Below are 72,089 nucleotides of genomic sequence, written 5' to 3' on the forward strand. Positions count from 1 at the left end.
TTCTAAATCTGAAAAGTGTGTTTGCATTCATTCGAAATTTCAGTGCTTTATTCAAATTTTTGCAATTTGTGACTTTTGAAATTAAGTGCTTAATTACAACAACTTTGATTTCCGCTTTCAAAATTGAATTTTGCGTGAAATTGAGTCAACTTTTGAATTTCAAAACTTGCATTGCTTTTGGCATTCCCTCTAAAAATCATAAAATTCAAAATTTCAGTTTCCCTCTCTTTTTCAAAATTCAAATTTTGCATTTTTCGACAATCTTGATAGGGTTCAATTTTGAATTTGCAACTTTAATTTTGAAAGTGTTAGATATTTTGAAAGTGTTAGATTTGATAAAATCAGCCAAAATTCTGGATTTTAGCAGGAAAATACAGTAAGATCTTGCTCCCGAAATTTCGAAAAAAATGTCGGGGACGATGGCGCTCGGAGTGCACATGGTCCTCGCAACTTTTTTCCAAATTTTCAGGGATGAAAGATATTGTGATTTTATTGCGGAATCCAAAATTATAGCTGATTTGGAGATGTTTTGATCAGTGAAATTGTCAGACAAAGGTTGAATCAAGAGGGTTTCAAAAATTAGGGTTTTGACACTTAACCACTTAATTTTCAAAATTAAAGCACAAATATGAACTGATAATTTGTAATAGAAGGGCAAGCATTAATAATTAAACATTTCACAAGTTCAATTTTCAAAAAGAAAATTTAGGGTTTTTATGCAATCACCTCTAAAATTTTGCAAAAGATCAAACATGGAAATGTAATCAAGGAATCAATTTTCAGATCTAACCATGAATAATCAGAAAGGATGTTCACGTCGGGTTCACCAAAATGTAAAGCGGAAAATCGCGATCGAACCCTAGTTGCTCTCCCCTCTTCCAACTCCGAGGAGAGAGAAGGGAGGTCACTAGGGTTGATGGTTTTCACTTAAGGGAGATACTTTACATTCAAAAGAGGGGTTGAAACCCACAAGATCCAATCCCACACAAGGCAAGATTGGATGCTAAATGTGTTTCAAGGGTTAAGAAAGCAAGGCTACCCTCTTTTGTAAAGAATGTTGATAGAAGAATTAAGCTAGGAATGCATAGAAAGTGACAAAGATTCGCTTATAAACTAAGATAGGGATATAGGATGAAGTTGCAGACCTGGAATTAGTAGTAAAATGTCGATACGGCGCTGTCCTGCAAATTTGAGCAAAAGTTGCCGGGATGATGGCGCCCGGCGCCACGGTCCTCCGAAAAATCCGCAAAACAAAGGGGGATCTGTTCGTCTCTGCACAAGGATTCCAGATCTTCAATTTCAGTTGCGTACCTGCAACCTACACACAGAAAAGTGAAGACGATTGGGGGGTTAGGGATTAGGGGTTTGCCTTTAGGTCAAACCCCGATTTTGGAATTAACCAAGAAATGAGAAATGTTGTAAATGTAAATGTCTATAATGTAAAACAAGTACTAATACCTTGTTGTAAGGATGTTTGTATCCTTATGTGCGAAGGTATAGATGTTGTTGTTTGTTGTATGTTGTAGCATGTAGTAAGTGATCTCCTCTTCAATGGTTGAATCCTTGTCTTGAATGCAACACTTAGCCTTGAATGGAGACTTGAAATGATCAATTGCTTGAATGCTTGAATGCTTGAGTATAGTTTCCACACTTTTTTTCCGTCATGTATGTGTCATGTTCAAATGAGAGAGGAAAATGTAGTTTATATACTTGTCAATTAGGGCTGATAGACTGATTTTCCCGACCTTAGGCCGACCAGGAAACAATAATTTCCAATTTGCAAACATAAAGACCCGAAGTCCAAAAGAGACCGGGCCCAAAATAGGACCCAGGGACCAGGGCGCTGGGCGCCATGGTCCTGGGGGACCAGAGCGCCACCTCCCGGGACAGCAGGGTGCAAGGGAGGTTCAGGCCAGGGTGCTTGAAAAATGCAGTTTTCAGTGTCAAAAACAGGTTTCGGGGTCTCCATTCAGGTTGCGTGTTGCGTCGCCATCGTGAAGACCGAAATGCAGTCAAAATTGCAAGTGTCACAATTTTAGGATGCTACAGTCATACGAGTCTGCTAAATTATCATGCTGTACCAGGTCCTGTATCATACAAGTCTACTAATTTATCATCCTAGATCACATCCTGTGTCATACGAGTCTTCTGATTTGTCATCCTAGACCTAATCCTGTGTTGTACGAGTCATTTTTATCTATCGTCTGGCTCTGTATCCTGTGTCATACAAAACATAACTACTCTGAGTATTTTGTCATCCTACACATACCCATTTGTCATACGGTACGAGGCATAAACTCATACGAAATAGAACTATTGTCGTTCTATAGCTGCTAAATTGTCATCCGGTCCAGAAAATCTTGTCATACGAGTCTTTGGTTTTGTTAGAACAGAACAATCAAACTTGCCTAAAAATAGCTTACAGTGAACATAATACTGGTTATCAATTTTCTTGAGCATAAATAGATCAAGACAATGTACCTCTGCCATTTGCATTGCACGATTTGGTCGATCACCTTTCAACTAGTTCAATCAACTACCTATCAAATTTTAGTCACTTAGATAACATCTTATACAGGATAGATCGTTCCTAAAACCAGACTGGATCTTACACTACGCTTAGAATCAACTTAGATAACGCCTTATACAGGATAGATCGTTCCTAAAACCAGACTTAATCTTGGTTGTTTCTCCCAAACAATATTCTAAACAGAATAAAATAGCTCTGAAATTGGTCTTGACCTCTACATCACAAACAACTTTAGGTCACACTAATCCATAAAAATGCCTATTCAAACCAGGAGTTCTCGTAAGAAAGAAGCCAAAGGCAAAGAACAACCTTTCAAATATCAAGATAATCTATTCTATGTGAAGGATCCACTCACTGACATGTCATCGTCATCAGGTGGACCAATTTTTGATGAACCGAAATCTCCCACTATACATGAGACAGAATACAATGATAGAAACAAAAATGACAATAATATTCCCAAAAATTATAATGACTCTTCATCATCAAGTGAGACTGATGAAGACGCTGAACCTCCAGAAAAAGAAATCCTTGACTGTCAAAAGGACAAAGACTTTAGAAAAATGATGAAAACTATCATGACCCGAGAAAAGGAAGACTATTTCTTAGAACTAGCAAAACAAGGTGCCAAACTTCCTATTGGATATGATGTCCAGACACTTGTTACTAAAAAGGAAGACTCGTCTATACTCATGGTACACAAACAGTTACTAGCTTTGTGGATGGAGGTCACAGAAGTGAAGAATAAGGACAAGTCCCCAAAACAATATTCTCTGGAAACAATATGTCCCTTTCCATTTGACAAGAATCTACACATGCCTCCATTTCCTCCACGAGTGGAAATCCCAAAATTTGACAAATATGACGGTACCTCAGATCCTCAAGATCATGTTAGGGAATTTAGTGCTGCTTGTATGGAGTTTATGCATGATCAAACGTACCTCATGCATCTCTTCCCAAGGAGTTTAGGGGGTCAAGCAATGGAATGGTTCTCAAGTCTACCCAAAGGAATAAAAACATTTGAAGAACTAATCCAACTATTTTTACAACAATACTCATACAACATTCAACATCCCATGACTATGATCGATCTTTGTAATACTCAATAGAAAATAGGGGAACCTCTTCTTACTTTCCTCCAATGCTGGAGAAAGATGTTTTCTAGGTATCCATGACCTATCCCAAACTCTGAGAAAATGGATATATTTGTCAATAACTTGGTCCCCGAACTGAAATATAGTATACAAATGCAAGTACACCCATCATTTAACAAAATGGTAGATAATGCCATTTGAATGGAAGATGTGCTCATAAAGAAAGGAGATATCAAGCCTTGGAAAGAAACACAAACAGGATCTATCTCTAAAGAGAAGAACAAGTATTGGAAATTTTCCAAAGACAACAACAAGAATGTTGTTAATGATGGAGTAGTAGACACTGCAAAATCAACTCAAAATCCACAATATTCAACTTGGCTAGTGGCACACAAGCACTTAAAGTTGTTGAGATTGCAACAGAGAATCCACCAAAGAAATCAAAAGAATGGTTCAAAGAAAAGCCTTGGCTTTCCAAACCTAAGCGTGATTTTACTCCTCTTGAAGAATCATATGAATCCACTTTCAAAACTCTATTGGCAAACAATTTGATAACACTACCAGATAACTCCAGATGATATGATCCAGATGTCAAACCAAGATGGTGGAGAGAAAATGAATACTGTGACTTCCATCGAAATAAGGGTCATAACATAAACAATTGCATGAAGCTAAAACATGAGATTCAAGATCTCATAGACACTGGTAAAGTTGTTGTTGGGAATCATCTAACCAATGCTGATCATAAAGCATTTAAGGACCCTTTTCCTATTTACGAACAAGATGATTCTTCAAAGACCAAAGGAGGTGCCAAGGTAAATTATACTTTGCCAGTAAAGACAATGTTATCAATATGATTGAACCTTCACACTCGGAATATTGCAATGTGATTAAAGTTCAAGATAAACTAAATGAATCATGATATGCAAGAGCTCTGATCTGATCTCAAAAGAAAGTCACCCTCCAAGGAGCTATTTCTTCCAACTCGGCTCAAGAAACATCAAACCCAACAGCCTTACCAAATAAACAAAAAGAATCAACCTTGGACAAATTTAAAAGGTTAACTTCATCATCATCCTTCGGATATAGCGTAGTTGAACAGTTAAAAAGGACAAATTCTCAAATTTCAATTTTTGAATTGCTACAACTCTCATCTGCTCACAAGGAAATCCTAGACAAAGCATTGCTCACTACCAACATTCCAAAAGATTTAGACATTGATCGGTTTCAGTCTATGGTGGGTCATCTGACTTCACCTTACTATTTGACCTTCTCTGAAGAAGTTGACAATTCATTAAATCATCCACATAACCAGCCATTGCATATTGAGTCCATGATCCACAAACATAGAGTCAAACATGTTTTGATAGATGGAGGTGCGGGGTTGAATATTTGTACTTACCATTTGCTTACACAACTAGGATTCTTTGAAAATGTCATTGACCCAGGCAAGAAATTAACAATTAAAGCCTATGATGAGGAAGAGAGGACCTCCAAAGGTCTTGTATCATTACCAATCTGAGTGGGACTGGTAGAGAGAGAAGTCCTTTTCCAGGTTCTTGATATTCCATTGTCATACAATATTTTACTGGGCAGGTCATGGATTCATGAAATGAAGGCAGTACCATCAACATATCACCAATGCTTAAAGTTTACTTATAATGGAGCTGAAGTCAGTATTCCTGCTGATACAAATGTCATTTGTAATGCATTGACAAAAGGTGCAGATACTTTTGTGCCTCATAATAGGGCAGCCTCTCCAAATGAAGATCCAGAAACATTGATGAAAGACTTAGAAAAGAGATTGAAGATTATAGATATCGGCATGGATGGCTACAAGATAGAACCGGTACTATCATTAGTTTCTCTCCCTTCTTCGCCAAAATAGTTGGGCAAGCCATCAAAGGCTATGAGAACACAAACTTCAGCTCCGAATACCATATATGATGGTCTCTTTGTACAGTCTTCTACCTCCTTGGCTGATGAAATAGAAGAGGATGACGTGCTTAATTGGCTCTTTAAGGAGGATAATCAAAATGAGGAGGTACGACACTATGAGATTTCCTCAAACCAATATGGTCCTGGCTATAAAATGATTCAATGTATGGGATACTCAGGTACTAGTCCTCTAGGCAAACAAAAGGAAGGTATTACTGAACCAATTCAGCTACAAACCAAATCCACAAATGATAAGGCTGGACTAGGATACAATCCGAAAAAGACATCAGACCAAAAACATGTTTCTAAGTCTAAGTTCCTGAAAAAGATATCGCCTTTAACATTACACAAAACAGAAACTAAACAAACAAAAGTAGAGTGTAGCAAAGAGAAAGAGGAATCAGCAGTCAAGAAAGAAGAAATAGTCAGTGCTCAGGCTTCGATGGTATCAGCTACAATAATACAAGAAGTTGAGGTTCCTGAGGATATAAGAGATGAAGTAGTAAGAATCAAAGAATTGTTTGCACCATTAAAAGTTCCAGTCACATATACTGGCAGGAAGCAAGTAGATGATTCTAAGACTAACTCAAATGAGTATGAATGGGGTCCTAACTATCTTTCAGACACATCCACTACAAAAACTCCAAAAGAGTCTAGTGATGTCATAGATGGTACTCAAGAGCTAATGTGCATAAAACTAGAGAAGGAAATACAAGAAATTAGACAAAAGAGACAAGCAAATTATGAAAAAGGATTGAAAGAAAGAAGAATGCCAGAAAGCTTCTCATCTATGTGCCCTTATCCTAAAACAGAACAAATCAAGTATAGCACTACATAGGAAGAGTTGGAAGCTACAGAACAAGAACTAGTTATCAGTCCAGAAGAAACTGAATGGAGTAGATGACAACAAATCACTGAAACAATAAGATCATGTCAACAGGTGTGTCAGATACAAATGACAAATGAACCACAACATGAAGGAACTTGTAGCATTAAAGATGTTGGTATTGATACCATACATATGCTTACTAAATCACTTGAAAGAGCCTTGGAAAATTCATTCGATGACTCTGATGACAGTCCTATTCATGATGATATCCACTCAACCTCCAATTTTGAATCATCAGATACAAACAATGAAAAGTTGCCTACTAGTCTTATTGTTTTTAAACCATGATATGAAGTCTAGTCTGGCGTGGTAAACGATGTTACAAGTATGTCTATTGGATTAGATCGATTAAATATTAACGTGAACTTTAATAATCATGATCTGACTCTTCCTGGTCTTGAGACACTTACGCAAGGTATCATTCTGGAACTCGACTTTTCGATCCTCAACTATGATAACAATACCATGAACGCTCTTAAACCTATCCAAAATTTATCCTTAGTACATCCCGAATTGATTGACTATACTTTATAGAACCAACCCATGAATATACCTACTTTTTCCAATGACTATACATTATCCTATTATCTCAATGCAGTCGAACCTATAGACTCTTGCACCAGTGAACAGAGTGAAAATATGACTGAAGCGGATATCAAGTATCTTAGTCGCAAAAACAAGAAAAATAAAAATAATAGATCTGATGGTGAAAACCACATTGTGGCGGTGTCAGAATCTAAAACAGAGAAAATAAAGGACGTACCTGAAGGTGAAAACCTCTTTGAGGCACCTAAAGGTGAGATGCTTGATATACTGCCAAGTCATTTTTAGGAAAGGTCCTCCATATTGATCGAGCAAACTCAACCAGTGAATATCGAGAATCAAGAGACACCACAAATCATTCATGGAGCTCAATCACTATCAGCAGAAGAATTGAAGGAGTTCACTCAGCTATTCTTAGAAAAGAAAATAAAATTTGCATAGACGTACTCTAATATGCCAGGCTTGGATCCTGATCTCATTATGCACCATCTCTCAATCACACCAGGAGTAAAACCAGTTAAGAAAAAACTCCGTAAGATGCACCGGCATGTAGCATTATTGGTCAAGGCTGAACTAGAAAAACTACTCAAATCTGGATTCATTAGAGCTATAGATTATGCCGAATGGATTTCAAACATAGTACCGGTGTCAAAGGCAGACAAATCTATCAGAGTTTGCACTGACTTCAGAGATCTCATAAAAGCATGTCCGAAAGATGACTTTCCATTATCAAATATTGATATGATAGTCGACATGACTGCTGGGTACAAGATGTACTCACTAATGGACGGATTCTTTGGATATAATCAAATCAAAATATCTCCTGGAGATCAAGAAAATACAACTTTCACCTATGCTTGGGGAACTTTTTGCTGGAACGTTATGCCATTTGGGCTAAAGAACGCAGGGGCGACCTATCAAAGAACAGTTACAACTATCTTTCATGACATGATGCATACGAATATGGAAGATTATGTTGATGATACCTTAGTGAATACTATGAAAAGATCAACGCATATTCAAGAGTTAGGTCCTATACTTGACAGAATGGAAAAGTTCAAACTTCGATTAAATCCAAAGAAGTGTGCATTCGGAGTGACATCTGGTAAATTACTTGGCTACATCATTTCAAAGAAGGGAATTGAGGTTGATTTTGAGAAGGTCCAAGCTATAATGGAAATGCGGCCTCCAAAGAACATCAGTCAAATGAGAAGTCTACAGGGACGTCTCCAATCCATTAGAAGATTCATTTCTCAACTAGCAGACAAAGCTCAACCTTTCACAAAGGTATTGAGAAAAAGAATAATATACAACTGGGATTAGCAGTGTGAACAACATCTTCAACAGATAAAAGAGTACCTATTGAATCCATCGATATTGATACCACCTATTCAGGGTAAAGCACTAATATTATATATATTAGCAACTGATTCATCATTGGGGGCACTTCTGGTGCAACAGGATGACAACAAAAAGGAAAGAGCTATTTATTACATCAGTAGGACATTGGTGTCTTATGAAATGAACTACAGTATAATAGAAAAAGCATGCTTGGCATTAGTCTTTGCATCACAGAAACTGAGGCACTACATGCTAGCACATTCAGTCAAGCTGGTGGCCAAAATCGATCCACTCAAGTATCTTATTAATAAAGCAACACTCATCGGAAGATTGGCGAAATGGGTCATGATCCTTATAGAGTTTGACATTGAATATGTAGAATGTAAAGCCATAAAAGGACAGGTAATTGCTGATCAACTTGTTGAAGCTCCACTTGAAGATACTCAACCACTACACATCGAGTTCCCAGATGAATCAATAATGCATCTTACTCAACAACCCTGGAAGATGTTCTTCGATGGTTCCTTTACTCAAAATGGTTCAGGTGCTGGCATATTATTTATTACTCCTCAGAAGTAGTCAATCCCAAAGTCTTACAAGATTCTATTTCCCTGCACAAACAATATTGCAAAATATGAAGCTTTGGTGAATAGGATAAAACTAGCTATAGAATGGAAGGTTGTTGAATTACATACCTATGGAGATTCTCAGCTGATCATCAATCAGATCAATGATACATATCAGACTCGAGATGAGAAATTGATGCCTTACAAGAGAATGGTGGATGATCTCAAGATGTACTTTGCTTTTGTATCATTCCAACAAATTCCTAGATCAGCGAACAGAGCAGTAGATGCTATGGCTACCTTGGCATCTATACCTGAGTTACAAGAGTCCAATTTTCACTTTGATTTCCTGGTGGAAGAGTTATATTACCCTGCTTATGATTCTCCTGAGACCCAAATAGTCTATTCTATTATTGGGCATGACTCATCCCAATACAGCCACATCTATTCCTATCTATGCGATCAAATTATCCCTGAAAACCTTACTCGTAATGAGAAAATAAACCTAACTCGAAACGCTTCATGGTATGTTATCATAGCTAATGATTTATTTAGACAAGGTTTGGACGGTACATTGCTTAGATGTCTAGAAACTGAAGAATCTAAACGTGCATTATCGGAAGTTCATGAAGGTATTTGTGGATCTCATTTGAATGGTTTTACTTTAGCTCGAAAACTATTATGGGCTGGCTACTATTGGCCAGATATGGAAAAAGATGCCATAAAATTTGCTAAGACTTGTGAAAAAGGTCAGCTTCACAGAAATCTCATACATGCCCCGGCAAGGGATCTTATACCATTCATTACACACTGGCCTTTTCAACAATGGGCCTTTGATCTCATTGGTCAGATATATTCGGCTTCATCCAACAGACATAAATTCATCATAACTACCACTAATTATTTCACCAAGTGGGTAGAGGCGGTTCCGCTCATCAAAGCAACTGGTAAACAAGTCGCTTTATTCATCCTAAACTATATAATTTGCAGGTATGGGATACCTTTGTCCATCGTGACTGATAATGGAGGATAGTTTAAGAATAAAGATCTGGATGAGCTTTGTGAGAAATTCAAAATAAAGCAACACTGGTCATCAGTATATTACCCTCAAGGTAACAGACAAGCCGAGACATCTAACAAAAACCTATTGACTATCTTGCACAGAATAGTGAACAAATCCGAGAAGGATTGGCATCTGCAGCTCAATCCTGCACTATGGGCTTACAGAACAAGTATCAGAACACCTACTAGGGCTACACCTTTCTCTTTGGTGTATGGGTCCAAAGCAATATTACCTATTGAAGTAGAAATACCATCTCTAAGAGTTTCATTGCAAGGCCTTGTTACTGATGAAGATCATAGAATATCTAGATTGCAAGAACTCAAATTGTTGGATGAGCATCGACAAGTGGCGTTTGATCATCTCAAAGTGTATTAGAAGAGAATGTCCAGAGGATATAACAAGAAAGTTTGACAAAGAGAATTTCAAGTTGGTGACCTAGTCTTGAGAGAGAATCCAAAAAATTGACAATTTCGCGATAATAAAGGGAAGTTTGAACCCAACTGGTTGGGTCCCTACATTGTTATTGCAGCATACAGCTCTAGTGCCTATCAACTCTCAAACTCGGAAGGAGAACAACTCCATGAACCGATTAACACCATCCACTTGAAGAAATTCTTCGCTTAGCATTCTCTACTCTAGCAAACTTGTACAGTTGGAAAAGGTCCTGAAAAAATAAAAAGAAATTGAAAAAGTCCTAAAAATAAAATAAAAATGAAAAAAAGAAGAGAAAAAAAAAAATATAAAGAGAGAAAATGCCCTGGTGAAAACCTGGTAAATAGGCACCTTGGTAAAAAAAAATGAATCTCTGCCAAGTAGGTGAAAACCTGGCAAACAAGCACCTCTTGTACTCAAGCACTCCATCTATCAATGCAACGTTGGCATTTCCCGCTTTCATGCATCTTTGCTTTCACCTTTACATATTTTTAGTCACTTTCGTGACATCCTAGTTCATTGGAACCCTCATGACTTGAAACTAATCAACATCCTAGTCTTAGGTTACTCGACAGAGCACATTACATATCCTAAGCAGTGCCAATCAAGTCATCTTTCCGTCAGTGAAACCTAGTCGTCCACTCTTAGTCAGTCACCTGTCTCCTAACTACCAAAGAGTTTTATCATTGAGTTCACAAGAAAAACAACATAACGGAAAACAATTACTAAACAGTTTGAGCTATGAATGAAAATTTTCTTTGTATGTTGTCTTCTATATTGATTTTCAATTACTGTCCCTCTAAGTAACTGGAGGAAGTCTATTGTGACTAAGAGGAGCAAGGATTGAGGGCATAATATTTTCTTTGTTTTCTGCTTGTAGGAATGATCCCAATGATCTGGAAACATATAAATTAGCTGGGTGTCTATGATAGGAGCCTTCGCATCAAGGTGAAATCACCTCACATACCTCGACTCTGCTTATTTGTATTCTACAGGGAGGTCCATATCATTTCTTTGTTTGTTTTGAGGAAATTTCTTTATGATGCAATTTGGGTCCCTGCGAAATCTGTCCAAGGATATGAACGAAAAAAGGATCATTGCGAACAAGATAATACATATTGCACATTGAAAAAGAAAGGAACTCTAACCTGCCTATTGTGTTCATTATGCTCAGTGATGAATCTTAAGTATTTTAAATCCAGTGATTTAGGTTGCCTTTTGCATATCATTTTGCACATCATTTTGCATTTTTGTGACTTTAGAGTGATTTTGGGTGTAATAATAATGATCTCTTCATTTGCTGAATGAGGGATGGAAGCTTCATCATTTCTCTGCTAAGTGGTCTCCTCTTCATCATTTCTTTGATCGAGTACTTGTGTTTTGAGATGTTTTAGCTGCATACATTACATTTTATATAGATTCATTCATTTCATTATTAATCATTTGCATTCATCTATTTGCATATGAAAAGAAACAAAAACATAGACATCCATAATCATTTGCAATACATACATTCATGCTGAAATAAATGCATATATATAGAAAAAAGCATATAGAAATATCTCATAGTCGATTTACACAAGTACAATGAAGTCAAATCGGATCTCGTATATATATCATATCAAGTCTAAGGGTACAAAATGATGTCCAATGACATGTACAAACTCCCATCGGAGCAAGAATCGTATCAGTTACAAAAAATGGGTGTGTCTACAAAAAATATCCCAACTACAAAAAGAATCATCTAGCTGGCGCCCTCTCCCTCATCGCCTAGTGGAGGAGGAGGAGCCTGATGCCCGTGATCTTGTTGAGGTGTTCGTGCTCCCTCTGATCGGGCCATATACTGTGAATAGGGTTGCACCTACTGTGCAACAAGAACTATAGCACTATACGTTGCTATGTAATACGCTTCCCTACTGCTCTGGAGAAGGACCTCTTGTTGTAGAGCCTCAATCTCTGCTCTCAAAGCCACGATTTGGCAATCCCGCTCGGCCCTCACCTTAGCCAGTTGTTGGTCTCGCTCCGCCATTTGAGTCTGTGCCACTATCAATTGTGACTGCAACTCTACAAGACGTGCCCTCATCGACCTACCAGCATCCTGTCCATGCTCTCTCGCAGGATAAACCACAACACCCGACCCAAAACCTGTGAAAAACGTAAAAAAATGCATTAAGAAATTCAAAATTGGAAACATAAACAGGCTTAAGATTGATCACTTACCGTTGGCTCGTAGTTTCGGGGTTGATTATGTCTTCTCTGGTGCTCGAATCGATGCTGACAAGTAGGGACCACCATTTTCTTCGCAGAAGGGTTTTTCAAATTTTCAAACTTGGAGGGTTAAAATGAATTGAAAATGACACTTTTGTCCCATATATAGCCAAAAACCTAATTTTTCAACTTGCTCTGATGGTCATGAAAATTGTACCCTTAGCTAATGTGCCTGCCTTGATTCCATTTTCGGGAACGAAATCAAAATTCGAGATCATCTTGCTAGTCAATTTCAGAATTTGGACCACTTAGCGCTCCTTTTATCAAATTCTTAGTCTTTCTTTGATTTGCACTCAATTTCTTAATTTCAAATTTACGAATCAATTTTGTGATCAATTCAATCTTCAAAATTCTTCAAAATCATTTTGCGCTCAAATAACTAATCATCGCTCAAAATTACCTAAAATCAACTACCCTCGCTATCTTTTGATTTCACTCCAGAGGGGGGCATACAAGTGACCTTATGACCTCACATCTTCAATGTCAAGATAATTTTTCAAATCTGCATCAAAAGTCGAGCAAAAAAAAAAAAAATCTTTTCAACCAAAGAAAATCAAAACCTTATTGCTAAGGGGCATCTCATCTTCATCGCTTCATATCAAGTTGAGATTTCTTGATCATCCAAATATAATCAATTGTCAGGGGCATATTAGTTTCATCGCTTCACATCAAGCTGATATTTGTCTTCTTCTGAATTAATCTCTTAACGTTAATCAATTTCATCACTTTACATCAAGCTGATTATTCGTTTAAACTCAATCAAAAGTTTAAAGAGTATCTTTGATCACACTCAATCTAAGCAGGTGTTCAGTATTTGTCTCTTGATCAAGCTAGATAGTTTATTCTTTTCTCATCATGTCTTGATCAATCAAGTTCAAGATCAATTTTTATCATCACTCATTGCATCTAAGTTCAATCAAGTTCTAGATCAGTAAGATCCACTTCTTGATCAATCAAGTTAAAGTTCAATATCTTTTGTTTCTTATCGTTCCTCAGTTCAATCAAGTTCAGGATTGGTATCCCTTTAATCAGACTTCATTCAGCTTTGTCGCTTCGAATAAAGCTAAACACCTTGCTTTTCATCTAGTTCGTGATCAATCAAGTTCATAACTGGCATCTCCTAGACATCACACATTCTTTGAACCAACGCGTTGCTTGCACATTAATTCAAAGAGGGGCAAATGTAATACCCTAAAAATGGTCATCTAAACCATAGGCCCCTAATCTCAACAACATCACCAAGGTCCTAACCAAAGGCAATTAAATCAACCTTGAGCACATTATTAATTCTCAAATCATCAAATATCATATGGCAAATCAATTACTCAATATTAATTAAATATTCATTTAATTAATTGAATCATTTCCAAGAATATCATTTTGATCAATTATCTCATTTTAATTTATTAAATATCCTTGCATATTTAATTAATTAATAAATTTGCCATTTAATCATGCAAAAGGAATTAATTAATTACAAAAGATGAATTAATTACAAAGCAAGAATTGAATTGAAAATAAAGAAAAAGAATTGAATTGAGAGAGAAATCAAACTTGAGATATTATTTCTTTTTCTAAATTTAGAACTTGAAATCAAAAAAGCAATTAAATTGAATAATTGAATTATTCTCTAAAATTGGAACTCATAGCTTTTCAGAAAAAGAAGTTCAGTTGCATTGAAAAGACTTTTTCTTGAATAAATCAAATATATGCATGGAATTATCTATTTTTATCACAAATGCATGGAATTAATTTAATGATTATTTCCAATGCAACTTGAACTTCTAATTTGAATGCATTTCAATTAAACTATAATTGGAATCTATCTCAAGGTTAACTCAACCTAATTTCTCAATTATTTTCAATTAATTCTAAATTGAGCTTTTCCATCATCTCTCTTGCAATTCTCTATAAATTCAGTCTTCAGCTCTCATTCCAATTACCCCAGAGATTTTTGAGAATACGTCATTGAAGATTATTGTGCTTTTTAGATTATTTGCATCCATTTTACATCCATTATTGCTTGCATCCATCATTGCTTGAATTGATTATTTGCTTGAATTATTCATCCATCTTGCATCCATTTAGCTTACTATCATATAGATTAAATCCTTCATCTTGGTGTAGTCTAGTCACTGGTATTGCTTATAAAAATCTGAGAGCAATCTTATACTCGCATCTTTTAGAAGACAATTAGTCGCTTTGTTATAGTTTTTTACTTATTGATTATTGATTATTAACCATGCATATAATGACTTAATTGAAGTGTTGTGCTTGCATCTACAGGTTCACTTTTTCACACACACAATACTTGGATGACCTAACAGTGTTTCTAAACATCAAGAGGATCATTTTGATCATCTCGAGCTATTTTTCCAAATGTTCCTCGAGTTTCGGATTTTCTTAAACCCAAAGAAATGTATCTTCGGCGTCCCTCAAGGTAAGCTACTAGGGCATATAGTGTCCAAGGAAGGTGTCTCCATCGACCCTAACTGAGTCAAAGCAATAAAAGATCTCCCCCTTTCGGTGAATAAAAAGGGAGTCCAGTCTTTCCTAGGAAAGGTCAACTTTGTTAGCCATTTCATTTCTGATTTTGCCAGAGTAATAAGGCCCATCACCCTAATGCTCAAGAAGGAGACACATTTCAAATGGACTCCCGAAGCCAAAGGAGCTTTTGACAAAATCAAAGATGACATTTGTTCAGCCCCCATGCTATCTAACCCAGATATGTCAAAGGACTTCATAATGTATATTTTTTCAGGTCAATATAGCATTGCCATGGTTTTGACCCAGAAGGATGATGAAAAGGAGAGTGAGAATCCTATAGCCTTCCATTCAAAGACTCTCAAAGAATATGAGGCTAAATATAACTTTGTCAAAAAAACAAGTCTTGGTCATGGTGAAGGGATTGAAGAAATTCAAGCATTTCATTGTCTGCAACAAGACCACCATGTATGTAGCCCACCTTGCAGTCTGATAATACATCATGGAAGGTGAAATCACCGAAAAGAGGGCTAACCGGATCACTAAGATCCTGGAATACAATGTTGATGTCAAGCCAACCAATATAGTTTGTTGCAAAGGCTTATGTGAATACATAGTTCAGGAGTGCAAACCCCGTGAAGAGGAGATGGCCACAAAGGAAGTCATGATGGTTTCCCTTGAGTCACCAAACACATGACGGATGGAGGCCTGAAAGCACTTCATGAAGACAAGAATTTTCCCTGAAGGTCTCTCTCTGAAAAAGAAAAGGTTCTATAGACTTCAAAATAATGGTTTTCACTTAGTGGATGGCATACTTTTCAAAAGGAATTTTGATCAAGTATTTCTCCTCTGTGTAGATCAATGCCAAGCTGATAAAATCCTACATGAATTTCACTATGGCTCATCGGGAGGTCATTTCTCAATACAGACAACTATCATCAAAATCATTCATGCCGGATATTTTTGGCCTTCCATGTTCAAAGGTGTGTACATGTTGGTGACAGAATGCAAGGAGTGCCAGTATCCCACTGGTAGGGGCAGAAAAGAAGCAATGTGACTCAGACCCATGATAGTAGAAAAGCCCTTTTCCCAATGGGGACTCGACTTCATAGGGATGATCAACCCCCCAAGCTTGATCGGACACAAGTGGATCCTGACCACTACTAATTATTTCACCAGATGGTCTGAAGTTATCCCGTTAAAGAATTCATCAGAGAGCAAAGTGCTGACATTCCTAGAAGATTTGGTGTGCCGATATGGTCCACCTAAGACCATTATATTAGACAATGTGCATGCATTCACCGGTTTGTGAATCACCCAAGTTTCCCTCAGCAAAGGTATCTATCTCAAAACCTCCTCTAACTACTACCCTCAAGGGAATGGGCTCATCGAGTCCATTAATAAGAACCTTATCAAGCTCATCAAGAGGATAGGCTCAGAATACAAGAGGGAATGGAACCACCTCTTGAGGAGAGCATTGTGGGTGAACCAAATAACACCCAAGCATGTCTTAAAAAACTCCCCATACAAGTTGGTCTATGGGAAGGATGCATTGTTTCCCATCTCTTTAGAGGTCCCTGCCCTATAGCTACTCAAGTCCACTGAAGTGGCAGAGAATGGCCCCATGGCCGTGAGGTTGGCAAAAGTAATGGAGTTGGAAGAAGCTAGAGAGACAACTTTCGCATCTCTCTAGGACTGACAACAAACTATAAAGAGGTGGTTTGACAGCAAAAAGAGTTCCAATCTGGTTTTCAGACCAGGGGACCTCGTGCTGAAATATAATGAAAGAGCGGCCAAGCCTAGTCAGTACACTAAGTTTGATGGCTTGTGTGAGGGGCCTTTCTGTATCTGAAATTGCAAGGGTTTTAATTCATTCAACCTCAAGGATATGCATGGAGACCCTCTCCAAATCCCAGTCAATGGGTTCCACCTCAAACCATTCCATTAAGGTTTTTTCCCTCTAAATGTATATATTGTAAATAGTTCTTTTGTGTGCCTTATTTATTTTAATTATTCTCAGTCGTAATCCAAGTGAAGATAATTGAAATGAGAAGATATTCCATGATTAAGTAAAAGGAAAAAACTATCATATTATATATGGACATTCTATTTTTTCTTTTACATTTCAAGGGCGAGACATTGGCCCTATTTTACAAAAAGTAATAAGACAAAGAGCTACAAGACGGGCTACCACTTTCTCATTGATCCTCCTTGTCTTCATTGTCCTCCATCTGGAAGTCCAGGTCTCCACTACCATCTAGAGTGTCATCTCCCTCCAACCACTCGTGGCCATGATTGCCACTAGGTACCCCAGTCATATAAATAACAACCATATTTGGTTGTATGTACGGCGTCAAAACCTGAGGGAAGATGTAGTCCTTGAAATAAAAATACAAAGGGTTGTAGAATTTATTTGCAACAAGTAGCCATAATTGTATCAAAATGGTATTCTCAATATACATCACCAAGTTGGAGCTTGGTGCTCCTTGGGTTGGTTCCCTAAATATTTGTAATCCAGTGTGTTACTTGTGAGGTTGGATTGGAACAGTAGTCTCCAGCAACATTTCTCACCGTGGTTTTCCCCATATTGGGTTTTCCTTGTATATCTGGTGTTGTGGGTTGGATTTATGTGATTGATCTCTTTAGTTTACCTTTTTCTTTACCAGATTGATTGTTTAGTACTTAAAACATTAACCAATATTCTGAAGTTTCTTTGAAAGTCTGAAAGGTTTAGAAACCACTGATTCACCCCCATCTCAGTGGTACTCTGTGTTCAACAATTGGTATCAGAGCCTAGGTTCCCAACTTTTTTCAAAACTGTAGGTAGATTCTGGACTTGGAACACAATGGCAAGACATGAGTCTACTTCCTCAAAAGCCCCCATGTTTGATGGATCCAACTATGCCTTCTAGAGAAGAATTATGGAGACCTATATTTCCTCTCTTGGTTTTGATGAATGGATGTCTTTAAAGAATGGGTATGTTATTCCTATTGTTCCTCCCACTGACCCGGATGCAAAAAGGGAGTATGAGAACATTAAAAAGGCCAAACATGCTATCTTGAGTGTGTTGTCTGATAATGAGTTTGTCAAAGTCATGCACTGTGTATCAGCCAAGGAGACTTGGGATAAATTACAGAGGTTATTTGAAGGAGATGCAAAAGTCAAAGAGGCCAAGTTGCAATCACTAAGGGGCCAACTTGAAGGCATCAAGATGAAAGATGATGAACAGATTGCAGACTACCGTCACAGGTTTGATGAAACTGTGAACACCATCAGAGGACTTGGAGAAGAAATTGTGGATGAGATTCTTGTCAAGAAGGTACTTAGATCTCTCACACCCTAGTATGATACTAAGGTGTCTTCCATAGAAGAAACCAAGGATCTAAAGACTTTTACAATGCATGAGCTATTTTTCTCACTGACAACTTATGAAATGAGAATAATTGGTGATACTTCTTTAAAGAAAGAAGCAACGTTCAATACCACCAAAAAGGGAAAAGAAGTATCTACTCATAAAGAATCAAGTGAAGACTCTGATGCAGAAGTAGGAAACTTTGTCAGGAAGCTCAAAAGAGGATCCAACCGGTATAAAGGAAAGCTACCACTTAAATGTTTCAACTATGGTAAGGTCAGACACTTTGCTATAAAATGTTCCCACAAAGAAACCGATGGAGATGAGTCAAGAGAGTTCAACAAATATGCTGGCAAAGATAGAGAAAGAAATGTCTACCAACAAGGAATGAGAGGCTACCAAAGTTAGAATAGATGATATACTATTGAGGATGATACAATAGATTAAGAAAATGCATTAGAAAATGATTACCATGAGAATGCCAGAAAATTCAATCTCGTCATGGCACTTGGTGAATCAGTTGATGAAGATGAGGAAGAGAAGGATATTGAAGCTAAAGTGGATTTGGAAGGTGAGCTTATTAGTGCTCATGAGGAATTTAGTAAAACAAGAAGAGAACTCAAAAAGGTCAAGCTTGATGAAAAAGAACAAGTTCTCTTGAAGCAATCCCTGGATGAGTCAAGTCAAGTTATATCTAACTTGAAATTGCAGCTGGAAGAAACTAAGAGGATATGTGAAGCTACATCCTCTGATCTGAAAAAGATACCATTCTTCTGCAACCCTTTTCAATTTGCTAAAGCTTCTAGAATAGATACCATTCTTCTGTTGAGGATCCCAACCTACCCCGAGAGAGGTTAGCAAGGGACAGGATAGTCAGCCAACAAAACACATCGAAGTTTCTCACTGGGCAGCTTAGAGGAATTGATAAGTGCATTCTAGAGTACAGATGGCTAGTAATTGTTGTTCAATGCTCATCAGTAATTTGCTAGCCCCCTCCTTTATGTGCTCACCCGCTAACTTGAATATCCATAATGAATCAAACCCCTACTATTCTAATGGGGTTTGTTCTTCATTATGAGATGAAAGGGCCTTGTGTGAGAAATATGATATGTGCTTCTCAATCCTCAGTCCTAGATGCGGGATTGGACAAGAGAAGGGTGAGGACCGACATCTGAGTGTGTGTCAATGTGCAGTTTGTAGGTGGCATTTAGGGATAAAGTTTCCTTGCTTAATTATCCTACCTTTTTCAATCTATGATTGATTTGGATCAACTCGTACAACATTTTGAGGCTGAAGAACATTTTAATATTGAGTCATTTGTTGGGCATGCTAAGAAATTTGAGCTTTCCCTTATGCAATTTGTGATTCTAATTCACATTGCCTTTCTCTAAGTTGGTAAATCTAGATCTATATGATGATTTAATTCCCTTTATCTACATTGATTATCTAATTGAGTAGCTAGATCAACATCATAGAACAAAGTCTCTACTTGTTCAGTCCCTCAAGGTGAAGTAGGAGAATTGTTCATAGTGGGCTTCATCTTTGATTTATTAGAGGTGAAAGCTAAGGTAAATTCATGTCTACATTTTTTGTATGCATAGTCTAAGGTGTATCTTTATTTCTTATATAAATATTTATTTCTTTTCTAGGCCTACCATAATCACACCTAAAGGTTCTCCTAGGAGTTTTGATCCTATTATAAAGTGAATCAGTTGATACATATTGATCATGTTCTTTAGATGCTTCTCCTCTATTTGAAGGACCTACCTTTTCAATACTTAGAGAATTATGCAAAGATGAAATACCTGGATTTTTCACATTCAATTATTCTTGTCATCTTATCACATCAAGATAAATTATGTTAACCATCTCTTGACTTTTAGATTATTGATATTTTTTCATTTCTTTATTTTATCTTATATGAATTAAACTTTTGGATCTTTCTTGATGGATTCAACACTCCTCAAAAGGAGAAAATAATCTAAATTAACAAGTTTTTCTTGGCTACACCATGGTTAGAAATTAACTTGAGTCATCAAGTTGAATATTAATTTAAATTATCTCCAAAAATAGTGCTGATTTGTTGGTGATATAAGTTGTAGACCCCAAATCCCTAAGGTATGATAACCTCCCAATTGTCAGGGGTTTTAAACTTGGAAAGATTATCACAAACCTATGTTTAGGTTTGATAGCTTAGGACCAATTGTTGAGGTAGGTAAGACCTCCCTCACTTATGGCTCTTCATGATGGGTTTCCCTACGATGCTAGTATATATAGGCATAGAATTACAACTCTCATCCTAACACAAATCATACCCATTGCATAGTGCACCCCTATTTTAGTTTATATTTTGTACCTATATGTTGGTTTGAGAAACTAAAGGTTAAGCACCTTATTAAAATAGATGATCCATGATATGGGTGTTTGAGAATATTTATTATGATAACTCCTTATGTTGGTATACTTCCAAACACGGTATTTGAAACACACTAAAACTAATAAAACATGAAAGGATGTTTAGATTTTAATTTATTGTGAGCATGTTCAAGATTATGGGGAGAAAAATATTCATAGATGGGTGCCTTTAACTATTTGGGTAACAATCTCTAAATTTAATCAAACATGTAATAATTGAAACCAAGATGATGTCATAATCAAGATGTATTGGACATAATATTATGCCTTTTAGAATGCATAGGCAAGTTGGGCTTTACAAATGCATCCAAAAAAATATTGATAGTTGAAAAATATTAAGTGATTCTACTTATTAATCCATGAGCATATACATGTATATCCTTTATTGTATTTAGAAAGTACCTCACAAAGGATTTGCAAATATTTTACAGTATTTTGGTTTGCTGAGTAAACTTCACACACCCAAAAATACATATCACACACATGGTGGTCCACTCAATCAAAGCTTATTTTTCTATGAATCACTTGATCTATAAAGGATACATACTGTAATTACAAATTTGGGATAAACCCAAATCATTACAATACAAAAAATAGACTACCTAGAACTAGAAATTGAAACCCTAAGGCTTCTTGTGAATATCACTACTTTGGTGGTTTTGTTAGTGCATCTCCTTCTTCCAGAATGCTATCCTCTAATATTCTAGTAAAAAAACTAAAATCAATACTGTAATGTAGGTAAAATAGGATTCCCAAGTCTACACATGCAAATAAGGAATCTATTTCATTACCTACACGCTTACATTGGAAGGAGAAAAATCCATTAGGCTCAAGATGGTTTAAGCATAAAATGGATTTAATGGTCCTTCATTTTGGGGTAATATGACTATGCAATTGAAAATGAAGAATGCAAGAAGGAGGTACAAGTAGGTTGAAATGATAGTTTTTAGCAATGCACAGGAAGATTGGTAATTGACAGATAGATTCTAAAAGAAGAACTGGAAGAGGAGACTGTAACTGACTCACAAATTGAATTTCAGGCAAAATTGGAGGGACTTGGGTGCCTAGCTTGACCTACTCCTAGGATTGAGGTGCCCTACTCGACTCACTCTTGAAACTTTTGGCTATGACGAATCACAGATTGTTATATGTGCAACAAGTCCAAAATTCATATGCAAAATGAAATCGATAATGTGCAACCAAAAAATGAAAATTCATATGCAAAATTCATATGAAGTAGAGCCTAATCTTTTAGTTGTTTTGCATGAAATTCCTAACTCGACGCAGGAGATCGCACACAGGGTTGCTTTGGGTTGATCAGGGCCAGAGGTCGACGCCAAGCTTGTGCAGGATTGCTTTGGGTTAAAATGAATTGTGGTTTTTTTTTGTTTTTTTAAAGTAAAACCCTTGTTTGTCAGAATTTTGACGAATGCGGGCACTTTTTTTCAAAAAAATCAAATTTCATTAGTAATGCCTTCTTTGTCGAAACCAAATGTGAAATTATTGTTGGAATTCCGACGAATTCGGGCATTTTTTCAAATATATATATATATATATATATATATATATATATATATATATATATATATATATATATATATATATATATATATATATATATATATATATATTTATATATATGCATATGCATATATGTATATGTATATGTATACATACATATACATATACATATACATATATATACATGTGTATATATATATATATATATATATATATATATGTATATGTATGTATACATATGCATATACATATCCATATACATATGCATATACATACATACATATACATACATACATATATATATATATAGACACCTAAAAGTGTCCAATCTAATTAAATGAATATTTTATTTATTTAATTATCTTAAGCTTAATTCTTCTATTAATTAAATAAATCTTTATTTATTTAATTAATTCATTTATCCTCTTCTAGCCTTATTTCTCATTTAAATAAATACATTTATTTATTTAAATTACCCTTTTCCTAAATTAAATAAATATCTTATTTATTTAATTGATCCCACTTCTTCTATTATTTAAATAAATATTTATTTATTTAATTAATTCATTAGCCTTTTCCACCTATGACACATGTCATTCATCTCTTAATTCATACACTACCTACCCCTTTCATTGTTTTATTATTTTCTTTACCTACCCTCTAATCATAGCTGACCTCTTTTACACCTTTCAATCTTATCCCTCCATTTCATATAGTGTCTTTTATATAAGGAGATGCTTTCTTCATTATCAAAACCTGACCTATGCATTCCAACTCCCTAACTACACTTTCGAACGTGCATATGCAATCAAGCCTACTTGCAACCACATTTCCGTTCTTTGTTGAGCTCTTGTGCACACATAAAATCTGAGAGCAAATATATCAAGCAAGATCAATGGAGATAGGAAGAATGGAGATCCAAACCCTATTGGACATGTGATGTATAATCTTTGTGATTTCATTTGATTTGCATTGTCTTAGGTAATCTTCATATGTTATGGTGGATCTTTGTTGTTGTTAGGCTAGGGTTTTGTGGTTGAATTCATTTAGTCTTTCAATATTATTGTTGTATCCATTTTCACCATATACATTTTGGCACACCCGGTGGGACCCTTGTCCCTTTTGCATTTAACATCTTTTGTTGCAGATTTTGTGTTTTTAAGTTGCAGATCTGAAATTTTCGACAACATTTTGATATTTTCACGTCTGTGTACTTTCGAATTGCGTTTTTGATTTTCTGTCACATTTGTGACATCTGGAATCGCATCTACGCCTTCGACAGTATTTTATTTTTTTGCAAATTCCAAAAAACATGTCTGTGAAGTTTTCAGGCACGTTTGTGTTCAGGAACCACCTTTGTGTCAGATATAACCGCGTCTGAGAATTTATATAGCGTTTGTGTTTTTGATAACCGCGTCTGTGTGTAGTTGTTACATTTTGGTTTCTTTGATTTGGTTTTTCATCATTCAGATTTCAGATCTAGTTTATTTCGAGCTAACATCTTCAGATCTAGCTAACGAAATTGGTGTAGCTTGTCTTGAAAGAAAATTGTTTTGTTGAAGGCCCCTATTTTCACAAAGTCTTTTGGATCTAAAATTTACCCAACTTGTGTGCTTGCAGGAAGGGGTAATCATTTGAAACAATCCAAACTACTAATAGATCTTTGTTGTAGGACCTTGGCAAGGGTTTTTGATCTTTATTGTGTGCCTTGTTTTTTTATAGACTAGCAAACACTTCAATTGGTGTACTAAAACTGAACCATTATTTTTTGTGTCTTGGGCAATAGGCTCTTTTTGTTTCATCTTTAGAGGGCCTATCTCCCCATGTGGTCATTAGGACTACTAGTGAGGAGAGAACAACCCAAGTGGTAGCAAGGAAAACCCACCTCTTCTGAACCACTATAAACAACTATATTCATGGTGAAAACCATGGGTAACGTGTGTTGATTAGTTCATACCAACACTATGTCTCATCATAAACCTGTTTGATCAAATTTATTTGATCATCTGTAGGGCGTAACCCCTACCGGCTGGGAGCCTTTTATATTTACAGAGCTGAAAGTGTCGCATGTATGGCCACACGAGCCCTTATTAGCACCTTTTTGTTTTAGAAGTCAAAATCCTTCTAGTTGTTGGGGCAGGAGGTTGGACCTCTAGTAACGGCCCACACACATACAATTCTTAGTAGAGATACAAAGTTCACCATGGGTAGTTTTCATGGGGACTGATGCTTGGCTACCTCAAGAAGTGAGTGTCGAGGGTGGAGCCAGTGGGGTCAAGCATCTAAGTATTTGCTCTGAATAGTGTAGCCTCAGGGGAAACTCCATGTGGGATCAACAACTATTATCCTGGCCAACCATAAGAATTGTGCTTGACTTATTTTAAACAATCAAACATTCAAAGACCAAACATCAAAACATTGTGTCTTTTGTGTCTTCAAGTGTATGCAAAATAATTTTTACATCAAACAACACACTTTCTTTGGAGTCATTTTGAGTCTAAACACCCACAAATATTGAGTCTTCATCAACATTATGTCCTCTTGTCATGAAAAACAGTCAAACATTCAGATTGGGTCACAACAAACAACTTCATAGATTGGAAAAATTGCACTCAGTCTGCAGAAACACGTCTATGTCTGATAGAATAGCATATGTGTCGTCTAACCGTGTCTGAGAAGGGCAGAAACACGTCTATGTCTTTTGAGAAATATTGCATTTACACCATCTCAGAAATTCATCTATGTCTGATAGAATAGCATCAATGTCATTTAAGCACGTCTATGAAGTATATAGGCACGTCTATGTTCAGGATTGAAAACTTTCATAATTCAGCAAACAAGAACAATCAGTTTCAGACTTATTGAGCTTCCTAGGTATCTCTCTGGGTTTTCATCTAGCATTCAACCTGTCTTTGGGTCTCACAAAGTTAATCATTGCTTTACACCTTGCATTACATTCACATTTGTCTAAACTTGAGTCAAAAGGTCGCTTGTCCTCATCTTGCTTTGTCAACACACTACATACAACAACATTTTGCTAAGTGGTCCCTCATCAAGGTCTATCACCTTTGGGTCTCATTTGGTCTTATTTAGAGTCAAGGTCAACTTACCTCATCAAGAGAAACTATCATCTCTTTGGAAGTCACACCTACTCTACTACATACATACTTGGTCTTACACTTTGGACATTGCAAGTAAACCTTAGATTCATTTACATTTCATCCAACTCTTGGTCTTCCATACTCTTTCCATTTTCATCTAGTCTCAAAAATCTTGGTCAATATCTAGTTCATGGTTGAAACCCATTCCCAAAAATCTAGGAGCAAAACTAAAGAGGCTCAAGAGTCCACAAACATGAGTTCTTATGAGTATGACAATGATATCTTCTTCAATTATAATCATACTACATTACCTGACATGGATGCTTATAGAAACATTCCAAATGTTGAAAACATGGACACTACAAACAACAATGACACACACAATGACAATATGGACAACATTTCAGTAAATTCAGCAGAAGTGGAAGACTCCATTATGGATCCCCATTTCAATCGATTGGTTGAGGAAATAATGAGGAGAGATAGACAATACTTCTTACAAGTGATGGCACAAAGTGAAGCCAAGATTCCTCATGATTTTGACATGTCTCAAATAATGGAAAATCGACCTTTGCAACAACCTCACCTCAACATGGATCAAAGGAGGCCTAATAGTGGAGGCACTAGAGGACCACATCTTGTTCCTGAATCACCATCATCTTTGTTTCAAAAACTAGAGGTCCTATACACACATGCTCAAGCGTATGATACTCACCTTCGCAGACCATTATGGAAGTCTTATGCAGAAAAATATACTCAATCACATACCAATGCTAAGGACCAACCACCAAAGCAATTGGACATTCAAAGGCATGCTCAAAATTTGGACACAAGGAAACCACACGTCAAATTTGGGGGCAACACACTAGAACAAACTCATGACATACCTGTAGAGTATGGTATACATGGACAAAACAAATATTCTATTTCTCATGATGATTCTATACCAAGTGGTCCTTATACGCAGCATTATTATAGACCTCCTCCATATGAACATGTGTATGATCAATATCATCCATATATGCAACATGCTCCTCCACACATTGGTTTAGGCATGGGGTATGGTCCAAGAAGTCAGTCTCCACCTAAGAACAATTTGCAACAGCAAATTAAGGATTTACAAAAGAAAATGGAGGACATAAATACACTGAAGCCAACTTACATAATGAGAGACATATGTCCCTATCCATTTGACAAAAGCATTCCAATGCCTCCTTTTCCTACACATTTCGTGACACCTAAGTTTGATAAGTACAAAGGAAAAGGGGATCCTAAAACACATATAAGACAATTTTTCATAGCCTGCATTGAGGTAGTAGTAGAAGAGACATATTTGATGAGATTATTCCCACAGAGCTTAAGCGATCAAGCTATGAAATGGTTCTCCCAACTCCCACCTGGAATTAAGTCATGGGGTGACTTAGCAGAGGCATTTATTTAGAATTTCTCATACAACATAGAGACAGACATATCAGTCACTACTTTGTGCAACACCAAGCAAAAGGATGGAGAATCTTTTTCATCATTTTTACAAAGATGGAGAAATCTAGCCAGCAGATGCTCTTGTGAAATTCCACAAAAATAAATGGTAGAGATGTTCACCCAAAATGTTAACAAAGACATTGGTTATGACTTAAGAAAAGCTTGTTTGTCCACCTTCAAGGATGTCATTGAAAAAGGCTTAGCGACAGAGAAGGTCCTGACTGAGCAAGGCATCATCAAAATATTCAAAGAAAACAAAGAGGACTTTAAAGGAAAAGACAAGCCAAGATTTTGGAATAAAAACAAGAACACAGTCAATGATGGTGTTGTTGATGCCAATACGGTACGACCCAAAATCATTTTTTCTGGATCAAGCTCTACAAACAATCAAGTGAATACTCAAACAACTTTAAAGTCACGAAGGAAGTACACTCCATTGGGAGAACCACTAGAGTCAGTTTTCAAGAAGCTAGTGGCAAACAAAATAATAACAATTCCAGACCTACCTCCATATGAACCAAAGGTTAAACCAAATTGGTGGAATGATGATGAGTATTGTCAATTTCATAAGAGAAAAGGTCATAAAATAAAAAAATTATCATCGACTAATGAACATCATACAAGATCTTATTGATAGAGGTGACATTGAGATTGAAGGACACTCATCCAATCAAGAACATGAGATGTTTAAGGAACCATTCCCAAAACATGACAAGGGAAAATATAAAGCCACAGATGACCAAACCAACTATACTAGAGCATCTTATAACTATGATTCAACTATCAATCACATCTCGATGGACAATTATGTCTCTGCCATTATCATCAAGGATAAAACGCCTAAGACTTCTACCCAAAGACCCAAGATTATCCTAAAAAGCATTGGATCTTCTTCTGAACCAACCTCTAAATGTAATGTTACAACTCATTGAGGTAAATTCACTTTGGAAGGTGCTCCAGCTAAAAATACCGCTTCCTCATCAACTAAGCCTAAGTATGACCTTGTAGAATAGTTAGGGAAGACACCCACGCTCATCTCAATCCTTGAGCTCTTACACATATCTCCCACACATAAAGCCATTCTTGACAAAATCTTGAGAGATACGCTTGTTTCTACTGATCTGAACGTGGACCAATTTCAAGCCATGGTGGGATACCTTTCTATTCCACACTCCCTTACATTCATAGAAGTCGATGACACCTTCGTAAGTCAGCCACATAATGCACCTTTACACATTGAAGCCTTCCTACACAAACATCGAATAAAATGAGTCCTAATAGATGGAGGAGCGGGTCTAAACATTTGTACATTGAGCACTATTAAACAATTAGGATATTCAAACAAAGCTGTGAATTCTACAAACAAAATTACCATCAAGGCATATGATGACGAAGAGCGTTCATCCAAAGGCATAGTCACCTTGCCTCTCAGAGTTGGGCCAGTTACAAAAGATGTGGTTTGTCAAGTCCTAGACCTAGATCTCACATACAATATATTGCTAGGACGTCCTTGGATTCATGAAATGAGGGCAGTCCCTTCTACATATCACCAATGCATTAAGTTTCCTCACAACGGAGTTGAAATAACCGTTAATGGTGATCCTAATCCATTCATATATTGCAATAACTTAAGACCAAAAACTGAGACGATCATTCCAAGTAATATGGAGGTTGTCCCTTCTTCTGCATGTATTGATCCTAAATCATTAAAACATTTGACATCAAAACAATGTGAGCTTAAAGGGAAATATCAGGACAAGGGCATGGGTCAATATACTTTGAGTCAAACCATGTGCTTACAACAGGTTATAAATTCACCAAAGGAATATGGACGACCACATCCTTCTAAACGGGTAACTATCATTACACTCAAATGGGATCCTACTATCTTCCAAAGATGGGGTGAAGTGGAAGAAGAGGACTTATACAAAATGCTTTGCAAAGACCCTGAAAAATGGTACACAAGATCACATTAGCATACCATGTGAGAAATATGGCAAAGGATTCAAGATCCTACAAAAATTTGGGTATGATGGCAAAAGTCCTCTTGGATTAAGAAAGGAAGACATCATTGAACCTTTACAACCTAAATTGACATTCAAAAAGGAACGCTCAAAAGGACTTGGTTTCATGTCTTCCAAGGTAAATACTCAAAAGACAGGAGAAGCATTACCAATCAAAGTGGCCAAAATTCAACAAGAGAACCATTATTCCACTGACTCCAATGAATGGGAATGGGGTTCGGACAAGTCCTCCAGTGACTATGAACTCACCGAGACATTCAGAGAACCAAGTGAACCCACAAAAGAAGAGGAATTTTATAGAAAATTTAAAGTTGGTCAATAAACAACCCCTGAGGATCCCACACAGTCCTTACCTCTAGGTTCTAGGTCAAAATCACATAGAATGAGGACACCTGTCTCGGAATGCGCTACTAGTGATGACAATTTGGATTCATTCATGATCGAGACAGATGAGGAGAGTGCCAATGAAGACCTCGATGATTACCTCGACATACCTGAATATAACTACATCTTCACTCTTAGCCCCGCTAACTTTGAAGACATCAAAGGCCTTCCCCTTGTTCACTACCAACTTATTGATTGGGACCATGAAGGATCTGCACAATTCGACACATTCCAAAATGATGAAGCCTTTATTGACTATCTGGGCATACAAGATGATCTTCCCCCTAGGGACCATAAGGCAGGATACACTATAGAACTCAATAGCATGACATATTTTGGTGAGGGTGTTGGGCCTTCCAATCGCAAAAATATAAAAAATAAAAACAAATCAAGGGTCTTATGGTGAAAACCACGTTGTGGCACTATTTGATCCCAAAAAAGTAAAAAGAAAGGACATATTTGAGGGATAAAACCTCTTTGAGACACCCGAAGATGGAATGCTTGATATTCCCCTGGCATCATATGAAGAAAAATCATCTATGTTGGTAGAGGAGACCATAAAAACAAAGATTAGTACAGAAGAATTTCCACATAACATATTTTTGCCACAATCTCTCACAGAGGTAGAAAGATCAAAGTTCATAAGTTTCTTCACAAAGAGACCAATCAATTTTCCATGGTCATATGCTGATATGCCTGGACTGGATCTAGATTTGGTAATGCATCATTTGACAGTTAAACTAGGGGCAAAACCAATGAAACAGAAATTAAGAAAGATGCATCCACAAGTGGCATTATTAGTCAAAGCAGAGCTTGAAAAATTATTGGATGTCGGATTCATACGCCCAATTGATTATCCTAAATGGATCTCCAACTTAGTGCTTGTCAGTAAACCAAATCGTAGCATCAGAATATGCACAGATTTCAAAGACATCAACAAAGCTTGTCCTAAGGATGACTTTCCATTACCAAATATTGACTTGATCGTAGATCTCACAACAGGTCATGCGATGTTATCTTTGATCGATGGATTCTCTAGTTATAATCAAATAAAAATCGCATCTGAGGACCAACACAAAATAGCATTCACTTGTCCTTTGGGAACTTTCTGCTGGAATGTCATGCCCTTTGGGCTAAAGAATGCAGGCACTACATATCAAAGAGCCATGACTACTAGCTTTCATGATCTCATGCACATTATTGTGGAAGCTTATGTTGATGACCTCTTGGGCAAATCAATAGACAAAGATACACATTTGGACATACTTTCAGTCATTTTTGATTGGCTGGAAAAATACAAAGTAAGAATAATCCCAAGAAGTGTGTCTTTGGAGTAACCTCCGAGAATCTCCTGGGATTCATTGTCTCAAAAAGAGGAATCAAAGTTGATCCAGCAAAAGTCAAGGCAATCCTAGAGATGCAACCACCAAGAAATATCAGTCAACTTTAATCTTTGCAAGGAAGACTGCAGTCCATACAAAGATTCATAGCCCAACTTGCAGACAAATGTCATCCTTTTCAGCACTTGCCACACAAAAACATCAAATTCAAACGGAATGGTAACTGTCAACAAGCCTTCCCGATACTCAAATATTATCTTCTGGATCCACCAGTCTTGATGCCACCGGCTCCAGATCAACCCCTATTACTATACATATCCGCTACTTCAATAGCACTGGGGACACTCTTAGCACAACAAGATGTTGAGGGCAAAGAAAAGGTAGTTTACTATATCAATTGTACATTGGTGGGATATGAACTAAATTACACACCAATTGAGCGTGCATGTCTCGTTGTGGTCTTTGCTTCATATAAATTATGACTTTACATGCTAGCTCATAAAACTAAGTTGGTTGCAAGGATTGATCCATTAAAATACCTTCTCAATAAAGCAACACTTACTGGTCGACTCACCAAATGGGTGATGCTCCTGAGTGAATTCGACATTGAATATGTGGACAGAAAAGTAATAAAAGGTCAAGCTATCATAGATAAGTTAGCAGATGCTCCCATGATAGATGATGCTCCTCTAACTTCAGAATTTCTAGATGAATCCATCTTAACAGTATCACACCCAAAGTCTTGGAAACTATACTTTGATGGCTCATACACACAGCATGGTGTAGGAGCTAGCATCCTCTTCATCACACCTCAAGGAAATTCCATACCAAAATCATATCGATTATCATTTCCTTGCACTAATAACATAGCAGAATATGAGGCATTAACAACTGGATTACAGATTACAATTCAGTGGAAGATCTAGGAACTTCATGTTTTTGGGGACTCTCAGCTTCTAATTTGTCAAGCAACTAATAACTATCAAACAAAGGATGAAAAATTAATGCCTTACAAAAGAATGGTGGATGACCTGAAACAACATTCATGAAGTTAGACTTTGAACAGATACCAAGAGAGCAGAATCGAGCCGCGGATGCCATGGCTACAATTGCTTCACTAATCGATCTACCATAGAATGAAACCCGCTATGAGTTCATGGTGGATAACCTTTTGGTTCCCTCATATGAGATCACTCCTACTGAGATGATATGTGTCGTTGCTTCTGATTCCCAGTTATATGGTTCCATTTTCACATACCTTTGCAATAATACTCTTCCTCCTGACTTATCCAATAACCAACGTCGCACTTTCATTCATCAATCTTCTCAATATGTCATTTTAGCCGATATCCTATACCGTCAAGGTCTAGACGGCACTCTTCTTAGATATTTAGAAAAGGACAAAGCTCAAGTTGCGTTACATGAAGTTCATGAAGGGATATGTGGTCCGCATTCTAGTGGTCCTACCTTAGCCAATAAACTCAGCGGGACTGGATATTACTGGCCCAATATGGAAAAAGACTCATATCAGTTTGTCAAGAAATGTAAGCAGTGTCAACTTCATGGAAAACTCATTCATGCGCCAGCGCAAGAACTTCAACCAATTGCGACTCCTTGGCCCTTTTGTCAGTGGGAACTTGATCTCATAGGCAAGATTCACTCTCCTTCCTCCAACGGTCATAAATTCATCATCACTGCCACAGAGTATTTCACTAATAGATCGAAGTCATGCCTCTTACACAAGTCACTGGAAAACAAATTGCTACATTTATTCTCAACTATATCATTTGTCGATACGGTATTCTTGTTTCCATCATCACCGATAACGGGTGTCCCTTCAAAAATCAGGATATTCGTGAACTTTGTAATCACTTCCATATTACTCATCATTTCTCCACACCTTATTACCCCCATGGTAGTGGTCAAGCTGAGGCGTCTAATAAAACAATCCTTAAAATCTTAATAAAGACAGTCGACGATGTTGGCCGCAATTGGCATGTCCAACTTAATCCCGCACTTTGGGCCTACCGCACAAGCGTCCACACACCTACAGGAGCTACACCATATTCACTTGTCTACGGTGTTGAAGCTATCTTGCCTATCGAGGTCGAGTTATCCTCTTTACAAGTTTTCTTGCAAAACATTATCAATGATGAAGACTACAGGGTCTCTCACTTACAAGAACTTGAACTATTTGATGAACGGAGACAAACTGCTTTCAATCATCGCAAGGCTTATCAACAACGAATGAGTCACAGCTACAATCATAAAGTCAAGCCTCACACATTTGAGGTAGGTGACTTCGTTCTCAGAGAAAACCCTAAAAATCAACAAGACAGAAAAAAGAAGGGCAAATTCGAACCAAATTGGCTTGGTCCTTACATAATTACAACCACATATGGATCTGGTGCATATCAACTCTCAACCATAGAGGGTGAACCTTTAGAGGATCCTATCAACAGCATGCACCTTTGCAGGTTTTACACATAGCTCTTCAGAGTATCCCAATATTCAAAAATACAAAAAAAAAAAAAAAAAATTCAAAAAAAATACAAAAAAATCATAAAACATAAAAAAATTGTTACTTGGTGAAAACCTAGCAAACAACCACCTTGTGAAACAAAAAAAAAATTGAAAAATTAAAAAAAGTAAAGAAAAACATTTCGTCCAATGGTGAAAACCACTTCGATGGCACCCTGGGCAGGTACCATGGTGAAAACTGGGTCACCAGTGCCATGCGTAGAGACATTGCTCCTCCCTCCTTTAGGATTCCATTTCATCCTTCACTTTGCACACACTCGTAGCCTATTCATTCATAATAAACTTTACCCATTCCCATCATGACTTGTTAATTATCTACCTAAGATTGGTTAGCCATTCATAATAAACATCCCTTTTCACCCCTTTCCATCCATAATAAATCGGCTCCTATCTGTGGCTAAGGCAAATCCTACGTCTAGTGATGCATGTGGAACTAAGAGCATCACATGTTTTGAGGAGTACAGTATCTTCCAACTTTCTTCAGTCTATCCATGCATGATCCGCAATAAAGTAGCATTTGCATTGCCAATCCGCAATCAAGGCCCATCTTCTCCGCAATAAAGTATCATTTTCATGGATTCAGTCAGTTTCAAATGAGACACGGCAGCAGCAATGGGCTTCAACAAATCAAATCTTTCAACAAACTCAGACAACATTATGGTTCAATGCTATCTATCCTTTTGTGAAAAGTAAACATTGTGACCACAATCACATAAGACTTATACAAGTGACAAGAGACACTAACCTTGAGGACTATAGTGGATGTTTGTGTCGAGTTTTGGTTTTCTTTTTGATTTTATCTTTTTGGTGACATGTCTTTTAGCTTTTCCAAGATGTCTCTGACTAGAGATTTTGTCTCCAGGATGTCTTTGACTAGAAAGGCAAGGATGGGGTATCGTCACCTATTTTTCTTTGTTGTCTATGGATTGTCTCTTAGTAATGCTATGACTTGTCTAAGGATATGAGGACACTGAGAGTTTAGTGTGAACTAGGGCATTCCTTGTTTGCGACTATCTTATCTCCATGCAAACGAGTACAATGATTTTCTGGATCGAACAAATGCCTAGATTGTCATAACCTATTTTGCCATAATAAGCTCAATGATGATAACGCACAAGAAGCTCTTTCACTTTCATATCTTTTGTCTTTCATCCCCCTTTCTTGATTGACCTCCATCATCCTTTTTGAATCCGTGTAGCCTTCTATCACATGAATGAGTATAGTGACACACCAAAAACATTTGCATTCCATGTAGTTACACCTGCATTACCACATATAAGCATACATACATATAGATATCACAATTGCATCACATCCTGCACACAACACATGTTAGCACATTTTACATTCTTATCATGTAAATAGTCATTTGCATTATCATATTCATCTGCATTTCATACATTCACATTTGCATTTGCATAACACATAAAACATAAAAGAACAAAACTATTGCATTGCATCATGTACATATTTGCATCCATATCATAATAATCACATAGAAACATATATCATAAGACATAGAAGCATACATCACATAGGTACACATGCATATAGTTGCCGCAAAGATGAATCATCTCATATATATAATCATGAGTGTCATGATACAATGATGTCAAAATCATATGGCTACAATCACCCGAAGGTGTCATAATACAAAATGGTACAAAACTGATACATAGGGAGCCCTCTAAGGCTATCATGAACTCCCTCCCTCAGAGCCGCTGGCCTCGACAAAGTCTGAGCCCTGGAAGGACCCACCCCAGGATCATCTCTCCTATCCTCTCTATCTAGTGGTGGTGGAGGACCCATGACCCCACCGCTCGATGCCTGTCTCTTGTCCCTCCCTCTAGTGGTCGTCGTTATCTGCGATGGTCTATAGAAGCTCCTAGCCCTCTGATTTGGTGGCACTGCCCCGTAGTATAGGTCTCGCCAGTAGCCTATCTCCTCCCCTGCCCACAGAACATAGGCGTATACAGCCCCTATGTCCTCTGTCACCTACCTCCTAGCCCTCAGTGCTATCTCAGCCTCAATGTAATGCTGGATAGCCTGATCTCTCTCCCGCTCAATGTCCCTGAGCTATCTCCTGAGTCAATCCCTCTCCTGCTTGAGATCCTGGATCTCATCAAACTGTCCCTAGCAGATCTCCCTCAACTCTAGTAGCTCATCCTGCTCCTCCTCCTCCCCCCTCTGTACCTATGGCTCTACCTGTGCTTGTACCTGTGGCTGCTCATGTAGCTGCCCCTGTCCCCGTCCCTATACCTGTCCCTGCACTTGTTTGGGACCCTGTGCTGATGGCACCTATCATGGCAACCCACCTCAGCCTCTCACCACTCGAGCCTATCTCTCCTCTCCACCCTCTCTCCATGGAGCCACTCTCCTCTCTCCTACTACACCCGACCTCCTCTGTTAGCCTCTACCTCCGCCATCTCCATCTATCAGCTCTCCTAGATCTATCAATCGTGGAAATGGATGCTCTGCCCAATATGCAATATACTTTGCATCCATCCCTGCATCCTCGATCTCTGGCCACATATCCCACGACAAGGGAGTCATCTCCACTAGCTGCATCACGTCTTGATCATATGATAACAATGGCCCGAAGTGTGCCTGATCTCTCACTGTCTAAGCATACATCCCAGAACCCCGTGGCATCCGCTGAATCCTACCGAAGTACCTGCCCACTCTGTGTACCACCTGCCTCTCTAGTACATAGGGTGTCCGCCCAATCAGATATTTGCTCCTAAAGATGTATGCAGCTCCACTGCATCATCCTCCCACTCCTCACACTCTCGGTATGGCCTCCATACCACAGTGTCAATCTCATCGATGACGGCGCCAGTACTCCAACCTGCCAATCTATGGGTATGATGTAATCATATCATACAAGTGAACAAAACTACATCCATTACCCCTGCCTCTGAAATGTATTGGTCATGTCACCAATAGATGCTCATATGCCCGTACCTATAACAATGTCACTCCGCAGCCCAATCCTATAGAGCCATGGTATACAAATTGATGGAGCTCATAATACAAATATGCTAGCACACACGGTCCCCAAGAATATCTGGTATGTTGTGTCACTAGTGTCTCCAATGTACTCCCCTAGCCCATAGCCAACCCTTGTGTCGCTCTATCCAGACACAGTAACCCACTGATCACTCCTCTCAGCACTGCTGGTAGCGCCAATCCTGTCACTGTCATGGTATCCCAAGCAACATGTCCAACCCTCATCTCCAATCTTGGATCTCGGAACACTCATCTCAGGGCATCCCTATCTCCATCTCGATCATAGGGTATTAACTCCCCATCAATCGGTATCCGCAGAATCCTATATACATCCTCTAAGGTGACTGACATCTCACCCATCGGCAAATGGAAAGTGTAAGTCTCTAAGTGCCATCTCTCAGCAAGTGCAGTCAGCAACCCCATGTTCACCCAAAACTCAAGTACATATAGAATGAATCATAAACCCATAACCTCAATGGCAGCTCTATCCTCAAATGTCAGCTCTAGTCGTAACCTCTGAGTCGATGGGGATCTCTCCCGGGACTCCAACATAGGTAGGTACTCCTGCAGTTAAACAAATCAACTATGTCAGTCAAAGTGGCATTCATTGTTCATCACAAAATGCTGCTTATTATCCTAAGTGTTTATGATACTTTATCCTAGTGATACTCACTATTCATCACAAAGTGTTGTTGTTTATCCTAGTGGTACTCACTGTTCATCACAAAGTACTACGTGTTTTTGCACTCCCTGTTCATCATAAAGTGTTTCTCATATTAGTACTCCCCGTTCATCACAAAGTACTATGTCTTGGTACTTCCTGTTCATCACAAAGTGCCTTGATCTATCCTATCCTATGGCTCTACTTGAGTGTATCCTCTTAAGTAGTTTCTTGATTGGCAACGTATGTTCTATCATAGAATTGTCAATCCTAGTTATCCCAGTCTTCCCTAGAGGACCTGCTTGAGTGTATCCTCTCAACAGCTTATCCAATCGACAGCATATGTTTATCACAAAACTATTGATTTGACCTAGAAGACACAAACGCGCCTTAATGACATAAATGCGCTTACATATTGTACAAATGTGCCTGCTCTGCATAGATGCACCAGAAATACACAGACGTGTCTCTACTTTTCACATACGCACCTTCTCTGCACAAATGTGCCCACATAGCACAAACATGCTTGCCCAATGCAGATGCGCTTGCATTTGACATAGACGCCTTTTCCGACACAGACGTGCCTGGCACAAACACAAACACGCCTCGGTGTTTTTTGACCTTGTTTGACATTACCTAAAGTGCATTTATTGCACTACCTAGCATGCATTAATGACAACATTTATTACAACAAAGTACAAAGAGGTTTTACGGTACTCACTGGCTCTCCTACCTCTGCTGGCCTCTGAAATTGGCGAATGCGATCGAATCTATGCACCAATGCCATTGCCGTTGACTATTGCTGCTCTATTCTTGCTCTGCACTCTGATCTCTTGGATGTGTGGATGAAAATGAGGATGTATTCCCCCTCGTGGTCTATTTTATAGACTGCCCTTGCCCTAGCCCTAGCCCTAGTCTCCCGAGTTAGTCTTCTTTATCTCGTGACTCTATCACTTTATCTGGTCAGTCCATTCTATCCTGTCTTTCTCATCAAGAGATTGTCTGTGATCTTTCCAAGCATTTTCATCCAATCTCTCGAGGGGGCATATCATTCCCATCTTGGGGCAACTTTGCATCAGTTCATATTATCTTCTTTGAAACAACACGGCAAGCTGCATTGTCTCAAAGAGGAGCAAAATGTAGACACCTAAAAGTGTCCAGTCTAATTAAATGAATATAATATTTATTTAATTATCTTAAGCCTAATTCTTCTATTAATTAAATAAATCTTTATTTATTTAATTAATTCATTTATCCTCTTCTAGCCTTATTTCTCATTTAAATAAATACATTTATTTATTTAAATTACCCTTTTCCTAAATTAAATAAATATCTTATTTATTTAATTGATCCCACTTCTTCTATTAATTAAATAAATATTTATTTATTTAATTAATTCATTAGCCTTTTCCACCTATGACACATGTCATTCATCTCTTAATTCCTACACTACCTACCCCTTTCATTATTTTATTATTTTCTTTACCTACCCTCTAATCATAGCCGACCTCTTTTACACCTTTTAATCTTATCCCTCCATTTCATATAGTGTCTTCTATATAAGGAGATACTTTCTTCATTATCAAAACCTGACCTATGCATTCCAACTCCCCGACTACGCTTTCGAACTTGCATATGCAATCAAGTCTACTTGCAACCACATTTCTGTTCTTTGTTGAGCTCTTGTGCACACATAAAATCTGAGAGCAAATATATCAAGCAAGATCAATGGAGATAGGAAGAATGGAGATCCAAACCCTATTGGACATGTGATGGTATAATCTTTGTGATTTCATTTGATTTGCATTGTCTTAGGTAATCTTCATATGTTATGGTGGATCTTTGTTGTTGTTAGGCTAGGGTTTTGTGGTTGAATTCATTTAGTCTTTCAAAATTATTGTTGTATCCATTTTCACCATATATATATATGGACAAACTATTTCAATAACAACCTACAACTATGAAATTAGTAAAACAAAAAAAAATTAAACTAATATTTCACCTCAAGATCATGAAATTATAAGGGTGACTCATCTCGGTTGCACATTCTTGTATATTTTATTAGTTTTGGTGCTAGCCCATAAAATTCATCAAATTCCATGGCTAATGTTGTTGATTATTTTTGTCTTACCTTGAATGTTCTTTGAAAACTAAACAATACATGTAATAAATAAAATCATTACAAAAGTGAGGAGCAATAAACTCTACATATACATAGGTCCGGCTTCACTATTTGATTGCTTCAATAGTAAATTGTGCAAGGGCAATTCTTCAAGCCATAGAGGAAACCTATCTCAATGGTATAAATTTCACATTTCACACCCTCGAAAATTATTATGAAAATTCACACAACCCAAGAATCAAAGGATGAAATATTGATCATCTCATTTCTTTCTTTTTTTTCGAGCAAAAAGATAAAAATATATTAAATAGAAGAATTATAGAGTACAAAATACAAAGATGAGATGTTTCCAAATAATAGTGGATATAACCACCCAAAGAACCTGAAGGAGCCAAACAAGCCTCCTAACAAACCTACATAACCAAATGGTCCATATGAAAACAAGAAGTAGTAGCATAGATAAAGCACCATCACCCTGCATCATTTTGAAGAAAAGAAAAAAGTTGAGTGACTTTATCTACTGAAAGAGAGTCCAAATCAGAGACACTCCACCCACAAGGAGCATGCGATGCCCATTTAGCAAGCAAATCAGCAACCTTTATTCAAATTTGTCTTTTTAATTTTTTGTTGTTGAATACCCAAAGGGGAAGGGGAACACTTTTTTTTTCATCCATAGATTCTCCAAAAGGAATAATGACCAAATCCGAGGAGGGAATGATGACTGAATTATCAACAACACCCTTCTCTTTATCCTTAGGAGAAGAGGTCTGAAGAGAAACAATTTCCTTTGGCAGGGCTTGGATCATAGCAAAAGTTTGAACATTAGGGAGAGACTTAGATACTTGCATATCTATATAATCAAAGGAACTAAGAACATCAAACTTGTTAGACATCATTCCATTGCCCGCACCTTGACGATGCCAAGCAACTATTTTACCCTTATTCCTTGATTTGACAGGAATAAAACCATCAGAATTCTTGCAATCATTAGAAATGGGTTGTTTCCCTTTCACACTAGAACCATCCTTAGGAGTATCAGAAGTAGTGGGAGAAGCAACATAGGGTTTCTTTGGGAAATTTCTCTGTAAATGTCCATAAACATGACACAAACAACATCGAAATGGAAGAGCCTCATAATCTAAATACTGGACCCAATTTACATTTCTAGATCTAATCTCAATAGATTCAGGCAAAGGTTGATTAAGATCTATCTCTACACAAACACGTGCATAAGAGAGTACCTTATGATCCAGAGTATGATAAAAGGACCCAATGGTTTCCCAAGGACTGCAACGCTAGAATGAAGAATATCAAAACACCAAAACTCCTTTGGAAGTTGAAGAACACGAACCCAAACAAGAATCTTGGATGGTAACTCTTTTCAAGGACCAAAACCCACATGCGATGGTTTAAAAAAAAAGACCTACTTGATCATAGAAATACGGTCCACCTTCAAAAACTTTTTCATGATCCACCAAGCACGAAAAAACCACAAAGAAGTAGCCATTTGAAACAAGAAGAATATCCACATCACCTTGGGGTTGCAAAGTTCGATGAACCCAATTCTCGTAAAACACCATAGCAGCACGAAATCCCATAAAATTACAAATCAAATCATGTTAGGTGTAATAATAAACATCATCTGCAAGAACCTCCGGGTTAATAACCACAACATGGCGAGAATCACTCTTTGGCAAACACCCATTCAACCATTGAGGAAAATTGTCAGTGTTAGATGAACATCATTCCCATCATGCAAAAAAAATTGCACAACCTCTTGATGTGTAGATGTCAATGCATATCCGTTGCCTACAACTTTCAAAATGATCGAGGTATAGAACCCCCAAAATTCCACTGGAAGTAGCCATTGCAAAAAACCGCAGCACTCAATACAGGAAAAAGAGACCCCAGAAGCAAAAATGTGACTAAGCAATCCCATGCAAGCATTAACAGAGACATGCAATCCTATGCAACGCTACACCAGCTTCTCAGTAGTACTTTTTAACAATTATAAAATAAAATAATGAAAGACATTATAGAAAAAATTGTGAATATAAAAGAAATAATTTAAAATATAAATATCATATCTATCTCAAAAAAAAACATGAGAGAACTTGGAATAGTATATGCTATGTCCCTTGGCTAGAGATTTTCACTAGCAACAACATAATATATAGGCTTATGATGCATTTTCTCTTAATTTTACCTTGCAAGGTGAAAAGTCATGTGTTTTGCATCCATGACTTCAAATCCACTTCATCTTGTGTTTCATATTCTGTCTAGCTTGCCCTATTTGTTTGTTGTGTCTCTGTCACTAGCATGTCTCTCCAATATACCACTCAACATTTTGTGCCCATTAAGGATTTGACCTCCTAACATGTTGATTTTTTTATGCAATTACTACCATAGTTGTACTTGCCATAATAGATTCCTACAGGCTAGGTTTTCCATGCACTGAGCATCTTGCATCAAATTCCTTGGCCTAATATCTTTGATGAGATCATAGCGATCATAATCATGCATGATGAGCTAAACATTTGGATAACTACCATTCCTTTCATGCTCAACAATCAGACTGTTATATATTTCGATAACTAGCTACCTAGAATGTGGGTCAAACCATGATTTTAAAAAAAAAAAACAAGAGATGTAATGCATCAAGTTCCTGCCAATAGTGTGGTTATTTTAGAGTATAAAATAAAAAAGCATTTGGTATGATGCTAATTTTCTTTAAAAAAGAGTTATTATTAGTTATTGAAACCTTGTATTCTAATGTTAATTTGCTTGGGTGTTAATATATTGTTGTGCGCTGGAATACAATTTAAAAGTTCTTTTTGTTTATACATATAAACAAAAATAAGGTTTAGAGTGTAATATTCCATACTTTATAATGAGTGAGATTTAAGTTTATTGGTATAACTTTTAAGATTTTTTTTTTCAAATGGAATATGAATATGTGCTAATAAGATTGAGAATTATAAAGATAAACTAAAATGTGCATTTAGTATGAGTGACCTTATCTATTTATGTTTCAAGTAATTTAAGTTTATTGTAACATATTTATTAGTTTAAAATTTTAACTTTATATCAAAAATTACCAATTAATCAAACTTATAAAAAAAATTAATAACTTATTTAAAAAAATAATAATTTGTAATTTTAATTGTAGTTAATATTAATTTGATTTATTTTTTTAATAATTACAAATAAAAACACCAATATCAAACCCTCTCCCCAAAGTTGTTGTGAGGAAGAACGGTTATTGGATCAACGATGTAATAAATGAACACTTCAAAAACCTCACATTATTCTTAGATCAAAAACCTCTATATTTGTTGAAGGGAAGTGATTTTAAATACAACCATAGAGCAATTAAATTTCTTTAAAGGATTTTTTTTTCTATGTGTATAATTCACTCTTCTCTCCTTTAAAAAGAAGATCTATTATTTCTATTATTGGCTTTTATGATATGAAAAAATTAGAAACTTTTATTTGTCACGCTTCAAGAGGAATGAAGGTGCAATTTTGTTTTCCTCTTGATATATCAAGATGTAGGCTTATGATAACAATACTGGTGTTCAATTCAAACATTTAAGAATAGAGAGATATAGTCGGGGCATGTGGTTCTCTCATATTCTCTGATGCAAATTGCCTCCTTATCTAAGACTGGATATTTGTCCACACATGAGTTGAATTCTTCAAATACCAACACATTGTCTTATGCATGTTAATGAGCATTGAAAATATCACATTCATCTTGATACTTGTTATTCTCTCCAATGGACATGTAACTACATTTGTGAGGCATAAGAGAAGCTAAAAATGGTTATTCATACTAATCCTGATAAAATCAATGAAAAATATAATGCAGATCAAATCATCTAAATGCAAGCTTTCTAAATTATTCAACTAAATTTGCAATATAAAGAATAGAGTTCAAATAAATCAGAAGCTTTAATACAACAAGTTTGTTAAGGAGGAGTGAAAACAAATTGGGTAATAGCCTAGGAAAATATAATACTATAGTATAACAAAGATTGAATAGAATGAATGATTTATAGAAGACCAAACCACACACCAAAATGATGCTAGATAAAATAAAGATAATTGGCCCCATTTTGAGTCTATATATGTGGACAAAACAAAAAATAAGAGCATCTAGTTCTACGATGTTGTCATGCTATCACTATGTGTAGGTTAGTACATTTAGGTTAATATCTCACTCCTTCCTAGACATTTGACATTTCCAAGTTATCAAGCTTATTTACTCCCACCCATTATTCTCAATTCTCATCTGACTATTACTATCATGCAATCAAGATTCTCTAGCTAGCAATGACTTTCCATGTATGTTTCACAACACCTATGTATCTTTCCTATTCCTATAACTATGCATCACCATGTAGTGTCCCTCCTAGATTATCTTTTTGATATATGCATTGATAGACTTATTCAGACATGTGATTGATGCTTCGATGATTACTTATGAATCTATCTTTATCTCCGATGATATTGTAGATGCTAGATACCTTATGTGGACATATGCTATTTGATGATTCATGTGGATGGTTGATACATTTTAGACTTTATTGATGATGGACCTATATTTGATGGTTTATATGTGCTCAATATTCATGATGCATCATATTGCGTATGGGATTTGATGATATCTTGGCTACGCTAACCCTATTCTATGATCATGATGATTAATTTGATATTATGGTGTAGATATTATCTTGTAGTGTCACTAATACATTTGGGCTCAAATTCCAATAAAGGTTTCCAACGGACAAGGCATATTGTGATCAAATTTGATTTTTTTCTCTAAAGTGCCTGAGTTAGTTGAAATTTCGACAGAAGTCACAGACGGAATTCCGATGAACTAGGGCACTTTAAAGAAAAAAATATATATAATGCGGGATCATTTAAAAAAAAACCAAGCATTTGCCGTGAGCGTCATCTACCAAAGTTGAAGCTTTTGTTGCCTCCCTCCCCCCCACGGAGCGATCTCTCCACAACCATGCGCTCCTCAGGTAAGGTTTTATTTGCAATCAAGGGCATCTAATTTGGTTTCATCAATAGTATTCACAAATACATTAAAGATTGCAGAATATATAGTTTTCCCTAATCTATTAAACCCAAATTTCTAATAGTTCCTGCAGTCCTTTTGAGTTATCACTGGAATTGTCAACAATGGTGTGTGCTATTGATTGGCGGATCTAGTTTTGAAAGAAAGTGAGCTTGAGGATTCCCAGAAGGTCTTTTCTAGATACAAATCAAGTAGCAACGACAATACAATCTTGCATTGAGTTGGATCATTTGATGACTCAAGTAGGTCAAATTTTTTCTCCTCCAAAGTGTCAAAGGCAACTTTCATAGGAATTTAATGTGTTTTGATAAATGGTGATTATTGGAGTTTCTATGTAAGCATTTTGTAGCATTCACCTTTATGATTTTCTGCTCTTACAAGAAATAAATAGTTATCAACTGTAGACCATAGCCACCATGGTTTTGAATTTTGAAGGCACAAATGACTTCACAAAGTTGTTACATGGGCTTAATCAATGAATCATGTTAAATACAATCCTCTACAAGAAGATCATTTTCTTTGGAAATTAAGCTAATTGACTTAGTACTATCAATTCATCATGTCCGCTCTATGTTATACCAATATGTTGAAGATTTCAACATCTTTACTTCTCAAGGGTTCTAAAAATCTACAAACATAACTTCCCTGAATTGATACCCCTTTTAATTTAGTTTCTAGAAGAGACATATGTACCATCTTGAGGTGCAGATCCATCCTTCACTTCATCATATTTCTTTTCTTCTAATTTTTGAGCCTATATCTTTTTTATCTTCTTTATTTGAGTTAGATCAACCTCCTTCTATGAAGGAAAAGACTTGGTATTATTTCCTCTGCAAAACTTATTAATATTTTTCTATTTGTTATAGTTATAACATGTAATGTCTTGTGGATAATTTCCACTTCTTGTATTGGATATGCAGTTAGCTGCCTTATAACCAAACTTATTGCATTGGATATGTAGTTAGCTGCCTTATGACCAAACTTCTTGTATTGGATATGTAGTTAGTTGCCTAATGTCTGCCCTACTTAAATTAGAATTCCAGTTCAACAATGTTGGATTGATAGCTTGCTAGCCAAGGAGGAGTTGAAGGAACTCCACTTGATTTAGTGATGGAGGTGAATTTTAGTTTGGGTGGTTTCATGGAGGTCATCAAGGAAGATTTTTCTAAAAGATACAAATGAAGAAAAGTAAATTTTGTGGCAATTGTGAGAAAAAATTTTATTTGACTACATCAATACTTAACACAAATTGTGTTCAAAAATTGGAATCATGAACTCTAAGAAGCATTGGTTCTTTACAAATTGTAATATCTAGCATCCATCATCATTACATCTAGATGAAAATGACATCTTTAAACATCAAAATATTGGTTGAAGATAAACTCAACCCCAAAGGTAAGAAAGGCCCTAAAATATGATAGAGATTTATGCTATTGTTTAGGTCTACATACAATGAAACGACTACATATTGGAAGGAGACAATCATCCATACTTATCACAAGCTTCTGTAGCTCATGTAGACTCAAGGTAAGTTGCAAAATGACCATCAAAGCTGCTCCATGTACCTACAATGGTGGTGTCACTTGAGACTTTTTCTATTTACCATAACAAAATGTTTTATAATATAGTGGGTAAGAACCTAAAATATAACAAAGAGATATATGCTATCATTTAGCTTTGCATGCAATGAAAGGATTGCATTTTGGGTAAGGAGATAATCATGCATACTTATTACAAGCCTCTACAGTTCATGTAGACTTGAGGTGAGTTTTAAAATTACCATCATCAAGGGTGATCCAGGTACCTACAACATTTTCTTCAATTGAACATTTGACACAAGAATGGGAGTATTGATAAGGTTGTTGAGTGCTTGACTTATCTTACATATGCAGCTTTGATAACAATACTTGGTTCTTGCAAGCATGAAACATTAGAGTGACCTTAACTTAACATTAGAGATCCTGAATTCTTTGACATATACTAAAAATTCACAATTAGGTGGTAGGTTCTTGATTTTCACATAGAAAATGAGCTCCTATGCTACATGAGACACATTTGTATTCTCACTAAGGAACCACCAAAGATGATTTGGGACTTTCACTATAGTTGGGTGAAAAGATAGTGCTACTGCTAATTTTACAAAATTATTCCTATTGTTTGCAATAGGGTCATAGAAGTGTAGTTTCAAGTGACATATGCAAAACAAGACATTGTAGATAAAGAGAAAAACTAATTCCCAATGTGTTAGAGTATGACAACCATGTTCTCTCCAATCTCCATTAGTTTGACAGTGGCTAATGTTGAGAGCCAGTTATCATCAGAGTTGAGTAGTTTATGGAAGGGATCCAAATTCCCATTATTGACCCCTACCCTAAACACCTCCCATGCCTCCTGGATGAAGTTCTTCCTCCTCTCCCATGCTACCCTTTTTTGGGCGATTTCCTCGTCTTCACTTTCTGACTCCTCCGATTCAGAGGAGATGTAGTTGGTGTGGTTAAAATAGATGTTGAGGGTGCTTACCCAACAATTAGAATCCAACTCTAGAATGGCATTTGCCAGGGCTTGTCCATCAGACGGGCGGACAAAGGAATCGAATATGTCAACCATAGGGAAAATGGCAGCCTCATAAACAAACCCATCACACCAATATCGATTACCACCCAGTATACCATTAGCCACCCACCATACAACATTCCAGACCACATCCTTTGCTTGAAATAGCCAGTTGCATTGGGCCTGGATCGATTCCTCTCTACACAGGTAACTAAGACCAAAATGATGCACCATCGGTTGAGATCAATACTTCTAGGCTTAAGACTACAATCTGAACCATTCCTTATATAAAGTTTTAGACTTTCTAGAGAAGTCTACAAACTAGAACATGCCCGACTTCCAATCAAGCTTTATCCGTACAACATATCTTTACTATTCTAAGAACTTGTCATGTCACTGGTCATACGTACTTTATCTAACTGGCCTAATACCAATCTGACAAAGTGCATGAAAAAGCAGAGGTCTCTAGTTTTTCCTTCCACTAAGGTATGGCCTACCTCTATCTAAAACAAAGCTCACATACTCGATCCACATTCACCGACATCCGATGCACAATCATAAGAGAGCTCAAGATCCATGTTGGTTATGTCTACACCTTGGGCCATACAATTACCCATCGAAATTTTCCATGATGTCCCAGGTACCTTCCTGCTTCTTATCCGATCCCTGACTTGACTTTGTAGACCAATTCAGCCAAATCTTCCTTTACAATCTATTTCAGCTCATTCTGGCAGTCAAAAGTCAAGGGTTTCTCAATTTATGATTCCAGTGAGACACCAACATTAGCTAGATAATCAACTGCTTTGTTTGCTTCGTGAAAAGTGTGGGAAATTCTATAATTTTGAAATTGGTTAAGGTGCATTACAATATCAACCAAATAGTGACAAAGCTTCCAATTGGGTGTTGAGTTGTTCTTGGTGGCGTTGATTATAATTTGTGAGTGTATGATCATTGACTTTGTATGTTCAAACCATTATACATGCTCCTATCTCTGCAGCATACACATGAGTCAAGGATGATAGTGTGGTGTGCAAACATCCTATATGGATAGGATAGAAGAATCTGTACCAGATAGTGCTAGGTAAAATGTATTTAATATCTTAGACTTACAGGGACATATGGGGAAGTTTGTGCATGTGATTATGCCATGAAAGGTCTAATATCCCTATGTATCAGACTACGAAAACCAGTGAAAGACAAAAAAAAATGCATTGAGAAGGAAAAAGATTGAATTGCCTAATGTTTGGTGTTTAAGTGATGTGTGGGGACCCTCCCAAGTCAAATACCTTGTTGTATTTTCAAAGGGTGGTAAAAGAATAAGCATTTATTTACTGTCCTAATAGAATTTTGTCTTACTTGTCACTAATTTGGATAGTATTGAGAGGATCCTCTAAGGATGACTATCACCATACTCTCGATGCCTTCACAACATTGATAATGAATTCACATTAGACACTCATGGATTACCCCAATTAGACATTAGTAAACTTAAGATATGATACAAGGATTGCATACCACAAAGCCATTAGCATATTACCTGCTCTAAATCGCTACAAAGCCAGTAGATATGTTTTGAGATGAAAAAGAAGAGTTAAATGGTTTTGGTTCAATTTGCATTATTTCTATGTTCAAGTAATTTAATTTGGTATTACTTCTATATAACTAGTTCTATAGCCCGATTATTTTACCTGTGAAGAAAGACCATGTCAGACAATATCAGTGAACAACAAAATAAGGAGACAATTGCTAGATTGTGGTCTAGCTTGAAAAGAAAAGGTGATAGAAAATGTTATTGTCCCTGCAAAATTTGTAAGGGGTTAAAGACTAGAAGACTTCTAATCAAAACAACTAAGAAACATTGTAGGTTGCATGGTCACATTGAAGGGGGGCATGATTATCATCCATTGGTAAGTTTTTCATTATATCGTTTTAACAATTTATATACATAAGAAATCACTTGATGATGAGATCATGATGATGGTTTATTTATGTTGATCATTTTTATATAGGTCGAGCACCCTAGAGCACATGATATGGATCAACACAACCCAAAGAATATGGTTTTCAAAGTGGAGGAATATGGAGGTGTCAATATCAAAGCTGAAGATAATGATCCCATGGAAGATGATGATCATGAGCCACAAAACACAATTGAAGATGATGGTAAAAATACATTGATCCATGACACATTTAGTACTAGCGCAGCTGATCATGATGATGAAGATGACCTTGATGTTTTTCATGATTTACCTCTACTTGAGAAGGCATATGAGGCCCTTTACGAAGGCTCCCAAACAACTCTTCTCTTCGTTGTATTGTTGTTGGTGAAATTGAAGGTTATGAATGGTTTATCCAACATAACAATCTCATGTATGTTAAGGTATGTCATATATGTCATTATAGTTAATAAATGGTGAATCGTGTACCATTAATATTATTTATATTAACAAATTATATTTTTTTGTTGTAGATTGATAGGTGAGTTTTTGTTACCACCATCAAATATTCTACCTCGCTCATACCAAGAATTATCTGCCATTATGAAAGATATTGGAATGGATTATCAAGCATTATATACTTGTCCCAATGATCATACTATATACCAGAAACAACATGAATTTCGAATTGAATGCCCTGAATGTCATATCAGTAGATATCGAACATATCAAATAACAAAAAAGGTGTCTCGCAAGGTTCTTCGCTATATTCCCATTATTCCATGTATGCAATGATTATTCAAGTGCACTAGCTTGGCACAATTTATGGATTACCATGCACACAATAGAAGTCAAGATGACATTATTTGAATCCCTACGGATGGTTTAGCATTTATGGACATAGAGGAAAAGTGGACACACTTTAAAGAAGAACCTCGTAATCTCAGGCTTTCATTGGTAGTGGATGGTGTCAATCCATTTGGAGAGCTGAGATCTGTTTACTCAGTGTGGCCTGTTTTTGTTATCAACAATAACATTCCTCCATCGATGTCAATAAAGAGGGAGAACATAATGTTGGCAATGATTGTTCTAGATATTTTATCATTTAATAGTCGTCTACATTTAATTATAAATATTGCAGTAAAATGGTCATAATTATATTATGTTTTTGTTCATTCGATTAGGTAAGTACCAAGTTAAAGATATGAATGTATATATTGAGCCTCTTATCGATGAGTTGCTAGAGTTATGGAATGGTGTCACTATGTATGACATCTCTAGACCAATAGGACAAAGACAATTTCAATTCCATGTGATGCTTGTATGGACAATACATGATGCCCCAGGGCTAACACATTTTTGTGGTATGTTATAGTATTCAAGTTTTGCATGATTCTCAATTAATGGTGTTGATTTCATGTATAGGTTTTGTGTGATGCTATCACCCTTGGTGGAAACAGGTAACTGACTACAGACATTATCAACCCTTTAGTTGAGGATCTTCCATAGTCTACATAAACTAAAAGTAACGAATTAAAAAATTTACAAAGATTTTGATGACAACATATTTTTTTTTAATAGTCTTCTTGTCTACAAAGTTCATGTTGTTCATGTTGTGTACTATGTAATTTTTATCTAACATAACCTAATTGAATTACAGAACCTGAATGCCTTTGATGAGGATTTTGCACAGTCTCATGGATCGACAGGTATAAGTCAATAAACCCTATAGAAATAGTTTATTTTAAAAAAATTACTAGGAAAACAAACTTCCTCGGTTCTTCAAACCTCAACATTAGCAACAAATCTAATACAGTTATCAACACTTGAGGCCCCAATTGGACTTATTCAATTTTTAATCTCAAAGTCAACTTCAGGGCTGACTTCTTCATCAACATTACCCTCATTTGCAAAATATCTCTCCCATTACCAACTAACTCTCTCATTTGATGGAGTGCAGGTACCACCAAATAGGTATTTGTCAGATGTGTCTTCCTCGAGTGAGGGAAATGTAGGAATAGTCAACGAAAGTGAGACATGTAGTAGGTCTAAAATGGGGAGATCAACTAGGGGTCAAAAGATTAGAAGAAAATTCAATAAACACATGGAATTTTTCCTTGCTCAAGTGGGATCATGTTCTTATGACAATGAGACCAAAGGCGACATCAAGGTACCCTTGAGGTACAAACATCTAGAGAAACAATGTGTACCCAAGGAACTTTATCCAATAAACACCTATTTTTGTGTTAACGAGAGGATATATCACATAACACCTTCATATTTACATGGTTTGGGCCTATTTTCCATGGACGGCATAAAGGTCTATTATAACAAAGTTGCTGAATTGATGGAGTATGTCGGACCTTATTACAATTACAAAAGTTGGATGCAGATTGTTCAATATAAAAAAAGTATGCGTAGGTATGCACTGCCAGCAAATTATATACAACAGCAAGATAATGATCAAAGTGAACGAGTGGCTGTATAAATTGATGGAAGGCCAAAAGAAACAGGGAATATTATAGGTTTTATAAATAGTATGCGACCTGGATCAACTAATAAGCAACCCAATTGCATATTTGAGGTGCGCGATGGAAATCATATATTTATATGTGCGTTAAAATCAATAAGTGCAAGGGAAGAGCTGCTAATCGATTACAATTTGAATTATATAGATACAACAAAGTTACTATCATGGGGGTGGTACATACTGTAGACACCTAAAATTGTCCAGTCTAATTAAATAAATATCTTTATTTATTTAATTATTTTAGCCTAATTCTTCTATTAATTAAATAAATATTTATTTATTTAATTAATTCATTTATCCTCTTCTAGCCTTATTTCTCATTTAAATAAATACTTTATTTATTTAAATTATCCTTTTTCCTAAATTAAATAAATATCTTATTTATTTAATTGATCCCACTTCTTCTATTAATTAAATAAATCTTTGTTTATTTAATTAATTCATTATCCTTTTCTACTCATGACACATGTCATTCATCTCTTAATTCATACACTACCTACCCCTCTCATTATTTTATTATTTTCTTTACCTACCCTCTAATCATAGCCGACCTCTTTTTACACCTCTCAATCTTATCCCTCCATTTCTTATGGTGTCTTCTATATAAGGAGATGCTTCCTTCATTATCAAACCCTGGCTAATCAATTTATGCAATTGACTACACTACGCTTTTCGTATGCGATCCTACTTGTAACCACATTTCCATTCTTTGTTGAGCTCTTGTGCACACATAAAATCTGAGAGCAAATATATCAAGCAAGATCAATGGAGATAGGAAGAATGGAGATCCAAACCCTATCGGACATGTGATGGTATAGTCTTTGTGATTTCATTTGATTTGCATTGTCTTAGGTAATCTTCATATGTTATGGTGGATCTTTGTTGTTGTTAGGCTAGGGTTTTGTGGTTGAATTCATTTGGTCTTTCAACATTGTTATTGTTGTTATCCATTTTCACCGTAAACATTTTGGCATGCCTGGTGGGACCCTTGTCCCTTTTGCATTTAACATCCTTGTTGTAGATTTTGTGTTTTGAAGTTGCAGATTTGACATTTTCGACAGTATTTTGGTATTTTCGCATCTGCGTACTTTCGGATTGCATTTTTGGTTTTCTGTCGCATTTGCGACATCTAGGATTGCGTTCACACCCTTGACAGTATTATTTTTTTTTTGCAGATTTCGTAAATCACATCTGTGTTCCCTAGTCGCGTCTATGGGGTTTTTAGGCGTGTCTGCGTCCAGAAGCCACATTTGTGTTTATGGTAACCACGTCTATGTGCACTGATTTCGTTTGGGGGGTTTTCATTGATTCGGTTTTTAGTCATTCAGTTTTTTAGATCTGGTTTATTTTGAGCTAACATTTTCAGATCTAGCTAACAAAATTGGTGCAGCTTGTCTTGAAAGAAAAATCGTTTTGTCGAAGGCCCCCATTTAACAAAGTCTTTTGGATCTAAAATTTACCTAACTTGTGTGCTTGCAGGAAGGGGTGATCATTTGAAACAATCCAAACTACTAACAAATCTTTGTTGCAAGACCTTGGCAAGGGTTTTTTATTTTTATTGAGTGCCTTGTTTTCATAGACTAGCAAACACTTCAATTGGTGCTTTAAAATTGAATCATTGTCTTTTGTGTTTTGAGCAATAGGCTCTTTTTGTTTAAACTTTAGAGGGCCTATCTCCCCGTGTGGTCATTAGGACTACTAGTAAGGAGAGAACGACCCAAGTCGTAGCAAAAGAAAAGCCATCTTCTTCCAAACCACTATAAATAACTGTATTCATGGTGAAAACTATGAATAATGTGTGTTGATTAGTTCATACCGACACTATGTCTCCCCATAAACCCGTTTGATCAAATTTATTTGATCATTTGTAGGGTGTAACCCCTACCAGCTGGGAGCCTTCTGTATTTAAAGAGCTAAAAGTGTTGCATGTATGGCCACACAAGCAGATGCCCTTACTAGCACCTTTTTTTTTTTAGAAGCTAAAATCCTTCTAGTTGTTGGGGCAGGAGGTCGGACCTCTGGTAGCGGCCCACACACATACGATTCTTAGTAGAGATACAAAGTTCACCATGATGAGTTTTCATGGGGACTGATTCTTGGCTGCCCCGAGAAGTGAGTGTCGAGGGTGGAGCCAGTGGGGTCAAGCATCTAAGTATCTGCTCTGAATAGCGTAGCCTCGGGGGAAACTCCATGTGGGATCAACAACTATTGTCTTGGCCAGCCATAAGAATTGTGCTTGACTTATTTTGAACAATCAAACATTCAAGACCAAACATCAAAACATTGTGTCTTTTATGTCTTCAAGTGTATGCAAAACAATTTTACATCAGACATCACACTTTTCCTTGAGTCATTTTTGAGTCTAAAACTTGCAAATATTGAGTCCTGATCAACACTGTGTCCTCTTGTCACAAAAAAATAGTCAAACATTCAGATTTGGTCACAACAAAGAAACTTCATAGATTGGAAAAAATTGCACAAATTTTGCAGAAACTCATCTGTGTCTGACAAAATAGCGTCTGTGTCATATAACCGCGTTTGTGAAGGGCAGAAACGCATCTATGTTTTGAGCAACTTACCATTTACAACATCTCATAAACATGTTTGTGTCTATCAAAATAGCGTCTGTGTCATTTAAGTGCATCTGTGAAGTATATAGACATGTCTATGTTCAAGATTGAGAACTTTCATAATTCAATAAACAAGAACAGTCAGTTTCGAACTTATTGAGCTTCCTAGGTTATCTCTTTAGGTTTTCATCAAGCATTCAACCTGTCTTTAGGTCTCACAAAGTCCATCATTGCTTTACACCTTACATTACATTCACATTTGTCTAAACTTGAGTCAAAAGGTCACTTACTTGTCCTCATCATACTTTGTCAACACATTACATACAACAACATTTTGCTAAGTGGTCCCTCATCAAGGTCTATCACCTTTCAGTCTCATTTGGTCTTACTTAGAGTCAAGGTCAACTTAACTCATCAAGAGAAACTATCCTCTCTTTGGAAACCACACCTACTCTACTACATACATACTTAGTCTTACATTCTGGACATTGCAAGTAAACCTCAGATTCATTTACATTCCATCCAACTCTTGGTCTTCCATACTCTTTCCATTTTCATCTAGTCTCACACATCTTGGTCAATACCTAGTTCATGGTTGAAACCAGTTCCCAAAAATCTAGGAGAGAAACTAAAGAGGCTCAAGAGTCCATAAACATGAGCTCCTATGAGTATGACAATGATATCTTTTTCAATTCTGATCATACTACATTACCTGACATGGATGCCTATAGAAACATTCCAAATGTTGAGCAAATGGACACTACAAACAACAATAATACACATAATGACAATATGGACAACTTTTCTATACATTCAGTAGAAGAGGAAGACACCATTATGAATCCTCATTTTAATCGATTGGTTGAGGAAATAATGAGGAGAGATAGACAATATTTTCTACAAGTGATGGCACAAAGTGGAGCCAAGAAACCTCATGATTTTGACATGTCTCAAATAATGGAAAATCAACCTTTGCAACAACCTCACCTCAACATGGATCAAAGGAGGCCTAATAGTGGAGGCAATAGAGGACCACATATGGTGCCTGAATCACCATCATCTTTGTTTCAAAAACTAGAGGTCCCATACACACATGGTCAAGCATATGATACTCACCTTCGCAGACCATTATGGAAGTCTTATGCAAAAAAATATGCTCAATCACATACCAATGCTAAGGAATAACCACCAAAACAATTGGATATTCAAAGGCATGCTCAAAATTTGGACACAAGGAAACCTCGCGTCAAATTTGGGGGCAACACACTAGAACAAACTCATGACATGCCTATAGAGTATGGTATACATGGACAAAGTAGATATTCCATTCCTCACCATGACTCTATACCAAGTGGTTCTTATACACAACATCATTATAGACCTCCTCCATATGAACATGTGTATGATAAATATCATCCATATATGCAACATGCTCCTCCTCCAATTGGTGCCTCAAGCATGGGGTATGGTCCAAGAAGTCGGTCTCCACCTAAGAACAATTTGGAGCAACAAATCAGGGACTTACAAAAGAAAATGGAGGATGTAAATACACTGAAGCCAACATACACAGTGAGAGACATATGTCCTTATCCATTTGACAAGAGCATAACAATGCCTCCATTTCCTACACACTTCGTGATGCCTAAGTTTGATAAGTATAGATGAAAAGGGGATCCTAAGGCACACATAAGATAGTTTTTCACAGCTTCCATTGAGGTAGCTTTAGAAGAGACATATTTGATGAGATTATTCCCACAAAGCTTAGGTGATCAAGCTATGGAATGGTTCTCCCAACTTCCACCTGGAATTAAGTCATGGGGTGACTTAGCAAGGCATTTATCCAACATTTCTCATACAACATAGAGACAGACATATTAGTCACTACTTTGTGCAACACCAAGCAAAAGGATGGAGAGTCTTTTTCATCATTTTTACAAAGATGGAGGAATCTAGCCAGTAGATGCTCTTGTGAAATTCCACAAAAACAAATGGTGGAGATGTTCACCCAAAATGTTAACAAAGACATTGGCTATGATCTAAGGAAAGCTTGTTTGTCCACCTTCAAGGACGTCATTGAAAAAGGCTTAGCAATAGAAAAGGTCCTAATTGAACAAGGAGTCATTAAGATATTCAAGGAAAACAAAGATGACTTTAAAGGAAAAGATAAGCCAAGATTTTGGAATAAAAACAAGAACACGGTCAATGATGGTGTTGTTGATGCCAATACAGTGCGACCCAAAATCATTTTTTCGGGATCAAGCTCTACAAACAATCAAGTGAATACTCAAACAACTTCTAGATCACGAAGGAAGTATACCCCATTGGGAGAACCACTTGAGTCAGTTTTCAAGAAGCTAGTGGCAAACAAAGTAATCACAATTCCAGATTTTCCTCCATATGAACCAAAGGTCAAACCAAATTGGTGGAATGATGATGAATATTGTGAATTTCATAAGAGCAAGGGTCATAAGATAGGAAATTGCCATCGACTGAAGAACATCATACAAGATCTCATTGATAGAGGTGACATTGAGATTGAAGGACACTCATCCAATCAAGAACATGAAATGTTTAAGGAACCATTCCCAAAGCATGACAAGGGAAAAGTTGTAGCCATAGATGACTAGACCAACTATACCAGAGCATCCTATAACTATGATTCAACTATCAATCACATTTCAATGGATAGTTATGTCTCTACTATTATCATCAAGGACAAAACCCCTGAGAATTCTACCCAGAGACCCAAGATTGTCCTAAAAGGCATTGGATCTTCTTCCGAACCTACCTCTGAATGTAATGTCACAACTCATCGAGGTAAATTCACTTTGCAAGGTTCCCAAGCTAAAAACACCACTTCTTCATCAACCAAGCTTGAATACGACCTTGTAGAACAATTACGAAAGACACCTGTGCTTATCTCCATCCTTGAGCTCGTACGCATATCCCTCACACATAAAGCTATTCTTGACAAAATCTTGAGAGACACTGTCATTCCTACTGATCTGAATGTGGACTAGTTTCAAGCCATGGTGGGATACCTTTCCATTCCACACTCTCTTACATTCACAGAAGCCAATGACGCCTCCGTAAGTCAGCCACATAATGCACCATTATACATTGAAGCCTTCATACACAAACATAGAATCAAACGAGTCCTGATAGATGGAGGAGCAGGTCTAAACATTTTTAGATTGAGCACTATTAAACAATTGGGATATTCCAACAAAGCTGTGAATTCTACAAACAAAATTACCATCAAAGCATATGATGATGAAGAGCGTTCATCCAAAGGCATAGTCACCTTACCTCTTCGAGTTGGGCTGGCTACAAAGGATGTGGTTTGTCAAGTACTAGATCTTGATCTCACATACAACATATTGCTAGGAAGTCCTTGGATTCATGAAATGAGGGCGGTTCCATCTACATATCACCAATGCATCAAGTTTCCTCACAACAGAGTTGAAATAACAGTTAATGGAGATTCTAATCCATTCATATACTGCAATAACTTGAGACCAAAAACTGAAACGATCATCCCAAGTAATAGGGAAGTTGTTCCTTATTCTGCATACATTGATCCTGAGTCATTAAAACCTTCGACATCAAAACAAGGTGAGCTTAAAGGGAAATTCTAGGACAAGGGTATGGGTGAATACACTTTGAATCAAACCATGTACTTACAAAAAGTCATGAATTCACCAAAAGATTATGGACGACCACATCTTACTAAGTGGATATCTATCATTACACTTAAATGGAATCCTACAATCTTCCAAAAATGGGGTGAAGTGGAAGAAGACTTATACAAAATGCTTTACAAAGACCCTGAAAATGATACACAAGATCATATCAGTATACCATGTGAAAAGTATGGCAAAGGGATCAAGATCCTATAAAAATTCATGTATGATGGCGAAAGTCCTCTTGGATTAAGAAAAGAAGGCATCATTGAGCCTTTACAACCTGAATTGACACTCAAAAAGGAATGTTCCAAAGGACTTGGCTTCATGACTTCCAAGGTTCATACTCAAAAGATAGAAGAAGCATTACAAATCAAAGCTGCCAAAATTCAAAAAGAAAACCGCTATTCCACAGACTTCAATGAATGGGAATGGGGTTTAGACAAATCCTCTAGTAATTATGAGCTCACCGAGACATTCAGAGAACCAAGTGAACCAACAGAAGAAGAGGAATTTAATAGGAAATTCAAAGTTGGTCAAGAAACAACCCCAGAGGATCCCATACAGTCTTTTCCTCTAGGACCTGGGTTGAAATCACATAGAATGAGAACACCTATCCCAGAATGCACTACTAGTGATGATAATTTGAATTCGTTCACAATCAAGACTGATAAGGAGAGTGCCAACGATGACCTCGATAACTACCTCGACATACCTGAATATAACTACATCTTCACTCTTAACCCCGCTAACTTTGAAGACATCAAAGGCCTTCCCCTTGTTCACCGCCAACTTATTGATTGGGACCATGAAGGACCTGCACAGTTTGACACATTCCAAAATGATGAAGCCCTTATTGACTATCTTGGCATACGAGAGGATCTTCCCCCTGGGGACCATAAAGCGGGATACACTATAGAACTCAACAGCATGGCATATTTTGGTTAGGGTGTCAGACCTTCCAGTCTCAAAAATATAAAAATAAAAACAAATCAAGGGTCTTATGGCGAAAACCACATCGTGGCATTGTCTAACCCCAAAAAAGTAAAAAGAAAGAACGTATCTGAGGGCAAAAACCTCTCTGAGGCACCCGAAGATGGAAAGCTCAACATTCTTCCGGCATCATATGAAGAAAAATCATCCATGTTGGTTGAAGAGACTATCAAAACAAATATTGGCACCGAAGAAGTTCCACACAACATATTTCTGGCTCAATCTTTGACAGAGTCAAAAAGGTCAAAATTCATAAGTTTCTTCACAGAACGACAAATCAACTTTGCATGGGCATACGCCGATATGCCTGGATTGGATCCAGATTTGGTAATGCATCATTTGACAATTAAACCGGGGGCAAAACTAGTGAAATGGAAATTAAGAAAGATGCATCCACAAGCGGCATTACTAGTCAAAGAAGAACTTGAGAAATTATTGAATGTCAGATTCATATGCCCAATTGATTATCCTGAATGGATCTCCAACTTAGTGCCTGTCAGTAAACCAAATCGTAGCATCAGAATATGTACAGATTTCAGAGACATCAACAAAGCTTGTCCTAAGGATGATTTTCCATTACCAAATATTGACTTGATCGTCGATCTTACAGTAGGTCATGCGATGTTATCTTTGATGGATGGATTCTCTGGTTACAATCAAATAAAAATTGCATCTGAGGATTAGCACAAAATGGCATTTACTTGTCCTTGGGGAACCTTCTACTGGAATGTCATGCCCTTTGGGCTAAAAAATGCAGGCGCTACATATCAAAGAGCCATGACTACTATCTTTCATGATCTCATGCATGTTACTATGGAAGATTATGTTGACGACCTCTTTGGCAAATCAATAGACAAAGATACACATTTGGACATACTTTCAGTCATCTTTGATTGGTTGGAAAAATATAAAGTAAGATTAAATCCTAAGAAATATGTCTTTGGAGTAACCTCCGGGAAGCTCCTGGGATTCATTATATCAAAAAGAGGAATGGAAGCCAATCCAACAAAAGTCAAGGTCATCCTAGAGATGCAACCACTATGAAACATCAGTCAGCTTCAATCTTTGCAATGGAGACTTCAATCCATACGAAGATTCATAGCACAACTTGCAGATAAATGTAATCCCTTTCAGCACTTGCTACATAAAAACATCAAATTCAAATGGGATGATAACTATCAACACGCTTTCCAGATACTCAAAGATTATCTTCTAAATCCACCAATTTTGATGCCACCAGTTCCAAATCAGCCTTTATTACTATACATATCAGCTACTTCAACAGCACTGGGGGCACTCTTAGCACAACAAGTTGCTGAGGGCAATGAAAAGGTAGTATACTATATCAGTCGCACATTGGTGGGATATGAGCTAAACTACACACCAATTGAGCTTGCATGTCTCGCCATGGTCTTTGCTTCACAGAAATTATGACATTACATGCTAACTCATAAGACTAAGTTGGTTGCAAGGATCGATCCATTGAAATACCTTCTCAATAAAGCAACACTTACTGGGCGACTAGCCAAATGGGTAATGACCCTGAGTGAATTTGACATCGAGTATGTGGACACAAAAGCAATAAAAGGACAAGCTATCATAGATCAGTTAGCAGATGCCCCCATGATAGATGATGTTCCTCTAATTTCAGAATTTCCAAATGAATCCATTTTAACAGTGTCACATACAAAGCCATGACAACTATACTTTGACCGCTCATACACACAGCATTGGGCAGGAGCTGGCATCCTCTTCATAACTCCTCAAAGGGATTCTATACCAAAATCATATCAATTATCATTTCCCTACACTAATAATATAGCAGAATATGAGGCATTAACAACTGGATTACGGACTGCAATTCAGTGGAAGATCCAGGAACTTCGTGTTTTTGGGGACTCTCAACTTGTAATTCGTCAAGAAACTGATGACTACCAAACAAAGGATGAGAAACTAATGCCTTACAAAAGAATGGTGGATGACCTGAAACAACATTCCACAAAGATAGACTTTGAGCAGATACCAAGAGAGCAAAATCAAGCCGCAGATGCCATGGCTACAATTGCTTCACTAATCGATCTACCTCCGAATGAGACCCGCTATGAGTTCTTGGTGGATAGCCTTTGGTTCCTTCATATGAAATCACTCCTACTGAGATAATATGTGTCATCGATCCTGAGTCCCAGTTATATGGTTCCATTTTCACATGCCTTCATGATAATACCTTTCCTCCTGACCAATCCAATAACCAATGTCGCACTTTCATTCACCAATCTTCTCGATACATCATTTTAGCCGATGTCCTATACCATTGAGGTCTAGATGGCACTCTTCTTAGCTGTTTGGAAAGTGACGAAGCTTAGATTGCGTTACATGAAGTACATGAAGGGATATGTGGTCCACATTCTAGTGGTCCTACCTTAGCCAAGAAACTTATCAGGACTGGATATTACTGGCCCAATATGGAAAAAGATTCATATCAGTTTGTTAGGAAATGTAAGCAATGTCAACTTCATGGAGACCTCATCCATGTGCCAGCACAAGAACTTCAACCAATTGCGACTACTTGGCCCTTTTGTCAGTGGGGACTCGATCTCATAGGCAAGATTCACCCTCCATCCTCCAACGATCATAAATTCATTATCACTACCACAGAGTATTTCACAAAATGGATCGAAGCCATTCCTCTCATGCAAGTCATTGGAAAACAAATTTCTACATTCATTCTCAACTATATCATTTGTCGATACGGTATTCCTATTTCCATTATCACCGATAAGGGGCGTCCCTTCAAAAATCAGGATGTTCGTGAACTCTGTGACCACTTCCATATTTCCCATTGTTTCTCCACACCATATTAACCCCAAGGTAATGATCAAGCTGAGGCATCTAATAAAACAATCCTTAAAATCTTAAAAAAGATAGTCGACAATGCTGGTCGTAATTGGCATATCCAACTTAATCCCGCACTTTGGACCTACCACACAAGTGTCTGCACACCTACAGGAGCTACACCCTATTCACTTGTCTACGACATTGAAGCTATCTTGCCTATTGAGGTCGAGCTACCCTCTTTACGAGTCTCTTTGCAAAACATTATCAGTGATGAAGACTATAGGGTCTCTCACTTACAAGAACTTGAACTATTGGATGAATGAAGACAAACTACTTTTAATCATCTCAAGGCTTATCAACAACGAATGAGTCATAGCTACAATCACAAAGTCAAGCCTTGCACATTTGAGGTAGGTGATTTGGTTCTTAGAGAAAACCCCAAAAATCAGCAAGACGAAGAGAAGAAGAGCAAGTTCAAACCAAACTGGCTTGGTCCTTACATCATTACAGCAGCATATGGATCTGGTGCATATCAGCTCTCAACCACAGAGGGTGAACCTTTAGAGGATCCTATCAACAACATGCACCTTTGTAGATTTTACACATAGCTCTTCAGAGTATCCTAATTCAAAATACACATAAAAAAAATCATAAAACAAAAAATTGTTGCTTGGTGAAAATCTGGCAAACAGGCACCTTGTGAAAACAAAAAAAATCAAAAAATCAAAAAAAAAAAGTAAAGAGAAATAATTTTGTCCAATGGTGAAAACCACTTCGATGGCACCCTAGGCAAGTACCATGGTGAAAACCAGGTCACCGGCGCCATGCATAGAGACATTGCTCCTCCCTCCTTCAGGATTCCATTTCATCCTTTCACTTTGCACACACTCACGACCTATTCATCCATAATAAACATACACATTCCCATCATGGCTTGTTATTGATCTACCCAAGATTGGTTAGCCATCCATAATAACCTCCCTTTTCACCTTTCTCCATCCATAATAAATCAGCTCCTATCTATGGCTAAGGCAAATCCTACGTCTAGTAATGGGTGTGGAACTAAGAACATCACATGTTTCGAGGAGTACAGTTTCTTCTAGTCTATACGCGCACAATCAGCAAGAAAGTAACATTTGCATCGCCAGTCCATAATAAAGTTTTGTTTTCTCTGCAATAAAGTATCAGTTTCATGGATTCAGTTAGTTTCAAATGATACACAGCAGCAACAATGGACTTCAACAAAATCAAATCTTTCAACAGACTTAGACAACATATGGTTCAGTGTGATCTATCCTTTTTGTGAAAGTAAACATTGTGACCACAATCAAAATAGACTTATACAAGTGACAAGAGACACTAAACTTGAGGACTACAATGGATGTTGGTGTCGAGTCTTGGTTTTCTTTTGATTTTATCTTTTTGGTGACATGTCTTTTAGCTTTTCTGGGATGTCTCTAACTATAGATTCTATCTCTAGGATGTCTTTGACTAGAAAGGCGAGGATGGGGTATCATCACCTATTTTTCTTTTGTTGTCTGTGGATTGTCTCTTAGTAATGCTATGGTTTGTCCAAGGATATGAGGACCCTGAGATTCTAGTATGAACTGGGGCATTCCTTGTTTGTGACTGTCTTATCTCCACGCAAATAGGTACAATGACTTTCTGGGTCGAACATATGCCTCGATTGTCATAACCTACTTGCCATAATAACACTCAATGATGATAACACACAAGAAGCTCTTTCACTTTTATATCTTCTATCTTCCATCCCCCTTTCTTGATTGACTTCCATCATCCTTCTTGAGTCCGTGTAGCCTGCTATCACATGACTGAGTATAATGACACACCAAAAAAAAACATTTCTATTTCATGTAGTTTGCACCTGCATTACCACATATTAAGCATTTCATACATACATATAGGTATCACAATTGCATCACATCCTACACACAACACATATTAGCACATTTTATATTTTCATCATGTAAATAATCATTTGCACTATCATATTCATCTACATTTCATACATTCACAATTGCACATGCATAACATATTAAAAACATAAAAGAACAAAAATATTGAATTTCCTCATATACATATTTGCATCCATATCATAACCATCACATAAAAACATACATCATGAAACATCTCATCACATAGATATGCATGCATATAGCTGTCGCAAAGATGAATCATCTCATATATATATATATAAAGTGTCATGATACAATGATGTCAAAATCATATGGCTACAATCACCCGGAGGTGTCTACATCATAATACAAAATGGTACAAAACATTGATACATAAGGAGCCCTCTAAGGCTATGATGAACTCCCTCCCTCGGAGCCGCCTGGCCTCAAAGAAGTCTGAACCTTAGAAGGACCCACCCTAGGATCATCTCTCCTGTCCCCTCTATCTGGTGGTGGTGGAGGACCCATAACCCCACCGTTGGATGTCTATCTCCTCTAGCTCCCTCCCATAGCTGTCATTGTCTGCGATGGTTTGTGGAAGCTCCTCGCCCGCTGCTCTAGTGGCACTGCCTCGTAATATAGGTCTCGCCAGTAGCCTATCTCCTCCCCTGCCCATAGAACATAGGCATATCCAGCCCCTGTATCCTCTACCGCCTGCCTCCCAGCCCTTAGCACTGTCTCAGCCTCATTATAGCGCTGGATAGCCTGATCCCGCTCATGCTCTGTCTCCCTCAGTCACCTCCTGAGCCTAGTTGTCTCCCTCTCCAGGTCCTGAATCTCATCTACTTGTCCCTGGTAGATCTCCCTCAGCTCAAGCAGCTAATCCTCCTCCTCCTCGACCCCCTGTGCCTCTACTTGTGGCTTTGCCTGTGGCTCCCCATGTACCTCTACCTATACCTACCTCTGCCCTTATCCCTGCACCTGTCTAGGACCCTATGTTGTTGGCACCTGTAATGGCAATCCACCATGACCCCTCACCACTCGAGCCTGTCTCTCCTCCCCACCCTCTCTTCGTGGAGCCACTCTCCTCTCTCCAACTGCACCCTTCCTCCTCTGTCGGCCTCTACCTCCACCATCTCCATCATCATCTCCATCCCCCCCACCATCTCCATCTATTGCCTCCCCTGGGTCTGTCATTCGTGGGAATGGATGCTCAGCCCAATATGCAGTATACTCTACATCCATGCCAGCATCCTCAATCTCTGGCCACATATCCCACGGCAAGGGAACCATCTCCACTAGCTGCATCACAGCCTGATCATATGACAATAATGGCCCAAAGTGTGCCTAATCCCTGACTATCCGAGCATACATCCCGGAACCCCGTGGCATCCGCTAAATACGTCCAAACTACTTGCATACCTTGTCAACCAGCTGTCTCTCCAATACATAGGGCATTCGCCCAATCAGATATCTACTCCGGAAGGTATAAGGTAAGTCCACTGCATCATCCTCCCACTACTCACACCCAAGGTATGACCTCCATATCACAGTGTCAATCTCATCCAAGAGTCGATGCCAATGCTCCAACCTACCAATCTGTGGCTATGATGTAATCATATCATATAAATGCACAAAACTACGTCCATGACCCCTGCCCCTGAAGTGTATTGGTCGAGTAACTGGCAGATGCTCATAGGCCCATACCTGCAACAATGTAACTCCACAGCCCAATCCTATGGATCCATGATACACAAACTGATGCAGCTCATAGTACAAGTGTGCCAGCACACATAGTCCCCAAGCATATCTAGTGTGATGTGTAACCAGTGTCTCCAAGGTGCTCCCCCAACCCACAACCAACCCTCATGTCACCTTGTCTGGACATAGGAACCCACTGATCACTCCTCCTAGCACTGCTGGTAGTGCCAGTCCTGTCGTTGTCATCATGTCCCATGCCACATGTCTAGCTCTCATCTCTAGGCCTGGATCCTGAAACACTCATCTCAGGGCCTCCCTATCTCCCTCTCGATCATAAGGAATCAGCTCCCCATCGATCGGTACCTGCAGAATCCTGTAAACATCCTCTAAGGTGACTGTCATCTCACCCATCAGTAAATGAAATGTACAAGTCTTTGAGTGCCATCTCTCAACCAGCGCAGTTAGCAACCCCAGGTTCACCCGAAACTCAAGCACATACATAATATGTCACAAACCCATACCCTCAATGGTAGCTCTATCCTCGAATGTCAACTCTGGTCACAACCTCTGAGTCGACAGGAATCTCTCTCATGACTCCAGCATAGGCAAATACTCCTGCAGTCAACCAAATCAATCATGTTAGTCATAGTGGCATTCACTGTTCATCACAAAATGCTACTTTTTATATAAGTGCATAGGGTACTCTATCCTAGTAACACTCACTGTTCATCACAAAGTGTTGCTTCTATTCTAGTGACACTGACTGTTCATCACAAAGTGTTGCTATTTTATCCTAGTGGTACTCCATGTCCATCACAAAGTACTACATGTTTTTGCACTTCCTGTTCATCACAAAGTGTTGCTCACATTTGCACTCACTGTTCATCACAAAGTGCCTTGATCTATCCTATCCTAGGGCCTCTGCTTGAGTGAATCCTCTTGAGTAGTTTTCTAATTGGCAACGTATGTTCTATCACAGAATTGTCAATCCTAGCCCTATCTGCTATCCTAGTCTTCCCTAGAGGACCTGCTTGAGTGTATCCTCTCAGCAGCTTATCCAATCGACAGCGTATGTTTATCACAGAACTGCTAATTTGACCTTGAAGACATAAATGCTCCTTCATGACATAAACGCGCTTATAGACTGCATAAATGTGCCTGCTCTGCATAGACGCGCTTGAAATACACAAACGTGCCTATGCTCTGCACATACGTGCCTGTCCTGCACAAACATGCCCACATTTCACAAATGCGCCTGCACAACACAGATGTGCTTGCATCTGACATAGACGCTTTTCCCAGCATAGATGCACCTAGCACAAATGCAGATGCACCTAGCCAGCATAGACGCGCCTGGCACCAGCACAGACGTGCCTTGACATTTTGACATTTTTTGGATATTATTCTAGAATGCATTTAATGTGCTACCTAACATGCATTTATGACAACATTTATTGCGACAAAGTACAAGGAGGGTTTGTGGTACTTACCGACTCTCTTGCCTCTGCTGGCCTCTGGAATCGACGAACGCGATCGAATCTGTGCACCAATGCCATCGTTGTTGACTGCTACTGCTCTATCTCGCTCTGCACTCTGATCTCTTGGATGTGTGGATGGAAATGAGGATGTTTTCCCCTCGTGGTCTATCTTATAGACTACCCTAGCCCTATCCCTAGCCCTCATCTCCTGAGTCAGTCTTTGTTATCCCATGACTCTGTCACTCTGTCCCATCTGGTCAGTCCATTCTAGCCTTTCTTTCTTATCAAGAGATTGTCTGTGATCTTTCCAGACATTTTCATCCAATCTCTCGAGGGGGCATATGATTCCCATCTTGGGGCAACTTTGAATTAGTTCATATTATCTTCTTTGAAACAATGCGACAAGCTGCATTTTCTCAAAGAGGGGCAAAATGTAGACACCTAAAATTGTCCAGTCTAATTAAATAAATATCTTTATTTATTTAATTATTTTAGCCTAATTCTTCTATTAATTAAATAAATTATATTTATTTAATTAATTCATTTATCCTCTTCTAGCCTTATTTCTCATTTAAACAAATACTTTATTTATTTAAATTATCCTTTTTCCTAAATTAAATAAATATCTTATTTATTTAATTGATCCCACTTCTATTAATTAAATAAATCTTTATTTATTTAATTAATTCATTATCCTTTTCTACCCATGACACATGTCATTCATCTCTTAATTCATACACTACCTACCCCTCTCATTATTTTATTATTTTCTTTACCTACCCTCTAATCATAGCTGACCTCTTTTTACACCTCTCAATCTTATCCCTCCATTTCTTATGGTGTCTTCTATATAAGGAGATGCTTCCTTCATTATCAAACCCTGGCTAATCAATTTATGCACTTGACTACACTATGCTTTTCGTATGCGATCCTACTTGCAACCACATTTCCATTCTTTGTTGAACTCTTGTGCACACATAAAATCTGAGAGCAAATATATCAAGAAAGATCAATGGAGATAGGAAGAATGGAGATCCAAACCCTATTGGACATGTGATGGTATAATCTTTGTGATTTCATTTGATTTGCATTGTCTTAGGTAATCTTCATATGTTATGGTGGATCTTTGTTGTTGTTAGGCTAGGGTTTTGTGGTTGAATTCATTTAGTCTTTCAACATTGTTATTGTTGTTATCCATTTTCACCGTAAACACATACCATATACCATTTAAATTAACCAACCTCCAATTAATGACTCTAATATACCATTTTATTAGTAAGTTTTTTTCCTAAGTATATTGGTTTCATTTCGCTAACGTTTTAATATTTTTTCTTGTCACAGGGCAACATGGACCCATCACATAGCACAGATAGGGATGTAGGTCATGACATTTCTACCAAGCAGGTAAACCTCATTGTAATTGTACAAATTAGATAGAAGCAAACTAATTCATTATTATGTTCTTTTCTTGAGTGTTTTGGAGTAATTTTGATAGTGTTAATAATATTCTTGTCACAAACGGATGTTCAGGGAAATGGAAAGGGACTTGCAATACATCAGAACCTCTATAGGGATGTGGACCCAAACATATTATGCAATGATGACATCACATCAACCAAAAACCCTATAGAAATGATGAAAAAGTTTGTTATAAAAATTAATAGAGAGATTCTTGCTTTGGTATCCATGAGCCATCAGACCAATGAAATAAAAGAGAGGGCACATCATTTGATGCGAACAACACAAAACTTGCAAGTAAGCAGTAATGAAAGCTTTAATTATAACAAAATTTCAATAATGGTTTATATTTTATTCTCTTTTATGTCATTAACTAAAATATGTACATGTTGTTTTTATAGGATTTTATGCATCCTCATCAACCCGGTGGCCATGATCAGGGTATTGCACGTAGTTCAGGTGATGACAATTTTCTTGGCTTATCACATTGAGTACTCAAAACACATCATACTTGATACTATAAATATTCATAATAAAGGTTCATCCTTGTTTACAATTCTTGCAGTTTTCATATATTTAATGTATTATTCTTCAGGTGTTGTCAATGTTCCTGTGCAATTGCCGCCTCCTCAGAGGTTAGCCCCAACTGTATTGCCGAATGCAATGTCGGCAACACGCAACATGCAACATGCAAACATCCTCTACTACGCGTCATGTTGGCCTGCCCACTATTGGTAGATCCCTCTTTTTCTCTATCTTCTATTATTTGTTTATTTCCCTTCAAGTGTTCTTTCCTGGGGGCATTTCATAGTGGATTCCTTTTTTGCAGGAGGAGATGTACATGAGGATGTGCCAGAGGTGACTACTGCTAATAACATACCATCATTTCTTAGATCTCTTTGTATTTCTAGTACAGGAACGTTGCAGGCCACATTGGTGGTGAGCAATGAAGAATTGATTCCCTTAAAGATACAGAAAGTTCCAGGTACTTTAAAATTATTATTATATATAGTCTAATTGTAATTTACTTACTGATCACTCGTTTTGGACTAATGATCCCATGAATTTTTTGCAAGAAATGATATTTTTTATAAAAATCTTAATGACATTGCATTGCAGATATTTGGGCCCACCATACGCAAAAGGTGGAACATCATATGTGAAATAACCCTAATCCACTATTTTGATTTCATATCATTTCTAAATAGATTTCCTTTGATCTGTTTCTTGAACTATAATAAAGGTAGCTTCAGTTGATTTCTAAATATAAGAGGTTTGTTTTTTGCTTTAAAAGGTGGAATGGCCAAGAAAAAGGTTAAAAGATTAATTGACAAACCGTATGGTTGAGTTGTTTGGAAATGACACATTCGACAAAACCAAGCTCCTTGAAAAAGTTGGCACATATCTAAAGTATGTGAGGGACCAATACAAGACCCATTTAGAGAATAACATAAAGTACGAGCGTCCCCCATGATTCCAGAGAGGGAGTGGAAGGACCTGATTTTGGATGCCAAGGAGAGAATTGAAAGGAAAAAAGGAAACACACCAGCAGATGCCAAAAGAAGGTATGTGATATTATTAAGAATGTAATTATGTACTAATTAATTACTCTTTATATTTATATAATCTAACATATTTCAAACTTTTCATAGATTGGGTGACACGTCAAAGGCAACCAAGGAAAGACAAGAAAATCACAGGCAACACAAACTCGGCTCTGGTGGTTATATTGAACTTGCCGCACGAATTGTAAGTATCGGTAAATGAAATATCACATTGAAAAATATTTAAAAATTGCAAATGATTTTTTTTTATCAAACAATGCAAGCAAAATTCATGATACCAAGAAAAAATACAGGGCTCTGAATTCAATATAGCGCCCACAGAAGATGACAAGAGAATTCCTACCAACAAGGCTATGTAGTCGTGGCTGAACGGCTACAAGAATTGAGTGGGCAAACACAAGATTCTAGTGCATCCGTCACACAGGTAAATAAGCTAAATGAAAATTCTTTCAAAGTGAACACTTTACCAATAATCTAATTGATGTTGAGTTCCAACATAAAGTGACTATATGTATTTTAAATAAGCAAGCAATGATAACAATGTGCATGACATTGGAATGTAGCTTGCTGTTCGTGAAACATGACCTGCACACGAAGGTCCGGATGTGCATCCCAATAGTGGAGGTATTCATTTTCCATTCAAATTTATTTATGTAATTATTAATACAACTAAATATCTTAAATTATAATTAGTGTAATAATCAATGTAACCTTTTTTGTTAATATTTAAGAGCATGTAGTCGGTGGTGACCAAGTGGAGCATGATCTGGGTACACAACATCAGGAACATGATGTTTGCCAATCAGGTAAAGAGGACCATGGTTATTCCTTTAAACAAATTTAATTGCAATTGGTGTTCAACATTAATGTAACCTTTAGTATTTCAACTCCAGAGGATCTAGAGGGTGTTCAGCATGTTGAGGTTGAGGCTAGACAAAATGATGTGGCCCCATCAAGTAAAGAGCTCATGGTTATGTTCTTTAAATTAATGAAATACTTGTAAGAATAATCAAAAATGTTTTGAATTTAACAAATTTCTTTGTTATTGCAGAGGACCTCCCTTCACTTCAGTATCCTCATCCTCAGCATAGGACTAGGCATACATTGAGATCACAAGCAAAGAGCAGAACAATTGAAGAGGGGGGAAATGATGAAGAACACGATGCTCCACTTATTCTTTACATATCTTCAAAGAAAAAAGAAAAAAGAAATGATTGTAATCTACCTTATTGATAATGACTGATTTTTATGTGTTAATGAATGTAATTATGTGCTTATTAATGGTTATGAATGATTTATGTTAATTAATATTGATGAATGTTGCATGTTAATTAATGTTAATCAATGTTATGTGTTAATGAACGTTATGTGATATTAATGAATGCATGTTATATTTTATTATTAGTAGAATGAATGAATGAATGTTAGATGTTAACAGGGAATTTAGAGTGATGTTAGGGAGGTGGTGGGGGTGCGGCGGGGGGGGGGGGGGTGGGCAGGGCAAATGAGCTTCCATCTTCACGTGATTGGCTCTGTTAAGTAGAGAATATTAAACTATTCTCAAAACCAAGAGAAGTTCAATAAGATAACACACTTTTCAATATTTCATTATGTTGCACAGTTAATCTTATTGAATAATATATATTGAATCGTAATTGCAGGGTCCAACAAAGCCAACACGAACAACAACACCACAAGTTGTTGGGTATAATGAACTCCCATATTGTCTCAAGTATGTACACTAACAGTATGAGTTTCTTCTAGTGTTGATATCCATGCCAAGAATGTAAAAGTTATGAATATGCCTCATCCTTGTATGCTTTTTTATTAGTTGACATTTTCTTTAGCATTTTTAAATTTTCCTTATCATTTTAAGTCTAACCACTTTTATATGGAATTTATTGTTCTAGTTTTTTACTATCTGCTAGACATTATCGATACAAGGACTTGCATTGCGTCCATTTTTTCAAGTAGGTATTATAAAGGGTAGGTTGTATTTGTAAATGTCTCTTTGAGTTCATCCAAATTTAATAACAGTTACCTCACATCTCGTTATTGCTGAAACAAGGATTATGGCCATCATAGGCTACGATTGCAAACTCTTGGTGCCATAGAATCTCTTTGTTCTTAAAATTGTAGCGAACTGTCAGGTACATTCCCTCTTTTGCATTCTAAATTGTAGTGGTCAATGCACATGACCAAATTTCCTTTGACATCTAGAGCATAGTATTACCTTTTAAGTAATAGGGGGAGGAACCAAGTTTTCAAATTGGTACCAAGTGATATAATATTACTACTTCTTCTATCTTTCTTTTATGCTTCATGGTTTAAACTATTCATTTGTTCTTTTTTGCTTTGTGTTTTGAACTATTCATTCCAGAACTTATTGTCTTTTTCTTTAGTTCTATATACTTTTTTTATGCATCTTGGATTTACAAGTGCATCATAACTCACATCCTCTAATGGATTTTGCTACTACTTGCATCCTTGAAAGTGCATGCAATTTTGCAAATGAATTACTATTTTTCCGTCACCAAAATTGTATAACACACAACCTTTTTGCACAGAGATCTAGAGTAGTAATCATCAATTATAGACAATTATAACAGAGAACTGATTTTCACAATGAAAGAATCAATAACACCATTTGTAAATAAAGGAACTAGCTTTGTATTAATCT

The sequence above is a fragment of the Cryptomeria japonica genome, chromosome 1 (genome assembly GCF_030272615.1).
Source record: "Cryptomeria japonica chromosome 1, Sugi_1.0, whole genome shotgun sequence".
NCBI classification, from domain to species: Eukaryota; Viridiplantae; Streptophyta; class Pinopsida; order Cupressales; family Cupressaceae; genus Cryptomeria; species Cryptomeria japonica.